We start from the raw sequence: 70,602 nt of genomic DNA on the forward strand, positions 1-70,602 counted from the left end.
ACTGACCAGATGGAGGAGTGACCAGATAGAAGGGGCCTGGCGATTGTGGATTCTGCCACACTACCTCTGGTCCCCTATATCTACGTGAAAGGAAAAGAAATGTCTGCCAAGTTTGTGTGTGTGTGTCTGCGTAGTGTGTGTGTGTCTGCCAAGTTTGTGTGTGTGTCTGTGTAGTGTGTGTGTGTCTGCCATGTTTGTGTGTGTGTGTCTGCCATGTTTAAGCCACTATAACTTTGGAATATCTGTGGCTTATCAGATCTAATCCAAACAAATGCACCTCTATGTCACCCTCACAGATAAGATTGATGCAAGGGAACCGCAGTTGTGGCCATAACACAAAGATAGCTCCAACCACCACCAACATGGATTGAGCTCGGCCCCGCCCTTCTTGGCCTCCTGGCCTTTTATTGCTCGCTAATTCCTCTAGATTCCTAATGACTCCCATTCCCTGCATGCACATCAGGTACAGTCACACCTCCTGGCCTTTACTCTTGCCATACCCACTGTCCAACTTCCCTACCTTATCTTTTGTTTTGTTTTGTTTTTTGAGACGGAGTCTTGCCCTGTCGCCCAGGCTAGAGATTAGTAGTACGATCTCGGTTCACTGCAACCTTTACCTTCCAGGTTCAAGCCATTCTCCTGCCACAGCCTCCCCAGTAGTTGAGATTACAGGCACAGGCACGTGCCACCACACCCAGCTAATTTTTGTGTTTTTAGTAGAGATGGGGTTTCCCCATGTTAGCCAGGCTGGTCTCGAACTCCTGGCCTCAAGCAATCCACCCGCCTCGGTCTCCCAAAGTGCTGGGATTACAGGTGTGAGCCACCACGCCTGGCCCTTTACCTTACCTTTCCTCTTTGGTAAAAACATTGGACAAGTTGGCTGGGTGAGGTGGCTCACGCCTGTAATCCCAGCACTTTGGGAGGCGGATCACAAGGTCAGGAGATTGAGACCATCCTGGCTAACACGGTGAAAACCCGTCTCTACTAAAAATACAGAAAAAGTAGCCGGGCATGATGGCGGGCGCCTATAGTCCCAGCTACTCGGGAGGCTGAGGCAGGAGAATGGCATGAACCCCAGAGGCGGAGGTTGCAGTGAGCCAAGATTGCGCCACTGCATTCCAGCCTGGGCGACAGAGTGAGATTCCGTCTCAAAACAGCAAAAAAAAAAAAAGCATTGGACAAGTTAACTTCTCTGAGCCTCAGTTTCCTCTTCTGGAAAATGGGGCCAAATAGCAAGTTGTATGCAAAGTGCCTGACACAGAGTAACAGCCACCTTCAAACACAGTTCCCCACACCTTTCTCCCTGATCCTTCCCTGATCTCAGGCCCCACACTCTGCAAGCAAGAAAAAATATAACAAAATAAAAACAGAGAATCCAGGCCGGGTGCGGTGGCTCATGCCTGTAATCCCAGCACTTTGGGAGGCTGAGGCGGGCGAATCACCTGAGGTCGGGAGTTCAAGACCAGCCTGAACAACATGGAGAAACCCCATCTCTACTAAAAAATACAAAATTAGCTGGGCGTGGTGGTGCATGCCTGTAATCCCAGGTAGTCGGGAGGCTGAGGCAGGAGAAGCGCTTGAACCCAGGAGGCGGAGGTTGTTGTGAGCCAAGATCGCGCCATTATACTCCAGCCTGAGCAAAAAGAGCGAAACTCCGTCTCAAAAAAAAAACAAACAAAAAAACAAAACAAAACAAAAACAAACAAACAAAACAGAATCTATTGGATTCCCATAACAGTGAAGTTCAAAGGAGAGTTGCAGTTCAGGTAAGGTTTGTTCTAGTGGCTCAGTGCTAACCGTAATAGCTACAATTTATTGAAGGCGAGTGTAGTGGCTCACACCTGTAATCCCAGCACTTTGGGAGGCCAAGGCAGGTGGATCACTTGGGGTCAGGAGTTTGAGACCAGCCTGGCCAACATGACAAAACCCCATCTCTACTAAAAATACAAAAATTAGCCAGGTGTGGTGACGGGCAGTTCTAATCCCAGCTACTTGGGAGGCTGAGGTAGGAGAATCACTTGTACCTCGGAGGCGGAGGTTGCAGTGAGCCAAGATTGAGCCATTGCACTCCAGCCCGGGTGACAGAGCGAGACTCTGTCTCAAAAAAATAAAATAAAATTTATTGAGGGTTTACAATATGCCAGGCACTTCTAACAACTATGTATGTATTAACTTGTTTATCTTCATAACAACCTTATGAAGCAGGCATTCTGCTAGGATCCCCATTTTTACAGGAGAAAACTGACATCCTAACAGAGTAAATAATTTGCCCATGGTCACACAGCACACAAGTGATGGAGCTGAGACTTAACCTAAGTCTGTCTGACTAGAAAGGTAGGGCTGCTTTCAGGTGAAGCTTGATCCAGCCACTTAACGGTCTCAGCAAGGACTTGGTTTCTCTTGGTCTCTCCTTTTTGCTTCCTGTAATGTTGGACTCACTCTGAGGATGATGCCTTCATGTCTGCCAGCAGATTCTGATGAGACTTGCTTCCTTATTCACATCCCAATTCCATACCAGGATCCTGAAGTCCACTGTGATAGACCATCTTAAGTCACATGCTCATCTCTGAATCAATCACTGCATCCCAGGGGACTGGACGATGTTGCTTAGCTTGTGCTAACTTCAGGGGCTGAGAACAGGGGCAGCAAGAGAGATTCCTCCAAAAATTCAGGGCTTTTTTTTTTTTTTTTAATTTTTTGAGATGTTTTGAGCCCACAATTCCTGTGGGCTCAAAGCCCACTTCTTAGCAGCCCACATATTCAATCAAATCATTAAAATACATCTGTGATAGAGGATTTTTAGGGCAGTGAAACTTCTCTGTCTGGTAACTACAATGGTGGATCCACGTCATTACACATTTGCCCAGGCCCACAGAATGTACACCAAGAGTGAACTCCAACGCAAACTATTGACTTTGGGTGATAATGGAGGGTCAATGTAGCTTTATCAATTAACAAATGTACTACTCGGAGGCCAGGGGCAGTGGCTCACGCCTGTAATCCCAGCACTTTGGGAGGCTGAAGTGGGAGGTTTGCTTGAGCCCAGGAGTTCAAGACCAGCCTGGGCAACATAGTGAGACCCCATCTGTACAAAAAATAAATTAGCCAGGCATGGTGGTGTGTACCTGTAATCTGAGCTACTTGGGAGGCTGAGGTAGGAGGATTGTTTGAGCCTAAAAGGTTGAGGTTACAGTGAGCCATAACGGTGCCACTGCATTCCAGCCAGGGAGACAAATAGAGAGACCCTGTCACAAATAAAAAAGTTTTTTTAAAAGAATCAAGTCTGGACTAGGCGCAGTGGCTCACGCTTGTAATCCCAGCACTTTGGGAGGCCAAGACGGTTGGATCACCTGAGGTCAGGAGTTTGAGACTAGCCTGACCAATATGGTGAAAACTCATCTCTACTAAAAATACAAAAAATTAACTGGTGTGGTGGCACACATTTGTAATCCCAGCTACTTGAGAGGCTGAGGCAGGATAATTGCTTGAACCCAAGAGGAGGAGGTTGTAGTGAGCCAAGATCACACCACTGCACTCCAACCAGGGCAACAGAGTAAGACTCCACTCAAAAAAAGAAAAAAAATACAAAAAATTAACTGAGCGTGGTGGCCCATGCCTGTAATTTGCCTATAATCCCAGCTACTTGGGTGGCTGAGGTGGGAGAATCACCTGAGCCCGAGAGTTCAAGGCTGCAGTGAGCCATGATCACACCACTGCACTCCAGCCTGGACGAAAGAATGAGACCCTATAAAAAAAAAAAATGTATATGTCAAAGAACATGATCTAGAAAGTTAAAAGACAACCAACAGAATGACAGAAAATATGTCATAAATCTTATATCTGATAAGGGATTAATAGCCATAATATATCAATAACTCTTACAGTTAAAGAAAAATACCAATAACTGAATTTGAAAAAAGGCAGAAGATTTGATTTTTTTGTTTGTTTGTTTTTGATATGGAGTTTCGCTCTTGCTGCCCAGGCTGGAGTGCAATGGCGTGGTCTCGGCTCACTTGGATCACTTGCCTCCCATTATCAAATGATTCTCCTGCCTCAGCCTCCCAAGTAGCTGGGATTACAGGCATGAGCCACCGCATCTGGCCAAGGCAAAGGATTTTAATAGATATTTCTCCAAAAAAGATATACGTGGTTGGGCACAGTGGTGCATGCCTGTAATCCCAGCACTTTGGGAGGCCGAGGCAGGTGTATCACTTGAGGTCAGGAGTTCACAACCAGCCTGACTAACATGGTGAAACTCCGTCTCTACAAAAAAATTAGCCGGGCCTGATGGTGCATGCCTGTAATCTGAGCTACTGAAAAAAAAAAGGCAATTCTGACATGTGCTACAACATGGATGAACCTTGAAAACATTATGCTAAGTGAAAGAAGCCTGACACAAAAGGCTTCATATAATTATATGATTCCATTACATTGAAAAGTCCAGTAGAAGCAAGTCCTTAGAAGTAGAAAGTAGATTAATGGTTACCAGGACCTGGGGAAAGAGGGAAGTGAGGGAGTAACTGCTAATGGATATGGGGTTTCTTTTGGGTGTACTGAAAATGTTCTGGAACTAGATAGTCGTGATGATTACACAACTGTGTGAATATACTAAAAACCATGGAATTTACTTTAATAGGGTTCACTTTATACTTTAAAAGGTATGAAATTTATATCTCTTGGCCGGGCACGGTGGCTCATGCCTGTAATCCCAGCACTTTGGGAGGCCAAGGCGGGCAGATCACAAGGTCAGGAGTTCGAGACCAGCCTGGCCAACATAGTGAAACCCCATCACTACTAAAAATACCAAAATTAGCCAGGCATTGCGGGCTCCTGTAATTTCAGCTACTCAGGAGGCTGAGGCAGGAGAATTGCTTGAAACCAGAAGGCAAAGGTTGCAGTGAGCCGAGATCACGCCACTGCACTCCAACCTGGGTGATAGAGCTTGAGACTCCATCTCAAAAAAAAAAAAGAAAAAGTAAGTCAGATCATGTCATCATGTCATTCCTCTACTCAAAACCCCACAGGAAGGGACTTCCCAGTTCATTTTAAGTAACCGGCTCCCCCATGCCCTTTAGGTCTTGGATCCAATGTCATCTTCTTAAACAGGACTTCCCTAACCTTCACCCCCACCTCCCAAGAAAGCAGGGATTCTGCCATGTTCCCTGCTGTTTCCCTGGGTCAGGTTGGTGCTTAATAAATGTGTTCAGTGAAAGAATGAAGGAATGAGTTATCTCAGGCAGTCTGTCCATCAACCGTCGGGTGCTGGCCACTGTGAGGGTCTCTGGACACCAGCACTAACCAGCCACCCTACCCTGTTTGGAGGCTGTGGGATGCGAGTAGAGAGCTTTACAAGGTGTTTACCTGAAATCTGACAACCAGCCCCCACCAAAGCCACCAACCCCCATCTCCAGCCTTAAGCTCCTGGGTTAAAAAATCCAACTGTTGGATTAACTGTGCTGTTAATACATGATGCAAAACCAGCCAGCTTCACCAGAATTCACCAGGACTTGGGTTGCAACCCGTCCCTGCCACTGAAAGGTGGCTTTTCCTTCCTGGGAGGAGGTGTGGGAAAGAAACGGAGGGAGCATAGGCCTGGTGGGGGACAGTGGCTCTCTATGGCAGGAACACTCAGGAAACAGCCCTGGGGTGACTGGTAGTGCAGGAATCCAGGACTTAAACCCTCAGAGAACCTGGATTCTGGAACGGGCTCTTACCTCCCCTCTCTGCTCCCCTCAGCACCTCTCAGGACCTTCCACAGCCTCCAGGGAGGCTCCTATGTGATCTCACTGTATGGATTTTTTTTTCTTTCTTTTTTTGAGACCGAGTCTCACTCTTGTCACCCAGGTTGGAATGCAATGGCACCATCTCAGCTCACTGCAACCTCCACCTCCCAGGTTCAAGTGATTCTCCTGCCTCAGCCTCCCAAGTAGCTGGGATAAGTAACCTGGCTAATTTTTGTATTTTTAGTAGAGACAAGGTTTCACCATGTTGGCCAGGCTGGTCTCAAACGCCTAGCCTCAGGTGATCCACCAGTCTTGGCCTCCCAAAATGCTGGGATTACAGGCGTGAGCCACCGCGTCCAGCCTGTATGGAATTTCTATGAGCAATTATTGCATACTTTGTTGTCGGTTAGACCTGGGGTAAATCCCTGCTGCTGTCATTTATCTGCTGAAGTATTAAACGCATCTGGCTGAGCCTTAATTCATTCATCAGGCATTTATTGAGCTTCTACCATGTGCCAGCCCCAATCTTGGCACGGGGGCTCTGCTGTGACCAAAGCTGTTCTCTGCCCTCAGGAGCTTGCTCTCTGATAGGAGAGACAGGGACTGCAAGCTCAATCCCCACCACAAGCGCTGTGAAGACAAAACAGGGTGATGTCACAGTGACTGGAGGAGGGGGCACCTTTGAGCAGGGTGGTGGTGGTGGGGCTCTCTGAGGAGGCAATACCATTGGTGTTTAAGAGTCAAATAAATGTTGCTCGTCTAGCTCTTGGTCCAGCGCCTGACAGATATTAAGCGCTCAGCAAATCTCATAGTGACCCTAGCTGTCATTTTCATTAGCTGACTGTCCTCTCCATCGGGAGAACTTGAGCTGGGGAAGATGTGGGACAGGCTCGAGGTTTCTCCTCTTTGGGCGCACAGCACAGAGCTGGCACACAGCTGATGAACGCACGGCCCCCGAAACCTCTGCACACAGTAGGGCTTCATAAACCAGCCCACCGTCCATCGGCCTCGCCAGGGAGCATTGTGCAAAGCACCCGCCAAATGCTCCCTGGCCTCCGCCCCGGCCCGGCGCCCTCCGTTCGCGTCCCTTGCACATAGTGGGCGCTTAACGCTGCGGGCTCAAGAAATGCCCATTTCTGGGCGCAGCCTCGGCCCACTGCAAGGGCCAGTGAACCGAAGCCTAGGTGGGCGGCGACGCGCCGCGAGCTCCAGGTGGGCTGGAGCCGGGAACCCAGCCGCGGCTGAGCGGGTCAGGCGGGCACCCGCCTCCGCCCCACGCTTCCGCGCCCAGCTGCGTCCAGCTGCGGCCCAGCCTCCGGCTCGCGGCGGTTGGCTGCGGCTCAGCGGCATCCGATTGGCCTGCGCAGCTCCAGCGCGAGCCCCGATTGGCTGTGACGCGCGGCCGGGCGAGGACCCCGCCCGCGGCGCCGCCGCGCCCGGCGCTGGGCGGTCATTGGGCGGCGTGATCTCGCCGCGGTTCCGCGGCCCTGCCGCCGCCGCCGCCAGCAAAGCGCACCGGGCCGGTCGGGCGAGTGGCCATGGCGGGCGCCGAGGATGGGCCGGGCCAGCAGCTGGAGCTGGACGAGGACGAGGCGTCCTGTTGCCGCTGGGGCGCGCAGCACGCTGGGGCCCGCGAGCTGGCTGCGCTCTACTCGCCAGGTAAGACCTCCGGGCCCCCCTCCAGGCCTGCGGTCACCAGCCCCCGCTGTGGACAGCGACCCTAGATTGGAGCCCCAACCTCGGGCCCAGATGCGGAACTCCAGCCTGGGTGTCTAATTTGCAAATAGCGCCCCTAAGTTCGGGAACCCCACCCCAGCGTCCCTTCCAAACCCAAGCCAGAACCTTGGCCCCGGGGTTTCCTGGCTGCAAAGACACTCCCCAGATCAAGAAACTACCATGAGCTTCCTAGGCGACAAATGGAGCTCCCATCGGACCCGCAGATACGGAATCCTAGCCCCGGGGCATTCTTGGTTGCGAAGAGTGCTCCTAGACTTAGAACCCCACCCCCTCATCCCTGCAGGACCCAGTCCAAGCCCAAAGCTGCCCTTCAGCTATAAGCACTGCCCTCAGGCCCCTAAAAGTCACACCTCATCCCAGGTTCCCCAAATCTGGAATCTACACCCTAGTGCCTCCTCTGTGCCCTAGCCCAGGCCCTGGGCTGCAGACAATGACCTCACTTCCCTAACCTGGGAATGTCAGCTCCTCTGCCCAGGGAACCCTAACTCAGGGGCTTCCAGCTGCACGGTACCCCCCACACCCTTCCCCAAAACCCCATCCTAGTGATAGCTTCAGTGGCTACAGACCGATATCCTCTCCTCAACCCTCCAGTGGGGAGCATCAGTCCTTAACCCATATTCTTGGATCCCAGGCAGTGAAGGGACTGAACGTACCCCAGTGTAAGCTCCCCTGTACATAAGCCCCAACTCCAGCTCTTGCCCCTTCCTCACGTCCATGTATTAGCCCCTTCCTTAGGACTTGGGACTGGAACCCCCATATTCCCCAGACCAGATCACAAGTTGGAGTTCACCTCTCCCTCTGCCCCTTTCCCTCGGGCCACGGTTTCTCCCTAGCTTCTTCCTGCTTTGCTCACTGTATATGCTCCAGCAAGCACGCTGGGGCACCCCCACCTTCTCTGACTCCTGTGGTGAGCCTTAGGAGTTTTATTGTTTGGCTTCAGAAGGGCCCTGTGTCCCCAGGGGTTAAGGAAGCGCCTTTGAGAACTCCAGATTCAGGTTACTGGGAGGCACCTCTGCCTAGGTGTCACCATTGCATCAAGCTTTGTTTGTCAAACATTCTGACATCCTTTTGCTGTGGGGCAGCCACCAAGCACCACACGCAGCCCTTGCCTGGAGTGGGTCTGGGTCACTAGCACCTTAGCTTTCCACCCTCACTGGTCTGGGTTCCATGCTGTCTCTTCCTTAAAAGGCAGCATGGCCATGGGCCATTTGCGATTCCTCATTGGGTCCTAGACCACTCCATTCTCTGTATGTGATTTTTTAACTCCTGACTTGGGTACCTGGTCCATGCCGCTATGGTTTCTTCAGGCCTGTACCCAAGGCACCCAGCCTACGGACTTACAACCTCCCGCTCTCCTGGAGGTAGGCCAGGGTTAACATCCTGACTCTATTACTCAGCCGTATGACCTGGTCCAAGCCACTTTCCGTCTCTTTTTCCCCTTGGTTTCCTTGCAAGTTAAAGTTTATCTGCCCCTTTGTGTTAGGAAGTGGAAATGAGATCGTCCACTGTGGTGCCGCACTAGGCATTCAGTAGGCACTCCCTGTTGTTAACAGTAGTCTGACCTTTGCTGTGGGGGATCCACCTCACCTCTCTGGTCCTCAAACTCCCCACCTGGGAATTGGGGATAAGGATTCAAGGGCCTCCCTCTTTAGTGTCCAGCTCTGCCTGCTCCTGTGAACCCTGCCTACTTTCAGACAGCCCAAATCATTCCCAGGCATTCTAAGCCTCCCCAGGGATTGCTGTCTCCCCACCTCATCACGATCAATTGCATATTTGTCCATTTCTGGTTTCCCCAAGTGCACTTCACTCTCTGAACAGCCATGCCTGAATCACAGTCTGCAGACAGCCTGGTGCCCCAAATCTGCAGTCAAGGCCTCTTATCTCCTCCAGACCTGGAGGTAGGGGAGGAGACTTGCCAAACTGGTTTCTCCAACTTCCTTTCCACTGGCCTCTCTGCTTCTATCCGCTCACTGTGTGATCTTGGGGAAGTACTTGACCCCTCTGGGCCTGATAAAATGAGAAACCAGGCGCAATGCATGTTGAACACCTATCTTCTAGCCCGTGTTCTAGGCTCTGGGGGCAGAGTGGTGAGCAAGACAGAAAAAAATGGAGCTGGCTGGGCACGGTGGCTCACACCTATAATCCTAGCACTTTGGGAGGCCAAATTGGGTGGATCACTTGAGGTCAGGAGTTCAAGACCAGCCTGGCCAACATGGAGAAACCCCGACTCTACTAAAAATACAAAAATTAGCCAGGTGTGGTGACGGGCAGTTCTAATCCCAGCTACTCGGGAGGCTGAAGCAGGATAATCTCTTGAACCCGGGAGGCGGAGGTTGCAGTGAGCCAAGACCGCGCCACTGCATTCCAGCCTGGATGACAGAGCGAGACTCTGTCTCAAAAAAAGAAAAAGAAAAAAATGGAGCTGGCATTTTAGTAGATAGCCAGGCAATAAACTTGACAAATAACTGTCTCACATGCCCAGTGGTGGCAAGCGCTGTGGAGCAAATATATAGCAGGAGAGGGGGACCTGAAATGTTGGGGACGGGATGACATTTTAGGGAGGGGGCGTGAAGGCCTCCCTGAGCAGGTGACATTCGAAGGAAGGCCTGAAGGGAGGCCTGAAGGGAGGAAGGGCCGAGGGAGGGAGCCCTGAGGATATTTGAAGAAGGGTTGGTCCAGACCAGGGAAACAACAAATGCAAAGACCCTGAGGTGGGAGCTTGCCAGTCATATTTAGGGAACATGGAGGACACATGTAGGCTGGAGGGAAGAGTGGGAGAAGTTCCTGGGTTCTAGGAGCGGAATGTTTGAGATTACTGGGGCCGGAGGTGGTTTGGCACTGTGACAGTTGACAGTCATAATCATGGCAATCAACATAGCCGAGTGATTGAGCCCTCACTATGCTGGCATGTTCCTCATCTGCTCTCAGTGCATTCCTACTACAACTGTGTGAGCTGTACCCTGATATTAACCCCATTTACAGAGGAGGAGGCTGCAACCCCTCCCAACCCCCACCCCATGCACGCTCTTCCTAAAGCTCACCTTAATCGGGGTTAGGCCCACTTCTGCCCTCGCCTGATGGGAAGGCCAGCAGGACAGGGACTGAACCTATTTGGTTTGCTTGAAGTGCTTGGCCCCTCACGAGCACCCAGTCCACTTTTGTCGGAACGTTTCCTGAGGCTTAGAAAATGGGAGAGACTGCCTGAGGTCATAGGGCGGGGCACCGGGCAGCAGCAGGCCTAGGCCTGGAACCCGGGACTGGGCAGGGAGCGGGTGCCCTAGGTCTTATGTTCTTACTCTTCGCTATGGAAGTCAGCCAGCCAGGGGTGAGTGTGTGGGAGGCGGGGGCGAGTATTCCAGATCATCAGAACAGCATGTGTGCAGGGCAGGTGGCAGAGAATGGGCCTCTGTGTATAGGGAACTGTGAGTAGTTGTACCAGAACAGCATGGGGCCGAGGGAATGGTGACAGGTGCAGCAGGGAGGCAGCCGCAGCCTGATTCTGCAAGCCCCAACTGTCTGGCCTAGAGGTTGAGCCCTGGTCCTGCAGGACCTGGGAGCCATGAAGGGTCCTGTTCTAGGCTTGAGTTTTGCAGCAGCAGCCCACCTCATGCCAGATGTCAGGATTTGTGAAGGGCCTGGCCAGCTTGGCAGGCCGGAGGGTGAGACGGGTGTCCAACTTCCCAAAAGGTCCCAGCTGAAATCTGGCCGTGTGTGTGCTGCTTCTCAGGTGCCCCAGGTTTCAAGGGTGCAGCCTGAAGAGTCCTTGATCCACCTGTCCCCAACCCAGGCTAACTGTTGGTGCCCCCTGCCCTGGGGATTACAGAGGCTCTTGGCACCGGGGGAGGGGAAAGGTGGAGGGTGTCAGGAGTACTGGGTGAGAGTCCTGGCCTGTACTCTCGAAGCTGAGCCCAGGGGTTCACAGTCCCCCAGATGGGCCTTCTGTTTTTTGCTCATTTTGTCTCTGTTTCTCATCTTTGTTTCTTTCATTTTTTTGGTTTGTTTTTGAGACAAGGTTTTGCTCTGTTACCCAGGCTGGAGTGCGGTGGAGCGATTGTAGCTCACTGCAACCCGAAACTTCTGAGCTCAAATTATCCTCCCGCTTCAGCCTCCAGAGTGCCGAGATTGCAGGTGTAAGCTACCACGCCCAGCTAATTTTTATTTTTATTTTTGTAGAGACAGGATCTGGTTATGTTGCCCAGGCTGGTCTCCAACTCCTGGCCTCAAGTGATCCTTCTACCTTGGCCTCCTAAAGCACTGGTATTACAAGCATGAGCCGCGGCACTCAGCCTGTTTCTCATCTTCCCGTGGCTCTGATTCCTTATTTGTCTCTCATCTCATATTTATCCCTCTGTCCGTCTCTCATCCCCGCCTTCTCTTTACCTCTTGTCCCCCATTTCCCTGAGGCTGAGGGTCTGCTGGAGGCCAGGGGCCCTCCGAAGTTCAGCTTATTTGGGGCTTGTCTCTACCTGGAACCAGAAGAGTTGGGCCCGCCAAGCCTTTTACTGCAGCCTGTCACTTGGAAAGCAGGATGACAAAGGCATGATCCCAGCCCTCCCCTGCTCTTCCTAGCCCTCCATACCTACCACACGAGGCCAGCCCTTCCTCTGGCCAACAAGTGGCCACTACTATTGGCTCAGATCTTCAACCCCTGCCAAGCCAGGGGCTGGCTCTAAAAGCAGGACCTCAGCACTACAGCCAGAGGACAGCCCAGGCCTCCTGTGTCCTGAGCAGCCGTACTCCCTGACCCCGCTTCAGTCTGCCCATCTGTTAAGTGACACAGTTTAGGCCAGTTGACCCCACAGGCCCTACCAGGCTGATGGTCCATGCTGTGACTTTGGTAACCCTCAAGTGACTTTGGACAAGTGCCTTCACCTCTCCAGGCCCAGCTTCTCTCTCTGAAGAATGAGACAGAGGGTCCCTAGCCCCAGGAGGTGATGAGGCGTGCTGAGGTCACCTTAGCCCTGTACCTGGCATGTTCTAGTTGCTCAGTGAAAGCTACTTACGTTGTGTATGTTTTTACCTCCCCTCCCGGAGATGGAATCTTGCTCTGTCACCCAGGCTGGAGTGCAGTGGTGCGATCTTGGCTCACTGCAACCTCTGCCTCCGGGGTTCACGCGATTCTCCTCCCTCAGCCTCCAGAGTAGCTAGGATTACAGGTGCCCACCACCACACATGGGTAATTTTTATATTCTTAGTCAAGACGGGGTTTCACTATGTTCATGTTAGCAAGGCTGATCTCTAACTCTTGGCCTCATGATCTGCCCGCCTCAGCCTCCCAAAGTGCTGGGATTACAGGCATGAGCCACCACACCTGGCCATTGTGTATGCATTTTTTATGGATCAGAATTAAGGTATTTGGTCTGCAGAAGGATCCAGCTTCCAGAGGCCAAAGAGAGATGGAGTTTAGACGGAAAAGTATTCAGATTTGGAGGATGTTCTCCATGGCCTGGGGAAAGAGCTGGATCATCTCTGGTTTCAGGACAGCCCCTAACATCCAGGCTAACATGTCTCATTGATGAGTCTGGGATCCAAACCCAGCTCTGAACCTCAGTTTCCTTGTCTAGGAAATGAGATCACTCAGTTCCTTCCTTGAGGGGCTGATACTTGAATGAGAGACTGTGCCTCGGGCTCAAAAACTCAGATGACTACAGGGGCCCAGCCAGGGCCACCACCAAATCTGGCCACCGAGTATGAGACCCCAGGGAAGGGAGAGGACCAGGGTGAACCTGGAGCTCGTATCCCATCGGATGGGGGCAGCTATTACTGTTCAGGCCTAGGGTGGCCAGAACCCTGTGTTATTGAGGGAAGCAGGAAACTAGGAATTTTACGTGATTTTCAAATTTAGTTCACTTTTTAAAACTGAGGGCAAAATGTCAGAGGGAGCCAGTTTGCAACGTCTCCAATATGGGCCACACCCCAGCACATGACAGGCTTCAGTGGGTGTCAGCCATTGTTAGGGTAACTTGTTTGATTGTGTTGCAGTTGGCTCTGCCCACTTCCTGTCCCTGTGTGCTGTGGGGCAGGCAGGCAGGTCCATCGGGAGGGTTCACTTGTTCTTTCCTTCTCACCGCCTCTCCATGTCCTCCCACCTCAGCCGCTCGGGGCTTTCTGCTTCTGAGCCCTGGGCCTTGGCTACAAACAAGAACCAGAAAGGGGAAGGCCCTGCTGGGCCTGATCATAGTGATCCCCAGGCTGGGGCAGCTGCGGGGCAGTGGGGGTGCTGCGTGGCTCAAGGGAAACAGCCCTTGCCTGAGAATTGGGAAACCAGGAGATCTAGGCCCCTGTGACCTCTGCTATGTGACCTCTGTTGAGGTCCTTCACCTTCTTGGGCTTCAGTGTCCTCCTCTGTACAAAAGGGGCTAAAGGGATGTAACCTTGGTGTCTCCCCTTCCCCTTCTGAGCCTTGGTCTTTTCATAGGCCAGGGGAGGGCAGCTATCCTGATTCTGGTTCGGGGTAGGTCAGGAGCAGCTTGCTGTTGTGTGACCTGAACAAGGCCCTCTCCCTCCCTGAGCCTCAGTTTCCCTATCATGACAAATGGGGAACCCAGTACTTCCTTCCCAAGGTATGTCGGTGAGCGGCACCCAGACACAAAGCTGTGGAGTTGTCCATTAGGATTGTGGTTGGGAATTTCATTCCCAAATGCTCATTCTGCAAGCATTTACTGAGTGTCAGGGCCCTGGTGAGTGAGCCAGACATGGTTCTGGGCCTCCCGACTTCACATTTAGGTAGGGAAGGCAAACGTAGACAAGGCCACAGGCATGAGTGATAGGCCTCGTGTTGGGGGAGTGTGGGGTCAGAGGAGGCATCATGGATGGCTTCCTGGAGATGGAGGTTTCCAGGGTGAGATCAGCAGGAGCAGTGTCAGGTGCACAGGGAGTGAAGGGAACAGCATACACAGAGCCCTAAAAAGAAGAAAGGATGGACACGGGAGGAGCCCTTCTCACCTGCTCTGGCCCTGACCCCTTCACAGGGACCTGCCTGGCCCCGCTGCTTAAGGGGGACCTGGGCTCCTCACCCAGAATGTCATCAAGGTGATAGGGTGATGGGGAATAGAGGGAGGGACCAGGGGCAGCAGGAACAGGATGGAGCCGGGCAAGAGCAGGATCTTAGGAGCCAGACCTCTGGCCATGGAATTCTGGTCTCTGCTGACTAGTTGGGTGGCTTTGGGCTACTTCCTTGACCACTCTGGTGGTCAGTTTTCTCATCTACAAAAGGACATCACTTCAGCAGGCGCCTGACGGGTAGTAACTGCTCAGTATATTTTAAACACCCATGATCAAATTATTGTCATTAAAGGTCTTCTCTGCCTTACAGAGCAGCTGCCTGGGGCATACCCTAGTCACATGTTCTGTGTCACCCACATGGTGTTTTTATTTCCTTTTTTTTTTTTTTTTTTTTTTTGACGGGGTCTCACAGTGTCGCCCAGGCTGGAGTGCAGTGGCACAATCTCGGCTCACTGCAAGCTCCACCTCCCAGGTTCATGCCATTCTCCTGCCTCAGCCTCCCGAGTAGCTGGGACTACAGGCGCCCACCACCACGCCCAGCTAATTTTTTGGCATTTTTAGTAGAGATAGAGTTTCACCGTGTTAACCAGGATGGTTTCGATCTCCTGACCTTGTGATCTGCCCGCCTCGGCCTCCCAAAGTGTTGGAATTACAGGCATGAGCTACTGCGCCTGGCCTTTTTTTTTTTTTTTTTTTTTTTTTTTTTTTTTTTTGAGATAGAGTTCGATCTTGTCACCCAGGCTGGAGTGCAATGGCTTGATCTCAGCTCACTGTAACCTCTGCCTCCTGGGTTCAAGCAATTCTCCTGCCTCAGCCTAGCTGGGACTCCAGGTGCCTGCCACCATGCCTGGCTAATTTTTTTATTTTTAGTAGAGATGGGGTTTCACCATGTTGGCCAGGCTCGTCTTGAACTCCTAGTCTCAAATGATCCTCCTGCCTTGGCCTCCCAAAGTGCTGGGATTACAGGTGTGAGCCACCGCACATGGCCCCCTTTTATTTTTTTATTTTAATTTACGATTAAAAGAAAACAATGTAATATGCTAGTACTTTAAAAGGGAATAAGGGAAAAGCCAGTCTTAACTATATAGATTTTTTTTTTTTTTTTAACATAAATGGTTGCTATTTGGCGCTTTGCTTTTTGCGCTTACCTAGATATCCTGGGCATCTCTTCACGTCCACGTATAGACAACTGCCCAGGCGTTTTCCTGGCTGCAGAGATGATGTGGACTGAATTCATTTGGCCAATCCCCGGGCAACGGCCACTTAGGTTATTTCCCAAGTTTTGACACCACAAACAAAGCCGCAGTGAGTGAATCAGCTTGTCTGAACTCATGTGTCTATGAAAACTATGTGGCAACACTTAAACAGATTGCACACCCAAAGCCTGACTTCTGACTCCTCTTGGGAATCAGAAGCTTTGCCTCCCTGGCCCACCTGCCGTACTTTGAGAAGCCCCACTGTCCCCATAGCCCTATTTGTCCATGAATTCCTGACTCGTTGTCTGGAGCCTGCTTGAGGGAGACTGGGCAGGGTGTGAGCCACCAGGATTAAAGGTTGTTTGTAGCCTCTGCCTTCAAATAATTACCTGCAAAAGGGGACAAGTGAAGCCACAAAGATTCTAGTTTAAAAAAAGAAAAAGAAGCTCATTAAAGTTCCCTTAGGCGTCTCCAGAGAGAGCCCAGAGGGTCCCAGGAGACCAGAGTTCTGGTCCTGTCTGTCAAAGAATTGGGCCACTCTCTGAAGGGCCCCTTCCTTGGTTTAATTCATGCAGCCCCGACTGTTTGATCTTGGCCAGGGCCTCAGTGACGTCATCTGTGAAATGGGTACAGAATCCTTTGTGGGAGTCTGTAAACTCAGCTTGTGTTTGGCAATATAGACGCATTGAACACAGTTGAAAAGCTCCTGGCCGGGTGCGGTGGCTCACACCTGTAATCCCAGCACTTCGGGAAGCTGAGGCAGGCGGATCACATGGTTAGGAGTTCAAGACCAGCCTGGCCAATATGGTGAAACCCCATCTCTACTAAAAATACAAAAATTAGCTGGGTGTGGTGCAGGCGCCTATAATCCCAGCTACTCGGGAGGCCGAGGCAGGAGAATTGCTTGAACCCAGGAAGTGGAGGTTGCAGTGAGCCGAGATGGCACCACTGCACTCCAGCCTGGGTGATAGAGTGAGAATCTGTCTCAGAAAAAAAAAAAAAGAAAGAAAAGAAAAGTTCCCATGGGGCCACACTCTGCCTGGCCTTGACCCTCCAGCCTTTACGTCTCACTGCTTTACCTCTGCTCCCTGCAGGCAAGCGCCTCCAGGAGTGGTGCTCTGTGATCCTGTGCTTCAGCCTCATCGCCCACAACCTGGTCCACCTCCTGCTGCTGGCCCGCTGGGAGCACACGCCCCTCGTCATAGTCGGTGTTGGTGAGTGCCCGAAGCACTGCTGCCTGCCTCAACTTCCCTAGGGGCCAGGGACCCACCGGGTAACTGGCGCGTGCGTGTGTCCGCATGCGCAGATGTGTGTGCTCGAGTCCAGTATGTGCCTTGGGTACCCTGCCTCCCTATCGCAGTCAGCGGCATCTCCCTGCAGCCTGACACTTGGGCCCAAAACCTAAACATGATCCTCAGTTCCTCCCCCTTCCTCTTGCATTGCACTTCCAAACCATCAGCAAACGCTGTTAACTCTACTTTCAAACTGCATGAGGAGTACCGCCGCCATGGCTCTGTACCTTCATGGTCCTCACGCTGGTCCAGCTACCATCCTCCCGCCTGGACTGTTTCAGGAGCCTCCTTCCTGGTCTCCCTGCCTTCACCTTTGCCCTGCACCATCCAGTCTCCACACGGCTAGCTGGATCCTGCTAGAGCCCCAGGCAGATCATGCCACTCCCCTACTCTTATCTGCATACACCTGCAGCCGTACAGAACACACGCTTCTCAGTGTACCTGCCCCAGCTTCCTCTCTCCACCCTCATGCTAGGTCACCCTGCACCTGCCATGCTGGCCCCCTGACTATGCCTCTGTCACCTACTCTCAGATACATTCCTACTCAGGGCTTTTACATGTGCCGTTCTCTGTGACTAGAACTCTGACAGTAGACACCTACATGGCTCACTCCAGGTCTCTGCTGAGAGGTCACCTCCTCACAGCAGAGGAGGTGTGATTGCCCCACAAAAAATAACAGCCCCGGCCAGGTGTGGTGGCTCATGCCTGTAATCCCAGCACTGTGCGAGGCTGAGGGGGGTGGATCACTTGAGGTCAGGAGTTCAAGACCAGCCTGGCCAACATGGTGAAACCCTGCCTCTACTAAAAATACAAAAATTAGCCGGGCTTGGTGGCAGGTGCCTGTTGTCTCAGCTACTTGGGAGGCTGGGGCAGGAGAATCACTTAAACCCAGGAGGCGGAGGCTGCAGTGAGCCAAGATCATATCACAGCACTTCAGCCCGGGCAGCAGAACAAGACTCTGTCTCAAAATAGCAGTCCTGTCACACACCGTCCCCCTTTTCTGTTGTTACACTGTGTCCACAGTGTCTTTATTTATCGTCTTATCTCTCCCAACTCAAATGCCAGCTCCCTGAGAGCAGAGATTTTTGTCTGTTTTCTTCATTCACCGCTGTGTCCCTAGCTCAAGCCTCAGGCCTGGCACACAGCCGGTGCTCAGTATTTTTTGAATCGATGAATGAATGAATGAGAGAGCTGTTGTTTATTAGTACCTCCTGGGTGTTTTCCGGCGGTCACTTCTTACGCTAAGGTTGTCAGCATTTTCCAGATGAGGAAACTAAGGCTCAGAGAAGGGACCAGTCCAGAGTCACACTTCAAGGCAGAGCACAACATAGTTGTTAATACACTATCTCCACTCCCAGGCCCTGGGTGACTCAGTTTCCTTCCTCTCCATGCACCACCCGTCCCCTCCCAGTCCCCAACTTTCAGACTGAAGGGGGCGGCTGTGCCCTTGGTCCTGCCTGGCCATCCCTAAGGGTTCAACTCCCACAATCTCATTAAAAGCATTCTAGCCGCTTAAGCCAATAGTGCTCAGGCCAGCTAATTGAACCATCTGGGTCTGGGATGGGGTTGGTATATGCTGAGGATGGGAGAGAGATGAACCCGTCCATTGCTGGGAAGCCCAGGCAGGAGCCAGGCATGTCCCCTGCCCCCAGGGATGGGAGAGACCTGCACCCCAAGCCTCTCTGCCTCAAGCCCCATATTCAAGGGCAGGAATATAGACAGTCTGAGCTTTGCAGCCTCATCTGGGGATGGTTACGAGCAGGTCTCTACAGACCTGGGTTCAAGTCCCAGCTCCACCACCTTCTGGCTCTGTGGTCTTGGGCAAGTGTTATTGCATCTCTGAGCCTCATTTTCCACAGTGTAAATGAGGCTGCTGGCTAGGGCTGTTGTGAAGGCAAAATGCAGGTGTACCTAGGTGCTGAGAAAACTAGTGACTAAACAGGGGCGGGGAGGGGATAGCACCTGCCAGATCGCTGATCAAGGCTTGCACCTTAGCTTACTGGTCAGTTTAATGACGGATGTTTTGTGAGCACTTACTATGTGCCAAGCCCCATGCTGGGCACTTTTCACTCTTTGTGCCACCCTAGTGAGGAGGTTCCCATCACCATCTGAGAGGCTACGTAAGTCGCTTGTTGGTCCTCACCCAGGCAGCAGCAGAGTCTGAGATCACAAATCCAGACCTGCCTGGCTTTCAAATGAGGACTTCCCCACCAGGGCCTGTATAGCCTCCAGTTAACATTGGGAGGCCAGGCCGTTCCAGGCCTCTACAGGGGTAAAAGATGGGCTCTATCAGAGCCCAGGTGTGTGCTGTGCAGGCTGGGAGGGTGAATGTCCCAGGCAGGTCACTGTCTCCCTTCCCTGGTTGGGACCTGAGCTTCCAGCCACAGCCCAGGAACTCTCTGGCTTTCGAGGCTGCACAACACCAGCTTCCCCATCCCACACCTTTGCCTCTGGGCTGATAAGAGTAGACAATCCCCTGATAGTGGTGTTTGCACAGTCCCTAATCGATTTAAATAGCCACCCTGATTTGTGTGTTAACATGCAGGCAGTAAGGGCACCATGCCAGCCTGCAGAGCCTGCCCCCTACCCCTCACTCTCTGCCCCAGAGCTTCCATTGTCCCAGGCAGGCCCCAGAAATCAAGGAAGGCAGAAGCACGGAAAGGTGTCAAGTCAGTAAACACAGACACACATGACGCAGCACTGGGAAGCAAAATCAAGCTAAGGGGGTAGGCGGGAAAGGCCTCTCTGAAAAGGTGACGTTTGCACAGACACCTGAAGGAGATGAGGGAGGGACCGTGCAGAGATCTTGGAGAGGGGCATCCAAGGCACAGGGAAGAGCAAATGCAAAGGCCCCGAGGTTGGCACATGCTTGCTGTGTTTGGGAACAGAGCAAGGCCATTGTGGCTGGAGGAAATTGATCAAAGGAAAATTGTGGCAGCCCAGCGACGCACTGGAAGCAGACATTGTGGGGCCTTGAGGGCCGTGGTCTGGATGTGGGGTCATGAGAAGCCATTGGTGAGTTTCCCACAGGGAGCTGACATCATCTGATGCTGCAGGGAAGATGGCTGGGGGTGGGGAGAGCCAGGGAGGAGGCACCTGCCATGGTCCAGCTACGTGAAGATGGCAGCCCAGACCCGAGGGTCGCCCAGACCTGGGTGGAGCAGTGGAGGTGGTGATGAGTTGTCAAATTCTGGAGGAGCTGTGAAAGGTGAGCTGCCAGAATGTGCTTCCAGGTTGGCTGTGGAGGTGAGAAGGGGAAGAATTAGCCTGACTCCAAGGTTTCTCTCTCGAGAGTGGAAGGGATGAAGCTGTCATTCACAGACATGGAGAGAGGTCGGCAGAGCAGGCCTGAGGGAGATGCTTGAGATGGCCACTGGTGAGCTAAGGAGAGGTGTCGAGCAGGAAACTGGAAATCCAGGTCTGGAGGTAGGGAGAGGTGGCTGGAAATAGCAATCTGGGGGTCGGGCCGGGTATGGTGGTTCACACCTTTAATCCCAGTACTTTGGGACAGTGAAACCCTGTCTCCACTAAAAATATAAAAATTTGCTGGGTGTGGTGGCACGTGCCTATAATCCCAGCTACTAGGGAGGCTGAGACAGGAGAATCGCTTGAACCCGGGAGGCGGAGGTTGCAGTGAGCCAAGATCGCACCATTGCACTCCAGCCTGGGCAACAGAGTGATACTCCCTCTGGAAAAAAAAAAAAGAAAGAAAAAGAAATCCGGGGTCATCTGTGTGGAGATGGAGCTCCTTATCTCCTAAGCTGGCTGAGCACCCCCAGGGGCTGAGTCTCCCATGTTTCCAGGCTGGGGAGGAGGAAGACCCAGCAAGGGAGGCTGGGATGACGCTGCCAAGGAGGTCGGGGGAGAACCAGGGAGGTCGGGGGAGTACCAGGAAGGGCTTGCAGGGGCCAAGAGGAGAATGTGTTTCCAGGAGTCTTGGGGGTCCACTGGGAACAGCCACCGAGTGGACCAGCAAGGTGGGCAGTAAAGGGACCTTCGGATTTAGCCACGTGGAGGTCAGCCACTTTGACAAGGACATCATTGTCATGAGTCAGTGGGTGAACAAGTGAAGGCCGTGGGAGCCCTGAGCTTTTGTTCCACGTGGAGAAGGAGGAGGAAGTGTTTGGGTTATGAGTTGGCCCTTAAAGGAGCAGTCAGAGTCCTCCGTGGACCTTGGGAGAGGGCCTTCCGGGCAGAGGGCACAGTGAGTCCAGAGGTCGGGGATGAGGTCGGAGAAGTCCCAGGCTCAGGTCGTGGCCCGCCCTGTATGTGGAAGTGGAGTCTGGATTTGACTGAGCTGGAAGGCAGGAAAGACAGGACTGGGACCCAGGACCAAAGCCCATGGATTTGCCCTCAGTGCGTTCACTTGGCCCCTCAGCCACGCCTTCCGTCTCCATGCTAGGCCTTTGAGGTGGGCAGAGAGGGGTGAAGAAGTCCCAGCTGGGTGACCTCTGGGGAAATGGAAGCCCCCACAGGCCCAGAGACTACCTCAAGGTCCCCCGTGAGTCAGGGTAGCCTGGGGAGAGCCGTCTCCCATCCGTCTCCTTGTCCCAGTGTTCTGCAGGGAGGGGTGGTAACCAAGCCGAAGCTGCCCCAAGGGGAGCCGGCTGCCAATCGCCACCACCCCAGAGCTGGGACAAAGAGGCTTCTGTGTGCCTGTCTGCCACCCCTGCCCCCGTTAAAGCAGCCTCAGACAGCAGCCTGGAGTCACTGCCACCGGCAGAGGCCGCAAGATCACGGAGCCAGGGGGAGGGCTCCTCGTCTCCTAAAATAATTACTGACTTCTCTCTAAAGCACACATCCCTCCGTGCTGGGCAGCCTGTGGGCGCCAGGGCTTGGCCATTGGACAGATGGCAAGACTGAGGCTCAGCAGAGAGCTCACGGGAGCTGCGTTGCGGGGGATGCTGGCTGTGTCGGGGGACCCACTGGGCTCTTTACCCAGCAGCCCATTTTAGTAACTTCTCATAGTTAAGGGAGGTAAATGTCCCCATTCTCCATACCTGGGTGCAAAGGCTCCCTAACCCTAACCCTAAGGTTGCATCATCCTGAATGACTCTAGTGAGTCTCTGGCTACTCACCAGCAGCCCTGCCTTGCTCCTGCCACCCTGTGACCTTGGGGAGTCTTTACCCTCCTCTGGAAGGTCAGGATGGGGTGGGGCTTGTTACCATGGACATGAAGTGAGATTGTGCACTTTTTGAAAAATAGACTTTATTTTTTAGAACAAGTTTTCAATTTACAGAAAGATGGGGCAGATAGTACAGAGTCCCCATATGCCTGGGGCACACAGTTTCCTCTGTTATTCACATCTTACATTTTACATTAGTGGGGCACATTTGTTACAGTGTGTGCCAGTGTTGATACATTATCATGAGCTGGAGTCCATGGCTTATTCAGATTGCCTTAGTTCTTCCCTAATGTCCTTCTTCTGTACCTGGATCCCGTCCAGGGTATCACATGGCCTTTAGTTGTCATGTCCCCGCTAGGATCCTCTTGTCAGGTTTTTTTTTTTTTGAGACGGAGTCTCACTCTGTTGCCAGGCTGGAGTGCAATGGCGCAATCTTGGCTCACCGCAACCTCTACCTCCCGGGTTCAAGTGATTCTCCTGCCTCAGCCTTCCGAGTAGCTGGGACTACAGGCACGCGCCAGCACGCCCAGCTAATTTTTGTGTTTTTAGTAGAGATGGAATTTCACCATGTTGGCCAGGATGGTCTCAATCTCCAGACCTCGTGATCCACCTGCCTCAGCCTCCCAAAGTGCTGGGATTACAGGCGTGAGCTCCCGCTCCCGGCTGGCCTTGGCGGTTTTGAGGAGTGCTAGTCAGGTGTGTTGTAGGCTGCCCCTCTGTTGGTATCTGTCTGATGCTTTTCTCATGATTGGACTGGGGTTACAGGTTATGAGGAGGAAGAGTTCAGAGGTGAAGTGCCATTTTCATCACATCATAGCAAAAGTACAGTCAACATGATTTATCACTGTGATGACTTTGATCCCCTGGCTAAGGTAGCAGATACCAGAGTTCCCCACAGTCAAGTTACTCTCGGCTGGGTGCGGTGGCTCACGCCTGTAATCCCAGCACTTTGGGAGGCACTTTAGGATTTGTGGGTGGGTCGCTTGAGCTCAGGAGTTCACTCTTGGCAGTGAGCCAAGATCGTGCCACTACACTCCAGCCTGGGCAATATAGTGAGACCCTTGTCTCTACAAAAAAGTTTAAAAATCAGCAGGGTGTGGTGGCGCATGCCTGTAGTCCCAGCTCCTCGAGAGTCTGAGGTGGGAGAATCGCTTGAGCATGGGAGCTCAAGGCTGTAGTGAGCTGTGAATGGCACCACCGCCCTCCAGTCTGGGCCACAGTGGGAGAGTCTGTCTCCGAAAAACAACAAACAAAAGTTACTCTGCTCCCCCTGCCCTGCCTTTTTTTTTGAGATGAAATCTTCCTCTGTCACCCAGGCTGGAGTGCAGTGACTCGATCACAACTCACTGCAGCCTCAACCTCCGAGGCTCAAGCCATCTCCCCACCTCAACCTCCAGCTAGGACCACAGGCACATGCCACCACACCTGGCTAATTTTGTTATTTTATATACAGACAGGGTTTCCCTATGTTGCTTAGGCTGGTACTGAACTCCGTCCGGGACTCAAGCAATCCTCCTACCTTGGCCTCCCAAAGTGCTGGTATTATAGGCGTGAGCCAATGCACCCAGCCTTCCTCCCATTTCTTTTTTTTTTTCTCTTTGAGACAGAGTCTCACTCTGTCACCCAGGATGGAGTGTAATGGCATGATCTTGGCTCACTGCTACCTCCTCCTCCCAGGTTCAAGTGATTCTCCTGCCTCAGCCTCCCAAATAGCTGAGATTACAGGCCTACACCATCATGGCCGGCTAATTTTTGTATTTTTAGTAGAGATGGGGTTTCACCATGTTGGCCATGCTGGTCTTGAACTCCTGACCTCAAGTGATCCACGCGCCTCGGCCTCCCAAAGTGCTGGGATTCCAGGTGTGAGCCCCACGCCCAGCCTCCCTCCTTTTTCATACTGTGCTCTCTTTGGAAGGAGGTCGCTGTACACAGCCCACACTTAAGGAATGGCAAGTTATGCTCTCAGTGATGCACTTTTTAACACTTCACAAAGCCCCAGTACACAGTGTTAACCCAAGTACTGTTTTCTCATCCGTGTCATTTTTATTATTCTCATCTTTCTCATTATCTGTGAGGAGTAAGTGTTTAGAATGAGTAAAGAGAGAAGATGTGGCCTAAGCAAGGCCTTGGTGCCATTCAGGGATTAAAGGAGATAAAACATTTAAGGTGTTGGCACGGGGCCTGGTAGTTATAAGGGCTCAATAAATATCTGGCTTTTTTTTTTTTTTAAAGTAGTTGACATCTTAACCCAAAGTAAATGAGGGTGGATGTCTATACATAGACTTGTACACCAATATTCACTGCAGCAGATTCAAAATAACCCCAAACTGGAAACAGCCCAAATGGCCAACCATGGCCAGGTGGATCAATGCATCATTGTACATCCAGATAGCGGGATACTCAGCCCTAAAAATGATGAACCACTGCTGATCCGCACGACTGCATGGCTCACGCTAGAAGCATTATACTAGTAAAAGAAGCCAGGCTCCAAAGAGCACCTACCATATGAATTTGTTTACATAAAGTTTTAGAATAGGCAAAATCAGTCCCTGCTGAAAGAAGGCAGTTCTATGGTTGCATGGAACAGGGTCGGAAGGGAGCTTGGGGTACAGGAGAGCCAGCTGTGGAGCTGGAAATGCTTTCTTTCTTTCTTTTTTTTTTGAGATGGAGTTTTGCTTTAGATGTCCAGGCTGGAGTGCAATGGCATGATCTCAGCTCACCACCGCCTCCGCTTCCTGGGTTCGAGCGATTCTCCTGCCTCAGCCTCCTGAGTAGCTGGGATTACAGGTGTGCGCCACCGTGCCTGGCTAATTTTGCATTTTTAGTAGAGATGAGGTTTCTCCATGTTCGTCAGGCTGGTCTCGAACTCCCGACCTCAGGTGATCCACTTGCCTCGGCCTCCCAAAGTGCTGGAATTACAGGCGTGAGCCACTGTGCATGGCCTGGAAATGCTTTCTATCAGGGGTCAGCACACTATGGCCTGAGGACCAAAAATACTTGTAAACAAGTATTCTGGGAATGCTGTTGATGTCTGCCTTCACGCTATAGCTGCAGAGTTGAGGAGGTGCAGTGGAGACTGCCTGGCCTGCAAAGCCCAAAATATTTACTGTCCATTTATTTATTTATGAGATGGAGTCTCCATCTGTTGCCCAGGCTGGAGTGCAGTGGCATGAGCTCTGCTCACTGTGCCTGTGCCTCCCAGGTTCAAGTGATTCTCCTGCCTCAGCCTCCTGAGTAGCTGGGACTATAGGTCCACGCCACCACACCTAGCTGATTTTTTTGTGTTTTTAGTAGAGACGGGGTTTCACCATGTTGACCAGATTGGTCTCAAACTCCTGACCTCAAGTGATCCTCCTGCCTCAGCCTCCCAAAGTGCTGGGATTACAGGTGTGAGCCACCGCGCCCAGCCTGCCTGACCCTTTAAAGAAAGTTTGCCAACCCCTTATGTTCTGTGTAGGTATAGAATTTCTATCTTAACCTGGGGGGTGGTCAGACAGGTGTGTCTGTGCGTAAAAAGGCTGTGAGCTGTGTAAGGCCTATGGCCTTTACTGTTTGTAGGTTATATTCAATTATAACATAAAATGAGCCAAGGTTTAGGGAGGGGAAGGGGCTTGTCCCCATCTCATCAGGAGCCCAGAACTCAGAGAACAAGGAACCTGAACTCTGAATCCCTTGCAAGGCCCCACCCTTATGACCTCTAGTCACTTCTCCTCTGTAGCTATTTCTTTCATGAAGGCAGAATTCATTCATTCATTCATTCATTCATTTATTTTTGAGACAGAGTTTTGCTCTTACTACCCAGGCTGGAGTGCAGTGGCGCAATCTCGGCTCACTGCAACCTCCGCCTCCCGGGTTCAAGCCATTCTCCTGCCTCAGCCTCCCGAGTAGCTGGGATTACAGGCGCCCACCACCATCCCTGGCTAATTTTTTAGTATTTTTAGTAGAGACAAGATTTCACCATGTTGGCCAGGCTAGTCTTGAACTCCCTACCTCAGGTAATCCACCCACGTTGGCATCCCAGGAGCCAAGCCTACCTTGGCTGGGAGGAGTGCAATGGTGGGAGCTCTACAACTCTGCACTGCACTGCAGCCCGACCTGAAGGCAGCATTTAGAGATGTCATTAGGCCAAGCTATGGCGACAGGACCTCAAGATACCTCAGTTGACCTCATTAAGCAAGTAAAGATGCTGAGGCCTACAGTAGGCACAGTGTCACACAGCAATATGGTAGCAAGGGCTGAGGCCCCCAACACTTGATCTAGCTCTGTCATAGCTCTTGGCAACATGGCCTTTTGTCCCTGCTGGTAGACAGAGGCAGTACATACACAGCATCCCAAAGTATGCAGTAGGGGCTCTAATAATGCTATTATTAGACCTGCTGCGGTGCAGTTTAAGGACACAAAAGGGTGCTGGTTTTGGAGGCAGGTCGACAGGCCCCTTCCCATCCCATAACTGCCACTTCCAGGCCACTTGACTGGGAGGCAGTGGTTCAACTTCTCCAGGCCTCTTTCTTCATCCAAGAAGGGATGACAAATGAGGCCATCTCAGGGGATGACAAGTGCCATGAAATAAATGAAGCAGGGAGATGTGAGCAAGAGCAGCTGCCCGGAAGGATGGCTTTAGCCAGAAGGGTTGGCTGACCTTCGCTCTGCGCAAGAAGGCTGAGGAGGAGCCAGCACAGGGGATCTGGAGTGGGGGTGGGGTGCTGGGTAGAGGAACAGAAAATCCAGAAGCCCTTCTTGGGCTTCCACCTCCCTCGCCTTCTACACCCCCTCCCCTGCCCCTGGCCTGGGTCCACCCTCCCCATCACCAAGGAGCAGGGACTGCCCAGACCGGAGCAGGACTACTGGGTGCACAGGCTCTGGGACCTTGCTGAGTCCCAGCCCCTTTACCTCAGCCCAGCCACTGTGCAGTGATACCCTTCAGCCTGTCCTGAGGCGTCTGTGTGCCAGGAGGTATATGCCACCTGTCCCCACCTGCCCTCCCGCCCTTATCACCAGGAACTTGCAGGTGCCTGCGTGAAGCTGTGCTGCCCCCACCCCCGCCACCCCTCCCATGCTTGGCACCTGTGATGGATACCACAGGGCCTCTGGAAAGTCAGAGTCCAGCGGCTGCCCCTCACCCCGGGCCCGGACATCAGGATTGCACATTCACAGTGACTTGCGTGCTTACTTTTGTCCCTTCAACCACAAGTCTCACTCACCCAGGAGGCATCCAGGGGCTTTTCTGCAGTCTCTACAGTACCCCAAGACCCTGGTCCCCTGTCACCAAGGGGCTGAGAGCACCAGCAGAACTCAGAACCTCAGACAACCAGTTGACACAGACAAACTGAGTCTGGGGAGGGGTTTATCTGAAACCCCATGAGCCGGGGGCTGCACGTGTCATCACTCACAGCCGCCTTCATCCTCTGCTGGATTTTACAGCGTCCCCATGGACATGAGTTCAGTGTCCGACATGTTCCTGTCCCTAGAGCTTATCACACAGTAGGCCTTTGTGGAGTGTTGCTTAGTTGATTGACTAAATGACAGCAACAATAATATGGCCTGAGGGCTTACTATGTGCCAAGCAGGGCACTTAGTAGTGCTCTACTGAGTTCTGAATAGGTGCCAGGAACTGGGATGCAGCCACAAACAAGAGACTAAAGCCCTGGCCATGGTGGAGCCGACCTCCTTGTTGGGGGAGAAAATATACCAGCAAAAGAGCAGTCAGAGGGCCTGAGTGCTTGGAGAACAATATACATAGGAGATCGGAAATGCTGGAAGATGAGGTGGTTACAATTTTCCATCAGGTGTCCAGGGAGGACATTTGAGTAAACATCTGAAGGAGGTGAGGAAGTAAGCTGTGTTGCATCTTAGGAAAGAATGTTCCAGGCAGAGGGAACAGCAGCTGCAAAGACACAGAGGCATACAAGGGAAAGGGGATAAAGTAGGCCTGGGCTGCAGTGAAAGAGGAGAGTGACGGGAGGTGGCATGGGGTGGAAGCCTCAGTTTCCACCTCTATAAAGTGGGAATAAAAATGCTTCCAATTTCCAACAAATGGTGAGAATTCATTTAGCCTGTAAAGCACTTGTGCTTGGCATTGAGAAAGTGTTCATAAATGTTAGCATCATTCCCTTTTATTTATTTTTTTTTCAAGACAGAGTCTCACTCTGTTGGCCAGGAAGGAGTGTAGTGGCACGATCTTGACTCACTGCAACCTCCATCTCCCGCTCAAGCAATTCTCCTGCTTCAGCCTCTTGAGTAGCTGGGATTATAGGCATGTGCCACCACACCCGGCTGATTTTTGTATTTTTGGTAGAGACGGGGTTTCACCATGTTGGCCAGGCTAGTCTCGAACTCCTGACCTCAGGTGATCCACCCGCCTCAGCCTCCCAAAGTGCTGGGATTACAGGCGTGAGCCACCGTGCCCAGTCACATCATTCCCATTTTACAAGAGGAAGCTGGGCACAGAGAGGCTAAATAACATATGCAACGTCACAGCTAGTGAGTGCCAGGACTGGAATTTGAGTCCATATCTACTGAACCCTCAAGTGAGTGAATGGTGTTGGAGTCTCTGAGGGAACCCTACTCAAGTTCCGAACAGACTGAGAACAGAAACAAGGAAAGGCTGCTGGAGACCAAATGATCATGTTTATTGTTGATAAAAGCTGGAGGGGTGGGGGTTGAGCAGCGAGGCTTCTATCTGCAGGTAAGGTACTTTCTTTCTTTTTTTTTTGAGACGGGATCTTACTCTGCTGCCCAGGCTGGAGTACAGTGGTGTGATCTCAGCTCACTGCAACCTCCACCTCCCAGGTTCAAGTGATTCAACTGCCTCAGCCTCCCAATTAGCTGGGACTACAGGCACATGCCACCACAGCTGGCTAATTTTTGTAATTTTAGTAGAGATGGGTTTTCACCATATTAGTCAGGCTAGTCTCAAACTCCTGACCTCAAGTGATCTGCCTGCCTCAGCCTCCCAAAGCGCTGGGATTACAAGCGTGAGGCACCGCACCTGGCCAAGGTACTTTCTAACACCAGACCCAGAAGGACATTGCTCCAGTTCCAGGCAGCACCGGTGCAGAGCAGGCTTCCCTATGTGGGGCAGAGAGAAGGGCCCAGCCAGCTCCTAATAGGGAAAGGTTGGACTGATCTGGGCATGCCCAGTTTATGCTCTCCAAACTCTCCAAGCACATGAGTCTTGGCATCTCCCCTGGGGCACAGCAAGTGACAGGCAGGAGTGTTATGCCTGAGGCTCCATGTTCAGGGAAGAAAACATCCAAACTAGAGAAGGGACACCTTCCCCTCCTAACAAATGAATGAGCAGGCAAGTGAGTAAATGAATGAGTGATTCTGATTGGGGGGGTGCAGGGATGTTCCTTCACTCACCCTCTTCTTGTCCACAGTTGCAGGGGCTCTCATTGCTGACTTCTTATCTGGCCTGGTACACTGGGGTGCTGACACGTGGGGCTCCGTGGAGCTGCCCATTGTGGGGAAGGTGAGTATGTTGACCTAACCATGTCCTCAAGGAGGTTGGGCTGTATGGTCTTGGGTGAGTCCTCTTTCTTCTCTAAGGCTGTTTACCTATCTGAAAGATGGGAACCATCATTCCAGCCTGTCCCTCACCCCTGTCCTGCAAGACTAGAACAGGAGTCCTTGGGATTTTGGAAGCAAAAGCATCAGGCTTGCGATGGTCCGAGAGTTTAGATATGTGCCTGCCTCACCACAACCCCTGAATTTGGGGGTGTCTTGCTTTTCCATTGTCTCCCCTGCTGCTCCTTGCTGTTTTAACTTCATTTTATCCTGTGTTAGTCACACTTTTTTGGTTTTGACAGAAAATCTAAACTGGCTTAGGCAAACAAGAGTACTGATTCATGTAACTGAAGATTTCAGGGTTAGAGCCAAATTAAGGTATGGCTGCATCCAGTAAGACAGAGAGACCACATTCTTCAGGCTCCGTCTTCCTCCATCTCTGTCTCTACTTTCCCCTCATGAGGTGGCCAGTGTGTGTGGTTTCTCACTGCCCAGAGACCCATCCTTCCAGCTTCCAGGAAAAGAGAACTGTCCTCCCGGGAGAACAGCATTTCTCCTTCCCGTAGTTTCTGACAACTGAAGTCCCATGGCTCACTCCCATTGGCCCAGATTGGGTCACGTGCTGGGTCATCAGGCAGTCACTGGCCAGAAGGAGGAGATGCTGTCATTGGCCAGGCCTGGTCACATGTTCTTTCTCAGCCAGGGGGCGGGGTCAGCCCTGTCAGAAGAGCTTGGACTAAGGAGGGGAGGCTGTTACCCCAGGAGGTGCAGGGGGTCCAGAAGGTCCCACCTCTTACTTGGAGGGAGCTCCTCAACTGCCTTGGGTTGGGGAGTAAGGGCAGAGGTTGTCTCCAAGCCCCCTCACAGCACAGGTAGGGAGACTGAGGCCCAGAGGCAGACAGTGCCAACCCAGAGTCCCTCCAGGGTCATTTTGGCTCATCTCCCCAAGGGCTGGATGGGGTCTGTGTCCAGCAGTGGGCGGGGCGGGAATGTTCAGGCATCCAGGGTGGAGGGAACTTAGGAGCAAAGGTGGGAGGTGAGCCCAAGGTGAGTGTGTTTAGGGGGCCGTGGAGAGCAGCTGACCGCCTTAGGCTGACTGCTGGAGCTGTGTCCCCCCAACTTCAGGCTTTCATCCGACCCTTCCGGGAGCACCACATTGACCCGACAGCTATCACACGGCACGACTTCATCGAAACCAACGGGGACAACTGCCTGGTGACACTGCTGCCGCTGCTAAACATGGCCTACAAGTTCCGCACCCACAGCCCTGGTGAGACGCCCAACTAGTGGTGGGCTAGGAGGGGGTCTTGGGGGCAGAGGCCCACCCCCAGGAGCCTTCTGGGGCTTATGTGTTTGGCTCCTTATGGTGTTTTAAAAGAGTTTTCATTCGTTGTCTTCATGTAAAATCAGGAAAGCTGACATAAAGATCGGGGTTTCCAGCTTCTCTTGCACAATCTGCTCTGGCCTCCCTGGGTCCATGTTCCCACCTGGCCTCATTGGGTGGGAGCTGAGCTGCAGCCACTGCCTTTAACAGGACACGTCTTTCTAGTCTACCACCGTCCCCACTACTCCTTGCTTCCCTGCACCCAACCCACCTTATTCATTTGTGTTACCTGCCTGGCAGGGCTTCTGGGGTTTTACTACTGTGGCCTAGTGGAAAACGTCTAGGCTGTGAAAACAGGGCCTGCCTATTTTTAGAGGGACTTGTCCCAAAGTAAGTGATTTCACCACTCTGAGCCTCAGTTGCCTTATCTGTCAGATGGAGGTAGAGTGGGGCCCGGTCCTGTTCTGGCACCTTAACACCCATTGGTTCTTCAGGCAGCCTCCCGTGGGTAGAGGTGCTGAGGACGTGTAGTGTCATGTAGTGGGTGCTGTGGCACCCTGCCCATCCCCTTCCCTGGGGGTGCACCCATCCCCTGCTTCTGTGAAAGGTGGCTGCTGACAGCTCCCAGCTTCTCCAGGGATGGAGGGGAGGTGCCACCTCTCCCCTTGGGATAAGGCTGGAGCCAGTGACTAAAATGCCTCCGAAGCAGTCCCTTTGCCTCTGAGTGGGTCTAATTCTAAAGAGCCTCAGAGCTCCTTACAGGAACAGGCTGAGATAGGACGCCCACCCCTTCTTCACTCTGCTCTTCCCCTGCCATATATTGCTTCCCTCCCTCCCTTTGAGGTTTTTCCCTGAAGAGGCTCCCTTGATAAATCACATACACAAGAACCTGTCTGAGGCTCCGCTTCTAGGGAACCTGGGTGAAGTCATCATTCCCATTTTCCTGATGGGGAAATTAAGCCTCTAAGAGGCGGAGTCACCGACCCTAGCTCATACCACCAAGAAATGTCAGCAGGGGTCGGAACCCAGTTCCAGCTGACTGCAGTCCACATTCCTAGCCATTGCCGTGCTTACGCCATTATCCTATTAGGCCATTATGCCTGCTTCCTGAGCGGGAGGAAAGCCTGAAGCCCAGGGCAGCACCTGAGCTCTCCTGTGACCCTGCAGGGGGTGGGAGAGAATCCTGGGTGCTTGCCCAGCGCAGGAGCCGCCCAGGGGCAGGTGGTGAGGGCCTGTTGGGGTGGGTTCCCCATCCCGAGTGACAGCTGTGCCAGCTCCCCTCTCCCCACCCTGCAGAAGCCCTGGAGCAGCTCTACCCCTGGGAGTGCTTCGTCTTCTGCCTGATCATCTTCGGCACTTTGACCAACCAGATCCACAAGTGGTCACACACATACTTTGGGCTGCCACGCTGGGTCACGCTCCTGCAGGACTGGCATGTCATCCTGCCACGTAAACACCATCGCATCCACCACGTCTCACCCCACGAGACCTACTTCTGCATCACCACAGGTGCGGCCACTGGTGGCGTGGAATGGGCGTTCCCCACCCCAACCACTGCACCATCTTCGAGGTCAGAGGGGCAGAGATCACAGCGGGAGGTCACACAGTCCTTGCCCTCTGGAACAGTTTCTCAGATCGTGCATTTATTGAGCACCTACTGTGTGCCAGGCACTATTCTAGGTGCTGAGGACACAGTAAATAAGACAGACAAAGTCCTCTCCCCTGACTTCATGGCGTTGTGATTCCAGCCACCCATCATCCCGTATTTATTGAGTACCTACCACATGCCACAGTGCTCTGGGCTTAGGCTCCTGCAGCAAACAAAATAGCATGAATCAGCCGGGTGCGGTGGCTCACGCCTATAATCCCAGCACTTTGGTAGGCCAAGGCGGGTGGATCACTTGAGGTCAGGAGTTGGAGACCAGCCTGGCCAACATGGTGAAACCCTGTCTCTACTAAAAATACAAAACAAAAATTAGTTGGGCGTGGTGGCAGGCATCTGTACTCCCAGCTACTCAGGAGGCTGAGGCAAGAGAATTGCTTGAACCTGGGTGGCAGAGGTTGCAGTAAGCTGAAATCATACCACTGCACTTCAGCCTGGGTGACAGAGCGAGACTGTTTCAAAAAAAAAAAAAACAGATCCTTGCCCTTGTGGCACTTACCATCTAGTGAGGGAGCTGGAACGAATTAATAAAATATGTAATGCAGCTAATGGTGCTAACTGCTATGGAGAAAAATAAAGCAGGGGCTGGGAGAAGGAAGTGGGGGACTTTACCTCTTAAATGGGGTGGTCAGGGAAGGTGACACTTGAACAAAGACCCTGAGGAACTGAGGGACAAAGCCGGGCAGACCTCTGTGGGAGGCACTCTAGGCAGCAGGAACAGTAGGTGCAAAGGCCCTGAGGCTGGCCTGTGCTTGCTTGGTGCTTCCGGAATGGCAGAGGCTCCTGACTGGAGTGGAGCTGGGGGCAGAGCAATGGAAGAGGGAGGAGAGAAGTGTGGGAGGGCCCTGCAGATAGATGGGCACAGATTAGAGCAAAGGAAACAGGAAGCACGCAGGCCAGAAGCAGGAACATGCCCGGTGCAGTGGAGGAAGGGAAAGGAGGCCCACATGCCATGCTCAGCGGCCAGTGTGAAAGCGGTGAGGTGAATGGGGGGTTTCTCTGGGGCCAGCTGGGCTGCTTTCAGGGTATCAAGGTCAGGTCGGGCCACCTCAGGCCTAACTCCCAGCTTCTCCATATGCACCTTTAGGAAACTTATAAACCTCCCTGGGGACTGCTTTTCTCCTCACAAAGTAGGACTACAGCCCCCTCCTTCATATATCACCTTCTTAGGGCCATAGTGGGAATGGCAAATGCAGTGTTTGGCGTATAGTAGGTACTTGATAAATTACAGCTACTATTTTTCTTGAAGTCTTTCTGGAAACAGAATTGAGAACCACACACAAAAAAAATTCTTTTTCATGTCCTCAACTTGTGCTCCTCAGAGGGCAGGTGGAGGGATTAGAATTTAGGCTATTTAAGAGATGGGTTAACTACTTAGGCAGGCCTTGGTTCCAATCCTGGTTTGGCCACCTGCTAACTGGGAAACTCTTCTCTAAGCCTCAGTGTGCTCATTTGGAAAATGGGACTGATACTAGTATCTACCTCATGGTGAGCTGGAAGGCTGTAAGATTGTGAGCAGTATTTATAGAGCACTTACTCTGTGCCTGGCTGTATTCTAAGCACTGAGGATCAGCAGTGAAAGGAATGGTGTTTTGCATTTTGGGGATGATGTTCCATTTGGGGATTGGGGGGTAAACAAACACAGAACAGGAAAATACAGAATTAACGAAGATGATTACAGGTTATCATAAAGGCTATAAAGAAATGAAAGAGGGCGGCCTGTCATGGTGATTCACGCCTGTAATCCCAGCACTTTCGGAAGCCAAGGCGAGAGGATTGCTTGAGCCCAGGAGTTCAAGACCAGCCTGTATAAAACAAGACCCATCTGTATTAAAAAAAAAAAAAAAAAAGAAAGAAAGAAATAGAGCCGGGTACAGTGGCTCACGCCTGTAATGCCAGCACTTTGGGAGGCTGAGGTGGGCGGATCACCAGGTCAAAAGATTGAGACCATCCTGGCCAACATGGTGAAGCCCTGTCTCTACTAAAAATACAAAAATTAGCTGGGCGTGGTGGTACATGCCTGTAGTCCCAGCTACTCGGGAAGCTGAGGCAGGAGAGTTGCTTGAACCTGGGAGGTGGATGTTGCAGTGAGCTGAGATCGCGCCACTGCACTCCAACCTGGCAACAGAGTGAGACTCTGTCTCAAAATAAAGAAAGGGTAATGTGGCCGGGCGCGGTGGCTCACGCCTGTAATCCCTGCACTTTGGGAGGCCGAGGCGGGCGGATCACGAGGTCAGGAGATCGAGACCATCCTGGCTAACACGGTGAAACCCCGTCTCTACTAAAACACAAAAAATTAGCCGGGCGCGGTGGCGGGCGCCTGTAGTCCCAGCTACTTGGGAGGCTGAGGCAGGAGAATGGCGCGGACCCGGGAGGCGGAGCTTGCAGTGAGCCGAGATCGCGCCACTGCACTCCAGCCTGGGCGACAGAGTGAAGACTCCGCCTCAAAAAAAAAAAAAAAAAGAAAGAAAGGGTAATGTGAGAAACCTGGGGTGCTGCTTGAGTGGGTGCTCGGGGAAGGATTCCTGGCAGAGGTAGCATTTGAGCTGAGTGATAAGGCCACCACAGTGCCTGGTATGTAGTACATACTCAAATATAAGTAAGTGCCTGGTATATAGTAAGAAAGTAGATGAATATGGGGATTGGAGGCCTGAGTAGCCCCAGGCCCATTGTTGGGAGGCCCCCACTTCCAATTCTTTGGCTGGTCCCTGTGTCCTATCCTGTACTGACTCACTCCTCATTGGGCCCCTCCAGCCCAGTGAAGGTCAGCTCTCTTCCAATGTCCCCTTGACTCTCTCTCCCATTCAATCTCCCGCTGCCATTTCTACTGCAGGCTGGCTCAACTACCCTCTGGAGAAGATAGGCTTCTGGCGACGCCTGGAGGACCTCATCCAGGGCCTGACGGGCGAGAAGCCTCGGGCAGATGACATGAAATGGGCCCAGAAGATCAAATAACTTCTCTGAGCCTGCTACCTGGTTGCCAACCTTCCCTAGCCCCCAAACCGAAGCCATCTGCCAAATTCCAGCCTCTTCGAGCTGGCCCCTCCAGATGGAGAGGACATCTCCTGGGCTGGGCCCGGGTACCCCCAGCCCACCCCTCATGACACAGAATACTTGAGCCACTGATTTTTAATTTCCTTTTTTTGTTTTTTTTTTCCTCGGCCCCTCCTCAGCCACCTGAGCTGCTCTGTCTACAAGCCTGACTCTGCCAGCCTCCCTTGGTAGAGAGGAGGCTTATCCACTCCCTGCACGCCTGCCGCCTCTGCCCTGCTGGGCAGCCCTTCAGTGTGGCTGGCGTTGGGGCCACTGAGTTGCCTCTATCTTTCCCTCCTTGTGTGGCCCCAGTGGTCTGGGGAGCCCCCAGGCACACCTAAGCGTCGCGGAGCATTATTCTGCCACGGCCCTGCATACTGACCCCGGAAGGCTGGACAGCCCCAGCCACCACCTTCAGCCTAGCCTGTCCCCCAAGGATGGCAAAGCTCAGCAGGGGTCTGAGGGTAGCCGGCCAGAAGAGGCTGGAACCTCCTGCCCACGTCTAGACCCCTACTTCTCTGCTGCCCCCACCCTGCCAGAGCTGATGTTTCCAATACCAGGATGTCTTCACAGGGCACAGCCCCTGCAGAGGGTCTTGGTTATTTGGAAGAGGACACAGTATCCCCTCTGGCCAGAGTATGTCAGAGAAGGAAGAGTAGGGCTTTTTTGTTTCTGTTTTTGTTTTTTTTTTAAAGGTGCTTGCTTGTTTAATGTAAATAATAGAAAGCCTTAATATCTTTTCTGTAACACGGAGTAATATTTTAATGTCATGTTTTGGATGTACATAATATATTTATAACAAAGCAGCAAGAGTCTACTTAACCTTGGCTGCCTCGTGGTGTTTCCTGGCTGGGTGGGGTGGGGTGGTTATCAAGGAGCCTGAGACGTGAGGCCCGACTCACTCCATTCCCAGCTCCCCCAACCCGGGCCTTAGGATGAGAGCTGTCACCTAAGACAGTGAATTAATGTTGACATCTGCTTCAAAGCCTTTTGGAGGGGATTGGGTGAGGACAGTGGTCTTTCTCATTGATCATGATGATAAAGTAACGATGGCTGATCCCTGTTTGTGACTTCCGTCTGCAAATATTCACTGGCACCTGGTGTGTGCCAGGCTCTCTCCTGTACACAGGTACAGCAGTGAAAGAACCAACAAAGACCTGTCCTGGTGGGGCTGACCTCCTGGGAAAAGAGTCAATAAACAAATAAATGCACATGGAAATTCGGGTGGTGGTTTGTGAAGAAAATCAAACAGGACAGAACCACGTCGGAAAAGCAGGGTCAGTGCTGCTTTGGCAGAGTGGTCATGAAGGGCCTCTGAGCTGAGACCTGGAGGAGGAGAGGAGGCCAGACAGGAAAGAAGTGAGGGAAGAGGCCTCTTTATGGGACAGCAAGTACACAGGCCCTGAGGCAAGAACAAGCTTGGGGCCGGGTGCAATGGCTCACACCTATGATCCCAGCAGGGAGGCCGAGGCGGGCGGATCACCTGAGGTCAGGGGTTCGAGACCAGCCTGGCCAACGTGGTGAAACCCCATCTCTACTAAAATATACAAAAATTAGCCAGGCATGGTGGCAGACGACTTAATCCCAGCCACTTGGGAGGCAGAGGCAGGAGAATCGCTTGAACCCAGGAGGCGAAGGTTACAGTGAGCCGAGATCGAGCCATTGCACTCAAACCTGGGGGATAAGAGCGAGACTTCGCTCAGAAAAAAAAAAAAAAAAAAAACAAGCTTGAGATTTTAAGAGACGGTGAGGTAGCCACTGTGGCTGGACTAGAATGAGCTAAAAAATGGAAGACAAGGTTGGGAAAACATGGACTTTGTTATACAGAGACTCATAGGCTGAGGTGAGTGGGGAGCTGCTGGTCATTTTATTTATTTGTATTTTTTACTATTTTTTTAGAGACAGGGTCATGCTCTGTCACCCAGGCTACAATGCAGAGGTGTAATTGCTTATTGCAACCTTGAACTCCTGGACACAAATGATCCTCCTGAGTGGCTGGGACTAGCACGTGCCACCACACCTGGCTTGGGTTTTTTTTTTTTTTTTTTTTTTTTTTTTTTAAGAAGTGGGGTCTCCGGCCGGGCGCGGTGGCTCAAGCCTGTAATCCCAGCACTTTGGGAGGCCGAGACGGGCGGATCACGAGGTCGGGAGATCGAGACCATCCTGGCTAACACAGTGAAACCCCGTCTCTACTAAAAAATACAAAAAACTAGCTGGGCGAGGTGGCGGGCGCCTGTAGTCCCAGCTACTCGGGAGGCTGAGGCCGGAGAATGGCGTAAACCCGGGAGGCGGAGCTTGCAGTGAGCTGAGATCCGGCCACTGCACTCCAGCCTGGGCGACAGAGCGAGACTCCGTCTCGAAAAAAAAAAAAAAAAAAAAGAAATGGGGTCTCACTATGTTGTCCAGGTTGGTCTTGAACTCCTGGCCTCAAGTGGTCCTCCCACCTTGGCCTTCCAAAGTACTGGGATATGAGCCACTCACCTGGTCAGGACATTGTAGACAAATTAGTAACTTGTTATTCATTGAATAAGTAATTATAAGGCATCTCCTATGAACTAGGTACTGTGATTCTGTAGTGAACACTACAGACATAGTCAATAGCTAGTCTGGGCTGGCTAGTTTCTGCAATATTAGCCAGAAAAAAGAAAGCCTGTTAGGGACAGGGAAATGCCTAAAGGACTCCAGAGCAGTCACAGACAATGACATTTCTGAGTAGCTGGGATTACAGGTGCCCGCCACCACGCCCGGCTAATTTTTGTATTTTTAGTAGAGATGGGGTTTCAGCATGTTGGCCAGGCTGGTCTCGAACTCCAGGTAATCCACCCACCTTGGCCTCCCAAAGTGTTGGGATTACAGGCATGAGCCACCATGCCCAGCCATGACATTTATTTTTTTAAATGTGACCCATAATGCCATTTTCCTTTGCCCACCACTAGACTTTTGTGACTATGCCTGAGAGGACCACACAAGGAAGGGTATTAGAATTCGACAACTCATAAATGATAGAAAATTAAGGCAAACAGCTAAAATAATTGTATCAGCTCATAAAATGGAAAAGTCCACAGGTGTTCTGACTTAAAGTTTGGCAGGACCCAGGGGCTCACATGATTCATCAAAACGTGGTCTCCCTAAGCTCTGTTTTTCTGAGTTGAGACTTACTAGACCAGCTCAGCAATCTCAGTTGAAAGTGCTTTCCCAATAGTTGCAGTGGAAGTCCCAAGGCAGGCTCTCATTGGTCTGGACTGGGTCATGTGCCCACCTTTGAACCAATCACATTGGCCAGTGGGGTGAAATGCTTTGGTTGCCCAGGGCTGAAAAATGTCCATCTGGATTTGCAGGGTTGTGATCACCTCTTCCTAAGGCATTACTACAAAAAGAAGTCAATGGTGGATGGGACAGGCAGCTAAATTCTTTTAGAGGCCAGAGGAGTAGCCTCGCGACTGTGGTGTTGGTTTCCAGGCCCCACCAATCTGTGTCAGTTCCCCTGGAGCCGACAAAAAAAAGCCCTCAGCCTGAGTCCAGAGAGGTAAAGTGACTCCCCCAAGGTCCCACAGGTAGTAAGGGTAGAGCAGGCCTCAGACTCAGACCATTTCACTTCTGAATCCTGGGGGCTGGAAAAAAAGTCCTTCTCAAAACCAGAAGGTGTGCTGCATTGGGTCTGAGAGTGTTGGGGCCACTTGTGAGATCAGGGACTTGCAAACAAGTGCCTGTGAGGGCCAGACAGGGAAAAATGCTACTTAATATTACTGAGCACTTAACTTTGCGTCAGACTGTGCAGAGAGCTCTGGCACGGGTCCTGTCAAGCAGTCCCTGCCGCTCTGAGAAGTGAGTACTCTTTGCACCATTTGCAGATGGGGAAACTGAGGCACAGAGGTCATGTAATATGCCCAAGGTCACAGAGCTGGTAGATGGTAGAATCAGGATTTGAGCCAGCGTCTGACCCAAAGCCCCTGTGCTTTAACGCTCCCATTGTGGAGAGGGAGGTGAGGCAGGTGGCAGGCGAGAAATGTGTCCACTAGTGTCCACTATGAGGCAATGCAGCATGCCTGAGAAAAGGGCCGCTGATGCTGCGGACTGGGATAACCTGGAGACATCAGGCCCAAAGGGCAGCTGCTACTCACAGCAGCTGGTTAAACAGGCGCCAGAAATCTAAACTTTAAAAATGCTGGCTCCGTGTTTAAAACATACTGTGGGCAAAACAAAATGGGTGCACGGGCCAAATGCCTGCAGCCTCCCTCCCAGCTGCTGCAGGATGGCTTGGTTTTAGGTGGGCATGTGCTGCTATCTGGTGGTGGCACAGGGTAGTGGCATGCAGGGCAAACAGATGGGTTTCCAGCTCCACCAGGGGAGCTGTAGTGAACTTGAATACCCCTCTGTGCTTACTGTTCTTTAGAGGCGGCCTGGGTACACACCTTAGGGCGCCCACCCCCAACTTCAACTCCGTCACCACCCCCCCTTTTTTTTCCTTGAGACGGGGTCTCGCTCTGTCATCCAGGCTGGAGCACAGTGGCATGATCTGCGCTCACTGCAGCCTCAACCTCCCAGGCTCAAGCAATCCTCCCACTGCAGCCTCTCGAATAGTGGGGACGACAGACATGTGCCACCACCCCCAGCTAGTTTCTTTTTGTATTTTTTGTAGAGACAGGGTTTCACCATGTTGCCCAGACTGGTCTCGAACTCCTGAGCTCAAGCGATCTGCCCACCTCGGCCTTCCTAAGTGCTGGGATTACAGGCATGAACCACCGCGACCAGCCAACACCCCTTTTGATCAACCAAAAATATTTTCAAGCTACCCATATATACACATATATGTATGTATATACACTTTTTTTTTTTTGCAATAGGTAATGCTTGCATAGGTAAAGAATAAGAATCATGCCAGGCGCAGTGGCTCATATCAAATAATATAAAAGGGGCAAGAGTATGGATCAGCTGACCCTGGACAGTGGGCCAAATCCAGCCCACTTGCTTTTCTATAGCTCAGAAGCTTTTGTGGGTTTTTTTGTATTTTAGAGACAGGGTCTTGCCCTGTTGTCCAGGCTGGAATGCAGTGGCACATTCACAGCTCACTGTAACCTCAAACTCCTGAGCTCAAGTGATCCTCCCACCCCAGCCTCCTGAGTAGCTAGGACTACAGATGGACACCACCACATCCAGCTAATTTTTTTTTTTTTTTCAGAGATGGTGTCTCGCTATGTTGCCCAGGGTGGTCTCAAACTCCTGGCCTCAAGTGATCCTCCCACCTCAACCTCCCGAAGCACTGGGATTACAGGTGTGAGCCACTATGTCAGTCATGAGCATTTTTTAAATGGCTGGGGGAGGGGGAACAATATTTCCTAACACAGAAAATTCAAATTCCAGTTTGTAAACCTGAATTGGCACACAGCCATGCCCCTCATTTACACATTGTCCAAGGCTGCTTTTGCACTGCAGCAGCAGAGTTGAATAGTTGCATCGGAGACCACATAGTCCACACAGCCTAAAATATTTACAATCTGGTCCTTTACAGAGAAAAGTTACCAACCTCTCTCTGGTCTAGATGGAAGAGTAAATTGCTCCCCATTCATGTTCCCTCAGGTACTCAGTTCCCCTCCTTAGAGGCCATCACTTTGACAAGACACTCGCAATGCCTTATGTAGGCAGAGGGGTATGTCTGCCCCGCTCCTTTTCACACAATATGTAGGATATTATGCACACAGTTCTGCACCTTGCCTTTTTTCACTTAATATATTTTGGAGATAGTGTTATCATCAGTGCTCACAAAACGTTATTATTTTTTACAGCTGTATAGTGTTCCAACTTCAGGATGGAATGGATCTGACTTTTTTTTTTTTTTCCTGAGACGGAGTCTTGCTCTGTCGCCCAGGCTGGAGTGCAGTGGCGTGATCTCGACTCACTGCAAGCTCCACCTCACGGGTTCACACCATTCTCCTGCCTCAGCCTCCCAAGTAGCTGGGACTATAGGCGCCCGCCACCACGCCCATCTAATTTTTTGTATTTTTTAGTAGAGACGAGGTTTCGCCACGTTAGCCAGGATGGTCCCGATCTCCTGACCTCGTGACCCGCCCACTTCGGCCTCCCAAAGTGCTGGGATTACAGGCATGAGCCACTGCAACTGGCCTTTTTTTTTTTTTTTTTTTTTTGAGACAAGGTCTTGCTCTATTACCTGGGCTAGAGTGCAGTGGTGCAATCCCAGCTCACTGCAGCCTCTGCCTTCTGGGCTCAAGCTATCCTCCCTCAGCCTCCCATCCCAAGTAGTTGGGATTACAGGTGGATGCCACCATGCTGGGCTAATTTTTTTTATTATTTTTAGTGACGAGGGTCTTGCTTTGTTGCCTAGGCTGGTCTCAAACTCCTGTGCTCTAGCAATCCTCGTGCCTCAGCCTCCCAAAGTGCTGGGATTACAGGCTTGAACCACAAGTGTGTTTTAAATTTTGATAGTGCATACCAAATTGTCTTCCAGAGGCCATGCCGGTTTAAGTTCACAAGTTTTCAGAGTCCCTGTTTCCTCACACCCTTGCCAACACAGCATGTTATCAAATGTTTTGTTCTTTGCCAATCTGATAGGTGGTTTTAATTTGCATTTCTCTTACTGTATTTCATTGATTCTAAGATGTCACTGATTCTAAGATGCATCCTGATTTCAGAGATGTTCACGTGTAAAAATGTGGCTGGGTGCGGTGGCTCACGCCTATAATCCCAGCACTTTGGAAGGCCAAGGCGGGCAGATCACAAGATCAGGAATTCAAGACCAGCCTGGCCAACATAACGAAACCCCGTCTCTACTAAAAATACAAATAATAACAATAATAATAATAATAATAATTAGCTGGGCGTGGTGGCAGGCGCCTGTAGTCCCAGCTACTTGGGAGGCTGAGGCAGGAGAATTGCTTGAACCCGAGAGGTGGAAGTTGCAGTGAGCTGAGATCATGCCACTGCACTCCAGCCTGGGCGACACAGTGAGACTCTGTCTCAAAAAAAAAAAAAGAAAAAAAGTAAAAACGTGTATCTTCAAATCACTGAAATACAATATGTTGTGTGAGATTGGGCATCTTACTGTGAGTTTAAAATGCATTTGCATTTCCTCATCTGTTCATGCCCTTTTCTTATTTTTCTTGCAAGACAGGGTAGTAGTGGTTAAAAGTGTAGGATTCCAATCCCAGTTCTGCCACTTACAAGCCTGTGACTTTGGGCAAGTTACTTAACCATTCTGTGTCTCAGTTTCCTCATCTACAAAATGGGGATAATAATGGTACCTACCTTATAGGATAGGTGTGAAGATTAAATACATTATTATATGCAAAATACCATGTTCCTGGAATATGGCAAATGCTCAATAAATATTTGCTATAACTGTCATCTTTGAGTTATTTTTTCTTAATGAGTTGCAAGGGCTCTTTATAAATTAAGGAAACATCCTTTTTATTCCCCTGCCTCCCCGCCTCAAACCTCTGGTTTTCATTCCTTTTTCCCTGACCACAAAAGTAACATATAATACAAAATTCAGACATTACAAAAATTGTATCAGAAGAAGCCAATGGAAACAACTGAGATGTCCATTGATAGAGTGAGTTAATGAAGTGCACCAAGGCCCCCTGCCCACCCACTCCCACCTCTTTTTGACTGTATATTTCAAAACTACATCAGACATTAAATAAGATGTCTCAGCGCTATGGCTAGACACACCTCAGGGAACCATGACTCCACATATATGCCATAGAATTTCACTAGCAAATGCATCACACATCCTGTTGGGGTTTTTTTGTTTGTTTGTTTTAGATGGAGTTTCGCTCTGTTGCCCAGCCCGGAGTGCAGTGCTGCGGCAACCTCTGCCTCCCAGGTTCAAGCGATTCTCCTGCCTCAGCCTCCCCGGTAGCTGGGATTACAGGCATGAGCCACCACGCTTGGCTAATTTTTGTATTTTCAGTAGAGACGGGGTTTCACCATGTTGGCCAGGCTGGTCTCGAATTCCTGACCTCAGGTGGTCCACCCGCCTCAGCCTCCCTAAGTGCTAGGATTACAGGTGTAAGCCACCATGCCTGGCCTCATCACACACCCTGTTAACCACACATCCCTTCCCAGGGATTATCCTCTCTGTCTTCTGCAAGTCCACAGCCCTTCCTGTCAACAGTTTGTCAGCTTTACTTTCTGTAGCTTATGTTACAAAAACTATAGCAAGAGGTTGGGGGTTTTCCTTAACTATAAATAGGAAATATGAAGTTGTGGATAACATTATATAATTTTTGATTTTCCACCTTTCGAATATACTTTTTCAAACTACTCATGCCTTTCACATCCCTGAGATTCCAAACCAGCCCTAGTGGTCTCTCACTTGAGAACAGAGTTCATGAATGAACACTGCAGAACAGTCAGGTCTATATGCCTCTCAACTGAACCACTGCATCAGCTTCCTGTATCGATGAGGTATGCTTTTTGGTGGTAGGTAACAAAAACCTACCTTTAAGAACAACTTAAGCAACAGGCACATTATCTCACGTCTTCAGAAGTCTGCAGGTGGGCAGCCCCGCGATTCCTTCAGCAGCTCAGCGATATCACCCAGGATTCTGGTTCTAATCATTACAACCTCATATGGTAGGAAGGAGGAAAGGGGACAAAAATAGGCTTTTTCTTCAGCTTTTTTGTTCGTTTGAGACAGAGTCTCACTCTATCGCTCAGACTGGAGTGCAATGGCGTGATCTTGGATCACTGCAACCTCTGCCTCCCAGGTTCAAGCGATTCTCGTGCCTCAGCCTCCCAGGTAGCTGGGATTAAAAGCAGAGCCACCACTCTCAGCTAATTTTTGTATTTGCAGTAGAGACGGGTTTTTGCCATGTTGGCCAGGCTGGTCTCGAACTCCTGACCTCAGGTGATCCGCCCGCCTCGGCCTCCCAAAGTGTTCGGATTACAGGCGTGAGCCAGGGCGCCCAACCTTCTCTTCAGCTTTTATGAGGGGAGGCAAAGTTTCCAAACACCCACCCCGCCGTGTGGGGACATGGCAACTGGACTGGCAGTAAACAGTGCCCAACACACCTCTCTGGGTTCCCTGCCACCAATATTGCTGCTGCCCAGTTGGGTGTCCTCACCCTGTCTCCTCATGGCAGCACGATGCACTTTGCAAAAAGGCAAACCTGCCCACATTTTGCTCAAAACCTCCCAGGCTCCACCTCCCTCATCACAGGAGAGTCAGCAGGTGACACAGGATAAAGAAAACTGGATTCCAGAACTGATTTTACTCCTTCCTTGTGTGACCTTGGAAAAGCCATCTAACTCCTCTAAGCCTCAGTTTTCTCATCTCACAAATGGAAATGGTAACAGCTACTTTGCAAGGGTCATTGAGGATTAAGTAATAATAGCAGCTAATACTTATATTGCACTTAGTGCCAAGCGCTTTTCTAAATTCTCTAGTTTTATTAACCATTTTAATCTTCCCCAAAATCCGATGAAACAAGACTCTTATCCCCATCAGCTGAGTTTATCAGCTCAAGCGCACAGCGGCGACCAGGCGCAGGCGCCGGGAGGAATCCCGCTCTGGGGACCGGTTGTGACGTCCAGGAATGGGGCAGAGCCTCTTCGAGGGGGCGTGTGCGCGGGACGTACTATAACTCCCACCAGGCACCGCGCCAACGCCAGCCTACAATAACCAGCATGCCTCGGGCTGTCTCGCTTAACCTCTTCCTGCGATGAGCTCTGCACGGTAATTATTATTGTCAATTTTACTTGCAAGAAGTTTCCTACAAGAGCCAAGGAATCCATGCGAGTAGACATTTACGGGCATCATGGATAAAAGGCTTGTGTTTTAATCCTCATCCTCCACCTGTTAGCTCTGAGTCTGTTTTCTCATCTCTAAAACGGGGATAGTCACAGGAGTTGCTGCATCGAGTTGTGAGGATTAAAAACTGGATGTAACGGCTTGGTAAATATCAGCGCTTCTAGTGTCCCTTCCTCCTCCCTGTGCCAAGGGGTTTTAGGAAAGCATTTTATCTCCACAGCAATCCTATGAGGTTGACACTGCTATCCTCATAGAAGGGGAAACTGATACCAGGAGAGGTTCAAGCGTCTTACCTGAAGTCACAAAGCACACTGAGTGATGAAGGAAGACTTGAACCTAGAAAATTTAACTGCAAAAGTGAGTCCACCTTAGAAACCCAAATGCTTCCACCTGCTACTGATGCTTTACAGTGACCCCAAGTCCAGGGCAAGTATTTTCTGTGCTCCCCAAAGCAAACTTGTATCACATGATACACGAAAAGTCAAGTTGCTTCACCTGTAGCCAGTGCTGGCACTTTGAGAGCTAATTACAGCTGAATTTGACGTGGTTGAAGGAATCGAGGAAGACTTCCCTGAGGGGGTGGTGCTGGATCTGAGAACTGAAGAGTGGAGACAGCACAAGCAAAGCCCCTGAAGTGGGAGAGGCCTTGCGTTCCAGGGGGCTTGCAAAGGGCCAGTGTCGCTGCAGAGGTACAGAAAGTCTCAGAGGCGCAGGCTGTGCCAAGGCTATGATGAGGCAAGTGAGGGACCTAGGGTGCAGAATTTTTTTTTTTTTTTTTTTTTTTTTTTTTGAGACAGAGTCTCTCTCTGTTGCCCAGGATGGAATGCAATGGCGCGATCTCGGCTCACTGCAACCTCTGCCTCCCGGGTTCAAGCGATTCTCCTGCCTCAGCCTCCCGAGTAGCTGGGATTACAGGCGCCTGCCACCACGCCCAGCTAATTTGTATTTTTAGTAGAGACAAGGTTTCATCATGTTGACCAGGCTGGTCTGGATCTCCTGACCTCAGGTGATCCGCCCACCTCTGCCTCCAAAAGTGCTGGGATTACAGGCATGAGCCACTACGCCCTGCCCTAGGGTGCAGATTTTAAGGAGTCACTCACCTGCAGGGCTGTACAAGTGCAGAGTCAGGACCTGAGTGAAAGCCCCGTTAAATCTGATGGCCCCATCCTCGTCCCAGCCCTGGATGCAAAGCCTTGTGCACAGGGTGTCCAGGCATCCTGGTTTGCCCTGGAGAGCCCTGGTTTCCACTTGCCCTGGTGAGATTATAATAGGTCCTCTTTTAATCTGATGAGTGTCCTCATTAGGTGATAATCTATGGTCACTCAACTTGTAGAGTTTGTATTTTATCCAGAGGGAATGGGGAGCCACTGAAGGCTTTAGCTGGAGGGCGTTTTGAGCAGATGTTGGTCCATATGGAGAATGGACCATGGGGGAGAGAATGTAAGCTGCCGGGGTCTTCCAAGTAGGAGATAAAGACAGCTTGTCCTGAGTGGAGAAGTGAATGGAGCAGGAGAGATGCAGAGTAGGCATTGTTGTCAGACAAAGGTGATGAATTGGATGTGCTGGGTGAGGGCTTCCAGCTTCCTTGTCCCTCTTTGTTTAGAGTCCTAGTCCTTCTGCCAGTATTTTGCTCTGTGACCTTAAGCCAGTCCCTTCACCTGTCTCAGCTTCAGGGTCTACATCCATATAAGGGCTTCTCAGACAATTTATAATATAGGAGGAGTAACTTCTTGGGTTTATTTGCAAAAATATTTCCTGAGGGCCTTTGCACAAGCTGTTCCCTCTACCTCCTCATTGGTAGGGTCTCTGTTGAAATACGACCACGTTAGGAGGCCTTTCCTGACCATCCTCCGCTGCCCTTTTCTTGGTTTATCTCTAGCCTATCAGAATTGTAGTTTCCTGTTTATTTACTTGCTATCTATGACTAGAATGTGAGCCCCTGAAAGCAAGGATTTGCTTCTTCAGAGATGTCTATCCATCCCCAGCTCCTAGCACAGTGTCTGGTACATAGTAGGTGCTTAATGTTTGTTTGGTTGAATGAATGAATGAACGAACGAATGAATGAATGAATGAATTGGGCAGATGGTTAGCAAATGTTTTCCCTGCCACCTTATTGCCCCCAAATCATTTAGCTGCACCCACTTCAAGCCTTCTCTGGCCAGGGAGCATCAATCCTAGAAGCCAGATCATCTGACCTGGAGGGCGACGATTCAAATTCAAATTTGAACCTGGAGGTTAAAATTCTGTCTGTCTCTGCCACTTAACAGCTGAGTTTAGATAAATCGTTTAATCTCTCTCGGCTGCATTTTTCACATTAATTCTGACCTTGTGGAGATGTGGTGAGGATCTAGATAGGAACTAGACAGGAAAAAGCCCCAAGTGAATTCGGCGCTTTTGTTTGAAGCTATCTTTTCTTTTTCTTTCACAATCGCGCCTTCCCAAGCCTAGTCACCCCTGCCCTTCTCACTAAGCACGTCACAACCTCCCTCGCACCCGATGTGGGGGGACTTGCAGGTTGCTGAGCCCTCGAGCACGCAGATATTTCCTTTCTCTAAAAGGGAAGGAAAAGAGCCTCCCCGGCCTCGGGTCGCGCAGGTCTCCGGAGCGGGCGTCAGCGGCGGCGTCTGTGCGTGCGCGCGCGCCTGCGCATCAGGGCCAGGGGACGGGTGGGGGGTGAAGAAGGGGCCGGCCTTCAAGCAACAGCGACGCAAGATGGCAGCCACCACGGGCTCGGGTGAGCGGGGGCGCCGGGCCCGGCCGGCCGAAGGGGCATGGGCTTGGGCCGGGGGCTGGGGACTCTCAAAGGCTCCTGCAGGGGGGCCAGGGTCCCCGCGCCGCCTCTGTCCGGTGGGCTCCGCTGCAGCCACCGGCAGGCGGTGGCCGGAAGCACGGGCGGGGGGCTGAGGGGCCTGTGGGCGGCGCGGCGAGGCCTTAAGGCTCCCCCGGGAGGCGTGAGGGCCCCGCTGCGCTACCTGGGGGAGCCGGAGTGGGCGAGGAGCGAGCTCCAAGGCACTCCTGAGGAGACCGGGACTGGCGACTCTTAAGGGGCGACCAAGGGGTTCCTTAGAGGAGGAGGCGCCCCACAGCGGATGGAAGTCCCATACTGGGTGCCAGGGGTGCGGCTGAGGGGGGGCCTTGGGATGTCTGGAGGGGACATCAGAGGAGCCCCTCAAGCTGGATGGGAGGAAGAAACGGGATCCTGAGGGGGTGACTCGAGAGGATCCCCTATTGGTTGAGGGGACGGCTCCGGCGTTAGTTTTAGAGATGGGGTTAGCCGAGGAAATAGCTGTGTTGACTAGAAAGGAGGAGCCTTGGAGCGGCTGCTTTTGGGGAGAATTAAGGGAATCTCCGCATGATAAGTGAGAGCGGAGGGGAAAGGATTCAAATGCCACAGGGACTTGATTGCAGTGATAGTGAAATGACCCCATCATTACCAGTCTCCTATTTGAGGATACAGATGGATTGCTCCAATTTCGCTTTCAGGGGATAGGTCCGAGTGGGGCAATTGGTGGAAGCCTCTGATATTGAATGAGGAAGAACAGGTGAATTGGGAATCCCGAGGATGTCTCTTTGGGAGTGGGGATTCAACTGAGGGAAGCCCCTGAAATGAGTTAGTGGAAAAGGTCGGGTTCCAGAGATGTTTCTTGTAAACGAGAAAAGTCTCCTCTTTTTGAATTGAGTGAGGGAAGCATATCCTAGAAGTGTCTCTTCTGTGGAGACGCTCACTCTCATCCACTCCTTTGATAATTGGGACAGATATGTGGGTTCAGCTCAGAAGTTCCCCACTGGCTGATGGGAGTAGGGAGGTGAATAGATGAAATGGAAACTCTTGGGTGAGGCTGCACCCTCGGGTGCCTGGCAGTGAAGTTGGCCAAGGAGGTGCTCTCAGATGGGGTGAAGATGGGTTACCTCTGATGGAGGAAGCAAACAGGACCACAGTGTTCCCCACTGTGGGGCTGCAGGGACACGAACCTGAGTACAGCAGGGGTATTTAAGGCCACAGCAGGGGCAGTGTTGGGAAGGAATTGGTGATCCATGAGAAATAGGGTGAGGGAAATTCTTTACAGTGTTGCTCCTCTGCGGTCTCAAGGAGCCATACTTGTCTGATGGTTGGGGTGAGAATAAAAGAAATTGAATATGGGGGATCTGACTGAAGTGACCCACCAGAAGCTGCTGCCTTTTGCATTTAAAACAGTGGGGTCTTCTTGCAGCATAGTGGAGACCATGAATCCTTTTACTCGATTTTGGTTTCAGCTGGAACAGTGCTGAGTCAATTCATTTACCAAGACGCTGCCCCAGGCACTCCCAGAAGAGAGATTCTGAGTCAGGCCAGACTGCTGGGGGAAACTTCTCACCAGAATAACACTCGTACCAGGTCGTAATGAAGCAAGGGGCCCAGTGTGCTGGCGGTAGCCAGCAATAAGGTGCTGTTGCAGCTCAGCGCTGCTTGCAGTCACTCGGTTGGCTACCTACAATCTGAGTTAACAGCTGCCCGATTCTAACTTCTGGAGACCCTGACAGTTAAAAAGTGAGTGCTTCGTAAATGGCTATGGCGATCAGATAAAATGTCAGCTGCTCTCTAGTGGAATACAAGAGCATTTGGCATGGTTTAGATAACATAGAACAGGCTTTGAGGTGCCCTAAAATGGACTTCCCAAAATTCTTTTTGTCTGTTTATTCAACAGATATTTACTGAGGGCCTATTATGTCCCATTGTAGATAGCAAACAAAACGGACATAGTCTGTGTCCTTTGGGAGCTTCCATTCGAGTCAAGGAGAGAAGGCTGTTAAGGGGTAAATAAGACAATTTCAGATAGCAGTAAGTGCTATGGAGGAAATTGTGTGATATGATAAAGAGTGTCTGGAGAGGTGGTCAGGGAAGGCTTCTCTGAGAAAGTGACATTTCAACTGAGGGGAATAATGGAAAGCGCCAACCCTACAGTGTCACAGGTAGGAGAGAGGGTGGACTGTGAGTGCAAAGGCCTTGTGGTGGGACTGAGCTTGGCATGTTGAAAGAACAGGATAAAAGGCCTTAGTGTGCAAGCAAGGCTTGTTAAAGAGATGAGTTGGAGAGACATGGCTTTGGATTTGACTTGGTGTGAGGGGAAGCCATCAAACAAGTATCTGGTATGAAGTAGGCAGTCAGTAAATATTTGTTGAATGAATAAATAAGAGTCTTAAAACGAGGAGTATGGCAAGATCTGACCTTCGTCCCTAGGCAGTGAAAAGAGTGCAGGGTGCTAAGAGTCCCTAGGCAGTGAAAAGAGTGCAGGGTGCTAAGCAGACCTTACTTGGGTTAAACTAAAATGAGTGTACAGGCCTCCCTGCTTTCTAACCCTGAGAATTCTTCCAGGTGTGGTCAGGGCCCTGAGGCCTTCCTTAGTCAAGTTTAGAGTGAGGCTCTTGATTAATCTGTGCTTCTGGTTGCCAGGAAACAGCTGTGAAGCCTTTGAGTTCCTGTAAGGGCTGAACTTAGTTTTTTATGGTCACTGCTTTCAGCATTTGGCTACACCGCCTTCCCACTTCCTTTGGTTCTGCAATGTGTGATATCTACATATGTTTTAGAGGGTGGAACTGTGAAAAGCCCACCACAGATCCTCAGAATCCCCATGTTATGACAGGTGACTTCCTCCTGCCTTGGCCAGGATTGCAGCACATCAAATAGTGGCCCTTGGTTGCCAGGCCCTTCCTCTCACTTAGCAGCCCACGGGCTTCCCTGACATTTAATCAGAAAGTAAGTGCCAGAGTGTTAAGCCCTGGTGGGGCATGATTTTAAATTTGCATACATCGGAGTGGCCTCATATGCACATTCAACTTATAAAAACTTAACCATAAGGCTGGGCGCTGTGGCTCACGCCTGTAAATCCCAGCACTTTGGGAGGCCGAGGCGGGTGGATCACAAGGTCAGGAGATCGAGACCATCCTGGCTAACACGGTGAAACCCCGTCTCTACTAAAAATACAAAAAATTAGCCGGGCGTGGTGGCTGGTGCCTATGGTCCCAGCTACTCAGGAGGCTGAGGCAGGAGAATGGCGTGAACCTGGGAGGCAGAGCTTGCAGTGAGCCGAGATCGCGCCACTGCACTACAGCCTGGGCGACAGAGCGAGACTCCGTCTCAAAAACAAACAAAAAACAAAACAAAAAAAAACCTTAACCATGTGGGCAGCAGAGATTAGTCTTCCCTTCCATTCGAGGGTCTTCCTCAGAGAGAGCTGGAAATGGATGAAAACTCACAGTCCCTTAGTTTTTCTCAGTTCCCTTGTGTCTCACTGTGTGAACATCTTATGCCAATTGTAATTAAGTGCCTTTTTTACAACATGGGCCCTACATTTAAAGAACAGCCTCATATTGTGCTCAGCCAAAGAAATAGTAGCCTGCCCCAGTGATAGAGGGGAAACTGACTTTGTTGGGCTAGTGCAAGCTTTTGTGTTTCTCTCTGTGTGTGTGTGTGTGGCGGAGTTTCGCCCTGTCACCTGGCTGGAATGCAGTGGTGCAATCTCGGCTCACTGCAACCTCCGCTTCCCAGGTTAAAGCAATTCTCCTGCCTCAGCCTCCTGAGTAGCTGGGATCACAGGCACACGCCACCACACCCGGCTAATTTTTGTATTTTTAGTAGAGTTGGGGTTTCTCCATGTTGGTCAGGCTGGTCTCGAACTCCTGACCTCATGATCTGCCCTCCTCAGCCTCCCAAAGTGCTGGGATTACAGGCATAAGCCACCGCGCCGGGCCGCCAGCTATTATTTTCTTAAGGGATTACCAAGGTTAATTTTGATGATCATGATTTTCCCCCTTCACATTAACTTAAAACCACTCTATTTCCCCCACCACATTCTCTTTTCTCTTCATATCTCTGTCCCTCCCACCTCCCCCCAAATTGTAGCTCTGTAGAAATTTGATAAAAGTAGAATACAAAATATGAAGTCAGGAATCCTCTGCTTAATTTTGAAGGGGCACAATGAAGTTCAGAGTAGCACATTTTGCAAAGTAAATATTTGAATATTATTACTGTTATATTGTTGATAGTGCTTTAGAGTGTCCCATGGACTTTGACTCACCTGTGATGTTGTCTCATCTAACTCTCCACAGCCTGGTCACCAGCCAGGGGCAGTATCCATCCACATTACTGAGGGAGGAGCCAAAGCCAAGGGAGACTGGTGATGCTCTGACTAGAGCCCAGGCATTTTTATCTCCCGTTACCTCCCCAGCCTACTCCAGTACCTTAGGAAGGAAAAGGAAAAGGCATGGATTTAGGGATATGTTCTTCCTAGGTCTTGGAATGTTTAATCTTGGAGAGAGAAAGGGCTTTAGTAAGAAATGTCTGCTGCTACCCATTTCAGGAACTCTTTTTGTAGCATCTCTGGCCACTGTTTGTCCTCTTCTGGGTTATGTGCTGTCCAAGGAGAGTGAGGTCCTTTTTTAAGGAAGTTCTTGCTTATATTTTATACTGAATAACTCACAACTCTTGGGCTTGGAGCCCCATCATGGCATGTACAAAGTAGTTCCTCATCCTTATTTACATGCAAGCCATCAAACTTCTTTTTAAGTTGCACTCCTAGGGTTAACTAACTGCTAGACACTGTATTAACTACATTATCTCACTTGTCACAGCAGACCACTGTGAAGGGCTGTATCGATTGTGAAGGTGAGGAAACAGGCCAGGAGAGGAGTGACTAGCCTGAGGTGCAGAGCCTGGGTGCTCTGGGACGGTGTTGCTTCAGGACACGTGCTCTTGGCCAGGATGATCGTTCTTCCAGCCCCCATTTCCTATTCTCTGAGGTAGGCCTGCAAGCATCTTCAGCCATTGGCATGTCTGTTGTTGTTTCTGCCTTGGCTGTTTAGCCTATTCGTGGGTAGATAGCAATGGCCTCTCAAGTAGTAGTCTTTCCTCATCTTCACATCCACCCTGTCACAAGTCCAGTAGGTGTAACCCCAAACTAAATGCTAAATCCTCCTTTCTGTCTCCACTCTTGTCATCCTAGTCTAACCAGAACCATCTTTCTCTTGCCTGGAAGATGGAAAAAGCCTCTTGCTTTCAGTCTTGGCCTTTCCACTTTCTATACAGGAGACAGAATGATCTTTCACAGACATAAAACAGAAACTGCCACTCCCCTTCAGAAAGCCCTTCCCACTGCTCTTATTACTGAATAACCCATCCCTTTTCCACGGCCCACAAGGCCCTGCCGCCGTGACTTCATGTGGTATCATATACACCTCTGATCTTGCTCTGTCCCCAGATCTTCATGGACCTGACTGCTGTTCTTCAGGTCACAGCTACCCAGAGAGGCCATCCCTGAGCACTCCATTCAATATAGTTTTTCAGTCATTGTCACAGCTTCTTGTTTTGCTCTGTTTCTCTAAAGCACTTAACCTTACCTGAAGTGTTGTTTTGTTGCATATTTTCTATGCCTTTTCACCAGGGCAAGATTCTGTCCCATCTGCTGTGTCCCTAGCACGAGCACAGTTCTGGACCAAATAGTAAGTACTCAGTAAATATTTGTGAATGTTGCAGTGAGTTAATTCAGGATCTCTTTGATGTAGCCAAATGGATACATTTGGCAATTTGCGGAGAAACAGTGTATCTGATAGGGCGGAAGCAAAAGTGGCTATTCAGCCTTTCAAAAAACTAAACCTCTTATTCTTGTTTGGTGGTATTTATAGAGGTACTTGATCATAGAATTAACCGTCCTCCTCCCCTTCTCCAGTTGTCCTGACTCATTTCCCACATCTTGTTTCCCCCCTTGTCAAAGAAAATGATGCTTGGCCTTGGTCACTGACCCTAGCAGCAGAAGAGCATAAGGTCTTGTATTCTGTCACCAGCTGTTGTCACATCGTTGGACTGTAAAGAATGACACATTGCTACTAATTCTTCCCCTAGAATTCCCCTAGAGCAATGCATCCCAAACTGGTATACCTCAGAGTCACCTGGAGGGCTTGTCAAATTCTTAGGCCCACCTTTGGAGTTTCAGATTCAGGAATTCTGGTCTGGGGGCCTGAGAATGTACATTTCTAGCAAGTTCGCAGATGAGGTCCAGGCTGCAGGTCTGAGGACTAACTTGGAGAACCATTGCTCTAGAGAAGGAGAAAAAAAGATCTCCTGGGCAGGCTAACTAGACAGCCAGACTACACTTGGCCGGTTGCTCAGAAATAAAAGTTACTTGATTTTGGCTTTATGTCCAGTTTTCAAGGACGTTGAATCCCAGTGCATCACCTTCCATACCTCCTCATTTTCTGAAGTGGGAGCAGCATCAGATTCCTAGCTCAGTTCACTGTCTTCCCTGAATGGGCAACCAAACCATTTTTATCTAGCAGCTTTCTTTTCAGGAGAAACCTCTGAGGTTCTACTTTTTTTTTTTTTTTTTTTTTTTTTTTTTGAGACAGAGTTTTGCTCTTCTTGCCCAGGCTGGAGCGCAATGGTGCAATCTTGGCTCACTGCAACCTCTGCCTCCTAGGTTCAAGCGATTCTCCTGCCTCAGCCTCCCCAGTGGCTGGGATTACAGACATGTGCCCCCATACCTGGCTAATTTTGTATTTTTAGTAGAGACAGGGTTTCTCCATGTTGGTCAGGCTATTCTCGAACTCCTGACCTCAGGTGATCCACCCACCTCGGCCTCCCAAAGTGTTGGGGTTACAGGTGTGAGCCACCACGCCCAGCCAGTTCTACCATTTTAATTCAAGACCTAGGCCAGGGTTTTCCAAGATTGACATGCTGGGATAGTTGCTCCTTGGTGGCCATGATTTTCCCAAAAGATGTTTTAAAGGACTTCAGAATCCTTTTTGTGCCACAAATATTTTAATATGTTGCTGTGTTTCAGATTACTACATTAAATGTTTTACTGTGACATGGTATAAAGCTCTATCAACTATTCATGCTTTTTAAACCTGGTTGCCATATTTTCTTTGCAATATCCTGCAACTGCTGACTTTTAAGTTTATATTTTGCTAAGAGAATAACCAGCTGACTTTTGATACTGACACAGATCCAGGAAAAAGCCTTCTGGAAAGAATACTTCTGAAATAATAGGAACAAATATTTTCTTCAAAAAGTCTTGAATTACTATGATATTTTAGCACCTTGGTGAAGTTTTCTTAACATTTTCATAGTTCACTTTTTAATAGTCACAGTCTATTTGATTATACTTATCATTAGCTATAGATTTTCCTAGTGTACCTCCTAGCTATCATAGAGCCTGTAGTTCTCTTGGTTTTGCAAGATTATAAGAGTTCTTTTTTTTTTTTTTTTGATGAGTCCCTGTTGCCCAGGCTGGAGTACAATGGCATGATCTCAGCTCACTGAAACCTCCACCTCCCGGGTTCAAGTGATTCTCATGCCTCAGTCTCCTGAGTAGCTGGGATTACAGGCATGTGCCACCACAACTGGCTAATTTTTGTATTTTTAATAGAGCTGGGGTTTCACCATGTTGGCCAGATTGGTCTCAAACTCCTGACCTCAGGTGATCCTCCTGCCTCGGCCTCCCAAAGTGCCGAGATTACAGGTGTGAGCCACCGCACCTGGCCTGTAAGAGTCCATTTTTATGTCTTCCATATCGTCACTTGATGCTATTTCTCCAGCTGCCTTTTTGGTGTCAGATTCACAGAGAAATATTGGGAATCTTAAAATTTATGTTGATTCAATTGATTAAAGTGCTAGAGGACCAAAACATGTGTTAGAGTATTCTGGGGTTTTCTCATCTGTTATGCTTCTGTTGTTTGGCATATGTGGGTTTAATTTTGTAATATATTCACTAAAATGTTTTGTTTAATGTACCATGATTTTTAATTTAAACTCTCTATTTAGAATAGGATAAGCTTTTCAGTTGTCACTGATACATCCTGAAGTCTGCAGGATCTCTGAATTCCAACAATATTTGGACTTATGTCCCCGGAGTAGACCATGAAGTTCTGTAACTACGGTATGGTTAGGCCATTTGGAATTAAATGCTCTTTTGTTTTGTAGAAAATATTGATGTATTTGTATGCAGTTTTTAAAAGGTTTTAAATATTAGTAACTTGCTTTCATACATATTTTATGAAACAAAGTTCATTTTATAGTGAAGAATTCTTTCACTTGTGTGGTTTGGGTGAGACACCAGTTTTCCCTCATTTAAAAAAAATTGTAAGTTTCCCTGAAATTCTCATTCATTAAAAATAAAACTAGGTGGGGCACAGTGGATCATGCCTGTAATCCCAGCACTTTGGGAGGCTGAGGCAGGTGGATCATTTGAGGTCAGGAGTTTGAGACCAGCCTGGCTAACATGGTGAAACCCCGTCTCTACTAAACATAATGAGAATTAGCTGGGCATGGTGGTGCGTGTCTATAATCCCAGCTACTTGGGAGATTGAGGCAGGAGAATCGCTTGAACTAGGAAGGTGGAGGTTGAAGTGAGCTGAGATCACGCCATTGCACTCCAACCTGGGTGATGGAGCAAGACTCCATCTGTAAAAATAAATAAAAATAAAAATAGTTACCAAATTCTACTTCTCTCAAAATAAAAAACCAATGTCAATTATATGGCAACATTGTCCAATAATTTGGACCGGTAGGTTAGAGTTTACAGTAGGAAATACTGCCATTTCTTTTTTTGTTTTTGATTTTGTTTTTGTTTTTGTTTTGAGACAGAGTCTCGCCCTGTTGCCAGGCTGGAGTGCAGTGGCGCGATCTCAGCTCACTGTAACCTCTGTCTCCCAGGTTCAAGCAATTCTCCTGCCTCAGCCTCTCGAGTAGCTGGGATTACAGGCGCCCACCACCACACCCTGCTAATTTTTGTATTTTTAGTAGAGACAGGGTTTCACCATGTTAGCCAGGATGATCTCCTGACCTTGTGATCCGCCTGTCTCAGCCTCCCAAAGTGCTGGGATTACAGGCGTGAGCCACCACGCCTGGCCTGATACTGCCATTTCTTCAACCAGAAAACATTTATTGATATCATTATATGCCAGACAGCATACCAGATTCTGGGGAGGCGGCATTGAATGAGTCACAGCTCTGACTTGAGAAACTTAGAGAGTGAGTCAGACAATAAAAAAGGAAGAAAATAAAATGTAAAGAAAAAGTACCTCACAGGCCTGTGTGGCAGTAAAGGTGTATGGGACTGGGGGCTCTGAGAGGACCTTTCCTGACCATCTGGTTTCTAATTAAGCTTTATAGCTTTTAAAATTATTATATTCAGGCCGGGCGTGATGGCTGATGCCTGTAATCCTAGCACCTTGGGAGGCCGAGGCTGGCGGATCACCTGAGGCCAGGAGTTCGAGACCAGTCTAGCCAACATGGTAAAACCCCGTCTCTACTGAAAATGCAAACGTTAGCTGGCTGTGGTGGTGGGTGCCTGTAATCCCAGCTACTTGGGAGGCTGAGGTGCAAGAAACACTTCAACCCAGGAGACTGAGGTTGCAGTGAGCCAAAATCACACCACTGTACTCCAATCTGGGTGACAGAGTGAGACTCTGCCTCTTAACATATAACTGTTCTTGGGTTTTAAAATTCATACTAAGCCCCTTTGATAATCCTTATCATGTTAGACTCCCAGATAATGATACTGTGAATGTTTCTCTCTTGTATTTTCAAGAATAAACCAGAATTAGAATTTTGTGACATTGAGCATTGTTCATTCTGAAATACTATTCCTAGCTAATACCTAGTCATTCATTAATTCTTTCAATAAGTATTTGGGTGCTTACTCTAGAGGGCAAAGCACCCTGAGACATTGGAGATTCAGCAGTGAACAAAACAGACGAAGTTGTACTCTCATGGAGCTTAAGTTCAGATGGGAGACAGACAAGAAACAACCAATAAAGTGGAAATGAATATATTTACAATGTCGAGTGGCAGTGAGTACTATGAAGAAAAATAAGGCAAGATAAGGGAATGGACAGTTAGACCCTTGGATGAGGACAAGGGAACCAGTCAGCCATTCCCAGCTCTGGCACAGAGAATTCCAGGGTGAGGGACTCACAAATGCAAAGGCAGGAAATGAGGATGCCTCTTCAGAAACTTAGGGAAGGACTGGTGTGGCTGGAGGAGGATGGGGGAGCCAGGCGGAGTGGCACAAAATGATGCTGGTAAAGCAGGTGGGGCTCTGTTGGCCAGGTGACAAGTTTGGCTGGATTGCAGGTACAACGGAAGGCCAAGAGTAGGCTTCCGGTAGGAGAGCTAGGGCACCTATTTTACCTTTAAGAGGATTGTCAGCCAAGCACGGTGGCTCAAGCCTGTAATCCTAGCACTTTGGGAGGCTGAGGCGGGCAGATCACCTGAGAGGTTGGAAGTTCAAGACCAGCCTGACCAACATGGAGAAACCCCGTCTCTCCTAAAAATACAAAATTAGTCAGGCGTGGTAGTGCATACCTGTAATCCCAGCTACTTGGGAGGCTGAGGCAGGAGAACTGCTTTGTACTCAGGAGGCTGAGGCAGGAGAGTCACTTGAACCCGGGAGGTGGAGGTTTTGATGAGCCAAGATCGTGCCATTGCACTCCAGCCTGGGCAACAAGAGTGAAATTCCGTCTCAATTCTTTTTTTTTTTTTTTTTTGAGACGGAGTCTCGCTCTGTCGCCCAGGCTGGAGTGCAGTGGCCGGATCTCAGCTCACTGCAAGCTCCGCCTCCCGGGTTCACGCCATTCTCCTGCCTCAGCCTCCAGAGTAGCTGGGACTACAGGCGCCCGCCACCTCGCCCGGCTAGTTTTTTGTATTTTTTAGTAGAGACGGGGTTTCACCGGGTTAGCCAGGATGGTCTCGATCTCCTGACCTTGTGATCCGCCCGTCTCGGCCTCCCAAAGTGCTGGGATTACAGGCTTGAGCCACCGCGCCCGGCCGAAATTCCGTCTCAAAAAAAAAAAAAAAAAAGAGGATCATCATGGAGAATAGACTGTCAGTATAGCCTGGTGGATGAAATAGCCAGTTAGGAGGCTGAGGTGGCATGGATGACAGTGGTCGCAGTGGAGGTGGTGAAAATAACCAGGTGTTGGATAGCTTTGGAAATGGGTTAGATACGGGATATAAGGGAAAGCCTTGTCGTCATGACTCCAAGATTTTTGGCCGGAGCAATATTTATGCCCTATATTGAGCTTAAGGAGTGGGTAGTTTTTGTCTTTTGAGGAACAGTGCATGGGAATTCTGTTTTGGAGGTGTTTTAAGTGTGAGAGGCCTATTAGGCATCTAAATGGAGATGTCTAAGAGGCAGTTAATTGAGAATATAAATTGGAGAGTTGTCAGCTTACTCGAAGCCTTGGTTGTAGGTAAAATTGCTTGGAAGAATGGAGCAGACAGAAGACCTCAAAGGTGAACTGTGCCCTGAGGCCTGGCAGCCAGAGTCTGGAGGTCAGGGAGGTGAGGCAGGGCAGCTAGTGAGAAGAGAAGCGGAGCTCAGAGAAGCAAGAAAAAAAGAGGGAGTGATCAGGTGCTGCCCAAAACTCCAGTTATAGGGTGGGAGCTGAGAACTGACTATGGGATTTGGCTGTAGGATTTAGAGGGTGTTCCTTGGTGCCCCTGAGTGACTAGGTGGAATAGCATGATTGGAATAGGTGCAGGTAAGGTGAAGAATCTAGACCAGGAGTCTAGACAGCTGTTTTTCGTTTTTTTGCTACTAAGGAACAAAGAAATTAGATGATAGCTGGAGGGGGATACAGGGTCAAGTGAGGGTTTTTGGTTTTTGTTTTGTCATGGATAATACAGTCTGCTGATGGAGATGATTTAGCAGCAAGCTTACTGTGTGCCAGGTATTATACAAAGTGCTTTCCAGACCTTACCTCATGTAGTCTCCCTTGCCACCTGTGGAGCAGGCATGCCGTGATCCCTGCTTTACCTTGCTCAGGCACAAAGCTAGATTGCTAGAAAGTTGTGGAGACAGAACTTGATCCTAGGTCTGTGCTCTTAATCCTCTGCTAAGAGATTATGGAATTTTCTCTAAAATATATTCTAATTCTTACTTGTGGGGTGTAATATATCCATTACCCTGACATGCCTTTTAAAAATAGAGTGGTAGACCAGGCATCCTTATGTTAGTGATTCTGGGTCATGACACCCCAGGATCATTGGTGAGAGTACAATGAGCATACAAGGACGCATAAAAGGTCGCTTTTGTGTTTGTTTTTTAGAAAATGAGGTTTGCCAACCTTTTGTCCTTTTTTGCTTAATTTTAAAAATTTTCAACAAGTACTTATCTGAAGTACTGCGTACAGGCCAGTTTTTATTGTTGTTGTTGTTTTGTTGTTTTGTTTTTCGAACTACCACCACAGTCATACAAATGAATGGGAGCTGCTGAATTAATTACCCTATCTTCTACATCTCTTCTACTTCCCATCATGCAGGCCTGTGAGAAGTTTGATGCCACACGTTCGGTCACAGTATTTGCTCTAGGCAAATGCTTCTGGCTCTATATCCTGAGACATTAGCAGTAGCATACCCCAAAGCTGATCATTACCTAGGAGACTTGGATGTGCCTTATCTCTTGCCCTACTCCAAGCCTTTTGCAGCTCCCCGCTATTACCCGTAAGGTAAAGTCCAGTAGTAACATGGCTCCAACCTCTTCATCTTTTGTCAAATTTCAGAGACGTCTATGACCCCTCAAAGGCTAAGTAACACTGTCCTCTGGTAGATTCTGTTTCTCATATGTTTTGATATGGTTTTATTTCATTGCCTTTTGTGTATATCTTGTTTCTACATTGACACCTTAGACTGCATTAGGGAGACCGCAGTTTTTTATTTTGTTTGTAGCCCCTAGATTGTCTAGCAAAGTGCTGGATAAGTGTTGGATAATTATCACACTGAGAGAAGGTGTGTGTGCATATATGTTACTGATAATTTATGTATAGGGAAATTTTGACAAGCAGGTAAAAAGCCTAGCAAACTTTTTTCATTGTGGTTCTGAAATGTGTAGTTCTTTTTGTTTGTTTTGTTTTTTGGGGGTTTTTTTGCTTATAAATGTGGAGTGAGTCCAGTTCTATACATGTTAAACATCACGAGCCCCAGAATGCTTCCTCACCAAGAGCTTTATGCTCTTAGCACAGTATAATTTAGTATACCAACTAACTTGGTGGCAACTTGCCACTTCTGATTAACAATCTACTTTAGGAGCTTTCTAGTTTGTGGACTTAAATTCTTCAAGATTTAGTTGAATAAAGGTTTACAGAGTTCTTAACTGCCCAATGCCAGATAGCACAATGTTTACCAGTCTTCACTTGCCCTTTTGACAAAAGAAAGAGTTTTAAATATTCTCTGAGCTCATGATGGTCCATGAGCAGAATCTGGCCTGTAGACATTTGGCCAGAGTTAAGGAGTAACTGTCCCCTTTAGATAGCATGTGTGTTCTCCCCTCACCTCAGTTCTTCATATGCTCTGTTGTTTTAAGCCAGACGTCAAGATTATTTGCAAAACCATGCCGTCTTCTCACTAATTTTCTTTTATTCTTTGCAAAACATAGTTATTTAATAAAATTTATTATTTGTCTTAACATATAATGGTTTGTTGTGATTACTTTTAAATGAGTTAATAATTTTAAGATTTCTCGGTTTTAATTTCTAACTTGGCAAATATAAATAGATGTTACCCACATAAAGGTTCTTTGAGGTCTTCACCGGGCGCGGTGGCTCACACCTGTAACCCAGCACTTGGGAGGCCAAGGCAGGCAGATCACCTGAGGTCAGGAGTTCAAGACCAGCCTGGCCAACATGGCGAAACCTTGTCTCTACTAAAAATACAAAAATTATCTGGGCGTGGTGGCGCATAACTGTAATCCCAGCTACTTGGGAGGCTGAGACAGGAGAATCGCTTGAACCCAGGAGGCAGAGGTTGCAGTGAGCCGAGATCGCGCCATTGCACTCCAGCCTGGGTGACAAGAGTGAGACACCGTTTCAAAACAAACAAACAAACAAAGGTTCTTTGAGGTCTTCAGTGATTGTTGAGAGTATAAAGCATTCTTGAAAGCAAAAGGTTTGAGAACTGCTGTTCAAATGAAATAAATGTTTATTGTAATTGTTCAGTAGATAGCAGTTATTCTTATATTTATATGTGTATCACAACTCCTAGTTGGAATACAGATAGATATCGGCCAGTCCAAAGTTTTTCATTTATTGAACTGTTTGTGGTGCTGGCTTTACAACTTGAGTCAGAATCAAATTGTCCTATAATGCAGGAACAAAAGAAAGCTGACCTTTCCCTCTGTGGATCTCAATTCCTGTTCCAAATACTAGCCTAAAATAAATTGACCTGTTTCTTTGGTTCAGTTGTATATGTGGGCTTTGCACGCTTGGTTTTAAGTAATCGAATATCTAATCCAATGGAAATGTCTGTTGGAAGTATAGGGTTAATTACTGATATATTTTGCCCTACTTCACAAGTAAAAATTAAATATCAGAAAAATATAACTTGAATTCACTGTTTTGAAACTAATAGCAACAAGCTTGTGATATTTGAATGTTAGGATTTCCTAATCAGATCTGATTGTTAGGTGAAAAGGTAACCTTTCAGCCATAGAGATGTTCTTTGCTTAAATTTACAAGAGGAATAGTCCTACTATAAATAGTCCAGCTGACATTTAAATACCTGACATAAGAAACTAACACATTTTTTTGTCTTGCCAAAAAGAGCAACTCAAAATAGAGGTCACATCTATAATACAGCTTCCATTCAGTAATGAAAGGCTCAGCTATAGAAGCTGTTATACTTGGCCATTTATTTGGCAGTCTTAACACTTTTATTTATTTATTTGTTTGTCTGTTTGTTTGTTTGTTTTTGGAGATGGAAGTCTCGCTGTGTCACCCAGGCTGGAGTCCAGTGGCGTGATCTCAGCTCACTGAAACCTCCGCCTCCAGGGTTCAAGTGATTTTTCTGCCTCAACCTCCCAAGTAGCTGGGACTATAGGTGCACACTACCACGCCTGGCTAATTTTTGTATTTTTAGTAGAGAGAGAGTTTCACCATGCTGGCCAGACTGGTCTCGAACTCCTGAGCTCGTGATCTGCCCACCTCGGCCTCCCAAAGTGCTGGAATTACAGGTGTGAGCCACTGTGCCCCATCTTTTTTTTTGTTTGTTTTTAAAGAGACAGGTTTTTGCTTTGTTGCCAGGCTGGAGTGCAGTGGCATGATCATAGCTCACTGCAGACTTGACCTCCCAGGCTCAAGCAGTCCTCCTGTCTCAGTCTCCCAAGCAGCTGAGACTACAGGTGTGCACCACCACACCCAGCTAATGTATTTATTTATTTATTTTTATTTATTTATTTGTGTTTTTGAGACAGGGTCTCACTCTGTCGCCCAGGCCGGCGTACAGTGGCGCAATCTCTCACCTCACTGCAACCTCTGCCTCCCTGGCTCAAGTGACCCTCCCACCTCAGCCTCCTGAGTAACTAGGACTACAGGTGGGCACTACCATGCCCAGCCAATTTTTGTATTTTTCTGTAGAGATGAGATTTCTCCATGTTGCCCAGGCTGGTCTTGAACTCCTGGCCTCAGACGACTGTCTTGGCTTCTCAAAGTGCTGCGATTGCAGGTGTGAGCCACCATACCCAGCTGACGAAGTTTTAGTAACATTAAAAACATTGTCCACTAAAAGTTAATCACTTAAGGAATGCTGTTAAGTGAGATTCCTCCTCAGAGAAGAACACTTGATCCTTAGTGAGATGAAGTGCTGGACAACCAAAGCCCTAAAGAAGCTGAGGGAGCTTAGCTTATGGATTCCTAGGGGAAGGAGCCTTCTGGACAGCAGGAATGACAGGCGCTCAGGCCCTGAGTAGGTTCTTGTGTGGGATACAACTGAAATGGTTCCTAATTGGTTTTTTGTTATGCAAATAACATGGGATTGTTGTAAAAAATCAGGAAATAGAGAAAGTAGGGGGAATCATCCATAATTCTTTTACCCAGAGATAACTGTTAACATCTTGTTCTGTATCCTTACCAACTCTATAAAGCTTCTTAAGATGTCACTTATCGGCCGGGCGTGGTAGCTCACGCCTGTAATCTGAGCACTTTGGGAGGCCGAGGCAGGCAAATCATGAGGTCAGGAGATCGAGACCATCCTGGCTGTCATGGTGAAACCCCGTCTCTACTAAAAAATAGAAAAAAATTAGCTGGGCGTGGTGGCGGGCGCCTGTGGTCCCAGCTACTCGGGAGGCTGAGGCGGGAGAATGGTGTGAACCCAGGAGGCGGAGCTTGCAGTGAGCCGAGATCACGCCACTGCACTCCAGCCTGGGCGACAGAGCGAGACTCCATCTCAAAAAAAAAAAAGAAAAAACAAGATGTCACTTCCCATCTGTATGGGTTTGCTAGTGCTGTCATAACAAAATCCCATAGACTGGGTGGGGGCTTAACAAATTTCTCACAGCTCTGGAGACCAGAAGCTCAGGATCAAGGTGTCAGCAGGTTTTGTCACATTCTGAGGTACTGGGAGTTAGGACTTCAGTACATAAATTTGAGGGAAACACAGTTCAGCCATAACACCATCTGTGAACAAGTACCTCAGTCATTAGCCTTCCTATCAATATGATTTTATGTTCTTTTGATCTTCATTTTTATTAGTGTAGGCTTATAAATTAACCAGTAGTAAGGCAGTGACTTCTCCCCCCTAGCCTAATTAGGATCATTAAAGATTTAGATTGAACCCTTTCTGAACAACAGTTGTGTTGTCTGACTTTTTGCCTGTAATGTCACCACTGTCTTTCAGTTTTATGTTTGCTAGAGAAGACTCAGTCCCGGGTAGCTGAATAATCCAGTTGGCTGCTGTGCAGATGAAAATGCCAGTGTTTTCCAAACAAACAGTTCAAGTATGCTTGTAGGTTTTGCTGTTTCCTTTCAAATACCATATGTAGTATTATTTAACATTTTTTTGTAATCAACTGACTCTTTTGCTTACATTTATTTTAAAGGAAACTTTTACCATTGTTATGGATGGGAAGTTAGTATATTACTTACCCTAAATAAATTATTCTTAAACATAAATACATGACTGTAAAACGAAGTGTTCAATCACATACCACCTAAAGTCCTCTAACGTACCACTACAACTCCATCTTTCAGCTGCTTGGACCAAAAACCCAGGAGCTGTAGTTGACTCTTGTTTCTCACACCTCACAGGCAACCTGATAGCAAATCTCCACAGCTCAGACCTCTCAAATGCCTAGAATTACGCCGCTCCTCACTACTTTCCTGCTATCACCCTGGTCCAAGCCGGTATTACCTTTTGCTAGTACTATTGCAGTATCCCCCTAGCTGTTTCTGCTCTTGCACCCTTCACTCTTGTCCTCACACAGCAGTCTGAGGGACAGATCATGTCACGCAGTAACAGTTGGCATCCTTAATCTCCTCTTGCTGTCTCATCCCTCACTTGGTTTAAGCTAAATTGGCCTCCTTGCTGTCCTTTGACACCTTAAGCAAGCCTCTGTTTTAGGGCCTTTGCACTTGTTTGCTCTGTCTCAAAGACTTTCCCCTCAGCTATCCATAAATCATGCCCTGTCACCTTCTTCAGGTCTTTAGTTATGACACCTGTTGCAATAACACTTTTCCTCGATCACTCCATTTGAAAGTATTGCCCCTCCCCTATTACTCCCTGCTCCAGAATAGCAGAATCTATCGTACTGTATAATTTACATATTGATTTTTGTCCATTATATGTCTCCTACTAGAATGTAAGCTGCAGGCATTTTTGTTTTATTCACTGCTTGTTCTTCAGTGCTTAGAAAAGTGCCTGATGTATAATAGGTGCTCAAATATTTATTCCAATTAAATTAATGGCATGTGTCCTACACTTTGGGAGATGCATATACTGGCAACACCTCCCACAATTTGGGGTCCCTCAAGTGAGCCTCTCTTCACAGTCACATGGTTAGTCCTATTTGTCTCTTGAGAGTCTGGCCAATATTCTGTTCTGGAAGACATCTAGAAATGGCTCAAATCTCAGCCTGAACCCGGTACTGCGTCTTGAACCTCTGAGGTGTTTTCATGTGTTGCTTTCAAGAGCTACTTGCCAGGCTTTGGGATTTTTGGGAAAAAATTAGAGAGCCAGCTATTCCCTTTTACTTTTTTTGTAAGTTAAAAGAGAAACTATCGTTTAAATAATTGAAAAACAATAGAACATTTTATCCTTGGTGCCTTCAATTGACTCTTAGTTGACTAAGAGGACACCATTTTTATTTGCCATATCCATGGCGACTATTCCTCCTAAAGGTTGTTTGAGAGTCATGCCAACAAATAAGCATAGTCTCAGCCTCTTGTCTTCCAAGGTGCTTTGTTAGCACTTGAGATTGATGGTTTTCATCTCACACTAGTTAACCCCAATTCATCGACATTTAGACATGTAAGCCCCTTATAAGGTTTGTCCGAGGGCTGGGGGTGGGGTATCTAAGTTTGGTTATCTAGCCCTAGTCATTTCACCTGTCAGAGAACCATGTGCCCCTTCCCTCTGGTTGTGCTGGTTGATACTGATAGCTTTATAAGTGGCAAGTTTGAGGTGTGATAACTTCCCATGATTTTTTTGCATGTTAGCATCTTTATTCCCAGGGAGCGATAATGAGCAGCTAGCGCTAGGCTTACAAGTTCCCCTGGAGTTGCTGGTATCTTGAATTTCTTTCCATTTATTTTAGGAGTAAAAGTCCCTCGCAATTTCCGACTGTTGGAAGAACTCGAAGAAGGCCAGAAAGGAGTAGGAGATGGCACAGTTAGCTGGGGTCTAGAAGATGACGAAGACATGACACTTACAAGATGGACAGGGATGATAATTGGGCCTCCAAGAGTAAGCGTCGAGCTACGGCTATAAATGTCAATGTCTTAAATTCACTGTGCCTCCTTTTAGAAAAATCCTAGCCTTATCACGGAAAAAAAGCTCACCAATGGTATATTTTCTGAAATGTGGCTATTCTTTTTTGACCAGTTTCAGTTTATATATTTGAACCTCCTCTGATGCTGTTTAACCCCTCTAAATGGTAAGCAAAAATCTGTTTAGACTCATAGTGTGAATTTATATGACAATGTAGACAGTAAGGTATGAGGTCATTGCACCCTCAGATGTCATTCCGAACAATCTCTGGACTAACCAAATAACTAGGCCCTAGGTATAGCCAGCATTCCTGAAGCTAGTCTCCAAATGAACTCTGGAAAGCCTTCCCAGTTGTTGTTTTTCTTCACTGTCTCCCAGGTCTGCCGTGCACCTGTATCCTAATGCCAGCCTGTCAGCTCCTGGTCTATTCCAGGCACTGCTAGACCCAGAGGCCTTTGCAAAGAAGACCAAGACAATGAGGATGGGGAAAAGTGGCCTCTTTCAGAACTTCCTGATTTGTGAGAGTTCCTAGTCTTCATAATGCCAGCCAACCATTTTTCGAGGACACATAGTAAACCCTCAGGAAATGTCTCTTAACTCTCACAAAACCCTATTGTTAGGTGCAATTGCATTCCATTTTACAGATGAGGAGACAGACTCAGAGGAGTCAAGTCTCTTGCCCAAAGTCACATAGCTGGTAACCCCCAAATCAGATCTGACTCCAGAGCCTGTGCTCTTAACCACTGTGCCATGGTGTCTCCCTTTTGTTTACATTTTGAGTTTTCATCTGTTACCATTATAGAAGATACTAATCAAGTAGTAACTTGATGTAGGAGTCAAGAAATCAATTTCCATACTGTGACACACACTTCAGACAAGCAGTGAGAGCTTCTGCCTGAATGTAGCAAGACCTGTCCTGTGTCTGCGTGTGTTTAAGGGTGATGACGACGTTCATTCGTTTGATTGTGTACAGGACTTTGCACTAGCACTGTGGGAGCAGAAAGACATGCAGGGCGTGGCCCCGGCTGGAACAGGGACAAGTGACTGTTCATTACGTGTTAGGACACTAATGCTCATCTCAGATGGTCATCAACATTCATGGTGAATGATTGGCTTTACCATTTAATGTTGCTTCTTGAGTCATTTTGTGACCCTGTACTTTTGTGGAGTTTTAAAAATATATACGTTCGATCTGTTTTTACTCACTTCTTTATCCCTTTTTTCTATGAAAACTAGAGTGTTCTGTGTCTGCTAAATACTGGGGAAAACCCAATCTAGAAATCCTATTTCTCCACGGAGATAATTTTGTTTACTGTCTCTGAAGGTCCATCATATGCTGACATCTTCTTCACTGCATGTCTTCTCTTCCTAAGAATGATTTTGGTTTCTTGAGGATGAGAACTGTGCTTCCCTCCTTACTTCCCAGAATACCTAGAAATGGGGTACTCAATAGGTTTGCTAATCAACTTAATGATTTACAGGTTCTAAAATACTGAGAATTGAACCAGTATACAACATTGCAATACACTAAATACCACTGAATTGTACACTTTCAAAAAAACACACAAAACAATGAATCAGTAAGTTCTGCTGAAAATATTCTATCCACCTGAAACAGCTTGGGCTACCCTGAATTTCAGTTTATCTCTTTCCAAAAGAGGCTTTGGAAGTTGTAATGAGTAGCTATGGTATGCCAGGTGTCCTCCATATATATATATATATATATATATATGTATGTATGTTTTGTTTTGTTTTGTTTTTTTGAGGCGGAGTCTTGCTCTGTTGCCAGGCTGGAGTGCAGTGGCGCAATCTCGGCTCACTGCAACCTCCACCTCCCGGGTTCAAGCAATTCTCCTGCCTCAGCCTCCCAAGTAGCTGGGACTACAGGCGAGCGCCACCACGCCCAGGTAATTTTTGTACTTTTTAGTAGAGACGGAGTTTCACCATGTTTGCCAGGATGGTCTCAATCTCTTGACCTCGTGATCTGTCCGCCTCGGCCTCCTAAAGTGCTGGGATTACAGGTATGAGCCATCACGCCAGGCCTCATGTATTTGTTTTTAGTAACAGCTTTATTGGGATAGAATTCACCCCTTTAAATGTACAGTTCAGTGGTCTTATATTCAGAATTGTGCATCTGTCACTAATTTCAGAACATTTTCATCACCTCAAAAAGAAACCCCATACCCATCAGTAGGCACCCCCCATTCTCCCTCCCACATGCCCCATTTCCCATCTTTGACAATCATCAGTCTACTTTCTAGCTCAATGAATTTGCCTTTTCTAAATATCTATTATAAAAATGGAATTCTACAGTATGTGGCCTTTTGTGACTGGCTTCCTTTACTCAGCATAATTTTTTCAAGGTTCAAGCATACTGTAGCATCTATCAATACTTTTATTCTTCTTATGGCTGGATAATATTCCATTGTACAGATATGCCATATTTTGTTCATTTGTTGATGAACATTTGGGTTGTTTCTACCTTTTGGCTATTATAAATCATGCTGTTAGGAATGTTTATATTAGAGGTTTGTAAGTGGACATATAGTTTCTTTTTTTTTTTTTTTATCTACACCTGCTGGAATGGATGGACATAGTTTTTGTTTTTGGCTACCTAATTTTTTCTCCTTTGAAGATGGATATATATTATAGATGTTATATATTATATAACATATATATATTATATACAATTATATTACATATATTACATATATATTAATTACACATATGTAAATATGTTACATATATAATTGTATAATATAAATATAATATAATTATATATAATTATATATTATTTAAAGAAAAGCAAATCCTCCACGCCTATATTATATATAAAACATATATAATATAATATATATTATACATAGCATATATAATATATAATCCATAACATATAATATATAACATACAATATATTATATAACATATGTTATATATAACAATATATGATATATATCATATATTTATATATGGATATATTTATATATAGATATATTTTATATTTATAGATATATATTTATATATAGATATATATTTTTATATTTATAGATATATATTTATATATAGATATATATGTATATATCTATATAAATATATATATTTTATATCTATATAGATACATATATATTATATATATTTATATATAGATATATATAGATTATATATCATATATATTTTTTTTTGAGTTGGAGTCTCCCTCTGTCTCCCAGGCTGGAGTGCAGTGGCATAGTCTCAGCTCACTGCAACCTCTGCCTCCTGGGTTCAAGCAATTCTGTCTCAGCCTCCCGAGTAGCTGGGATTACAGGTGCCTGCCACCACGCCCAGTTAATTTTGTATTTTTAGTAGAGACAGGGTTTCGCCATCTTAGCCAGGCTGGTCTTGAACTCCTGACCTCATGAGCCACCGCGCCCTGCCGGAGATACAGATTTTGAATTCCCCTGGGTGTATACCTAGGAGTGGAATTGCTGGATCATATGGTAACTGTGTTTAACATTTGGA

General features: G+C 48.8%; 2 protein-coding genes across 18 annotated transcripts in view; both read left to right on the forward strand.

Annotated features, from left to right (window-relative positions):
• The first annotated feature begins 7,100 nt into the window (after positions 1-7,100).
• On the forward strand, positions 7,101-36,824 carry TMEM189 (transmembrane protein 189). Of its 3 annotated transcripts, none has more exons than XM_025398622.1 (6): positions 7,101-7,382; positions 16,756-16,875; positions 29,459-29,550; positions 30,711-30,855; positions 32,206-32,418; positions 35,406-36,824. In XM_025398622.1, exons 1-6 carry the CDS (start codon positions 7,262-7,264, stop codon positions 35,525-35,527), a joined length of 813 nt encoding a protein of 270 aa, XP_025254407.1. In that variant the 5' UTR covers positions 7,101-7,261; the 3' UTR covers positions 35,528-36,824. The 3 variants fall into 3 exon arrangements, with proteins under 3 accessions (XP_025254407.1, XP_025254408.1, XP_025254406.1); XM_025398623.1 differs by having other exon boundaries at positions 29,459-29,541; XM_025398621.1 differs by lacking the exon at positions 35,406-36,824 and having other exon boundaries at positions 7,156-7,382; positions 32,206-32,677.
• An 8,438-nt stretch (positions 36,825-45,262) lies between these two features.
• The window catches only part of UBE2V1 (ubiquitin conjugating enzyme E2 V1), a 37,603-nt gene continuing 12,263 nt past the window's right edge, over positions 45,263-70,602 (forward strand). For 2 of the 15 annotated variants that reach the window (XM_025398624.1, XM_025398633.1), the window contains exons 1-2: positions 48,027-48,108; positions 66,932-67,080. In XM_025398624.1, coding sequence (XP_025254409.1) covers positions 48,087-48,108; positions 66,932-67,080 — 171 coding nt within the window. In that variant the 5' untranslated portion in view covers positions 48,027-48,086. Of the gene's footprint in view, positions 45,732-48,020; positions 48,113-49,628; positions 49,903-52,460; positions 52,614-65,016; positions 65,125-66,931; positions 67,271-70,602 lie in introns of those variants that run through there. The other 13 variants (XM_025398638.1, XM_025398627.1, XM_025398631.1 and 10 more) reach the window with 13 other exon arrangements.

Source organism: Theropithecus gelada, chromosome 10 (assembly GCF_003255815.1).
Source record: "Theropithecus gelada isolate Dixy chromosome 10, Tgel_1.0, whole genome shotgun sequence".
Taxonomy (NCBI): Eukaryota; Metazoa; Chordata; class Mammalia; order Primates; family Cercopithecidae; genus Theropithecus; species Theropithecus gelada.

What these genes read in the sequence shown, in the direction of transcription:
- TMEM189 (XM_025398621.1), top strand. Translation starts at nt 7,262, where the DNA reads ATGGCGGGCGCCGAGGATGGGCCGGGCCAGCAGCTGGAGCTGGACGAG. An exon ending in AGCTGCCCATTGTGGGGAAG is followed by an intron (nt 29,551 to 30,710) that starts GTGAGTATGTTG and finishes CCCCAACTTCAG; the next exon opens with GCTTTCATCCGACCCTTCCG. An exon ending in GTTCCGCACCCACAGCCCTG is followed by an intron (nt 30,856 to 32,205) that starts GTGAGACGCCCA and finishes CCCACCCTGCAG; the next exon opens with AAGCCCTGGAGCAGCTCTAC.